At 41.6% G+C, this 67,068-nt stretch overlaps 3 pseudogenes; 1 reads left to right on the top strand and 2 right to left on the bottom strand.

Annotated features, from left to right (window-relative positions):
* Positions 1 to 10,414: 10,414 nt before the first annotated feature.
* Positions 10,415 to 36,100, bottom strand: LOC140617391 (cationic amino acid transporter 3 pseudogene; annotated as a pseudogene).
* Positions 35,836 to 38,920, top strand: LOC140617392 (cationic amino acid transporter 3 pseudogene; annotated as a pseudogene).
* Positions 38,921 to 46,888: 7,968 nt separating this feature from the next.
* LOC140616853 (fibroblast growth factor 2 pseudogene) lies at positions 46,889 to 48,442 on the bottom strand (annotated as a pseudogene).
* Positions 48,443 to 67,068: the final 18,626 nt, after the last annotated feature.

Genomic DNA, 67,068 nt, shown 5'->3' with positions numbered 1-67,068 from the left:
TTTCATAGATGGCTTTTAAGATATTGAGGTATGTTACCTCTATCCCTATACTTTGAAGAGTCTTAATCAAGAAAGGATGCTGTATTTTGTCAAATGCTCCTTCTGTATCAATTGAAATGATCATTTGGCTCTTGTCTTTTCTTTTATTGATGTGTTTTATCATGTTGTTTGATTTGTGAATGTTGAAACACCCTTCCATCCCAGGAATAAATCCCACTTGGTCATGGTAAATAATCCTTTTAATATACTGTTGGATCCTATTGGCTAGTATCTTGGTGAGTATTTTGATATCCATGTTCATCAGCGATGTAGATCTGTATTTGACCTTTTTGATGGGTTCTTTGCCTGGTTTGGGGACCAACATAATTGTGGACTCAGAGAACAAGTTTGGGAATCTTCCTTCCATTTATATTTTTTGAAACAGCTTTATTAGAATAAGTGTTATTTCTTCTTTAAATATTTGGTAGGATTCCCCTGGGAAGCTATCTGGCCCTGGGCTCTTGTTTTTTGGGAGGTTTATGATGACTACTTCAATTTTCTTGCTGGTTATGGGTCTGTTCAGGTTTTCTATTTCTTCCTTTTTCAGTTTTGGTAGTTAATAAGTTTCCAGGAATGTATCCACTTCTTCTAGATTGCCTAATTGGCATTGCTCATAATATGTGCTTAAAATCATTTCTATTTCCTTAGCATTGGTCATGATCTTTTCTCTGTCATTCATGATTTTATTAATTTGGGTCCTTTCTCTCTTCTTTTTGATAATTCTGCCTAGGGGTTTATCTATCTTATTAATTCTTTAAAAGATTAGCTCCTAGTTTCATTGATCTGTTCTACTGTCCTTCTGGTTTCTATTTCATTGATTTCTGCTCTAATCTTTATTATTTCTCTTCTCCGGTTTGGTTTAGGCTTTATTTGCTATTCTTTCTCCAGCTCCTTTAGGTGTAAGGTTAGCTAGTGTATTTGAGATTTTTCTAATTTTTAGAGAGCACCTCATATTGAAATGTACTTCCCTCTTAGGACTGCCTTTCTGTATCCCAAGGGTTTTGAACAGTTGTGCTTTTGTTTTCATTAGTTTGCATGAATATTTTTATTAATAAATTTATTTTTTATTGGTGTTCAGTTTGCCAACATACAGAATAACACCCAGTGCTCATCCCGTCAAGTGCCCCCCTCAGTGCCCATCACCCATTCACCCCCACCCCCCACCCTCCTCCCCTTCCACCACCCCTAGTTCGTTTCCCAGAGTTAGGAGTCTTTATGTTCTGTCTACCTTTCTGATATTTCCTACCATTTCTTCTCCCTTCCTTTCTATTCCCTTTCACTATTATTTATATTCCCCAAATGAATGAGAACATATAATGTTTGTCCTTCTCCGATTGACTCATTTCACTCAGCATAATACCCTCCAGTTCCATCCACGTTGAAGCAAATGGTGGGAATTTGTCATTTCTAACGGCTGAGTAATATTCCATTGTATACAGAAACCACATCTTCTTTATCCATTCATCTTTTAATGGACACCGAGGCTCCTTCCACAGTTTGGCTATTGTGGACATTGCTGCTATAAACACCAAGGTGCAGGTGTCTCGGCATTTCATTGCATCTGTATCTTTGGTATAAATCCCCAACAGTGCAATTGCTGGGTCATAGGGCAGATCTAATTTCAACTCTTTGAGGAACCTCCACACAGTTTTCCAGAGTGGCTGCACCAGTTCACATTCCCACCAACAGTGCAGGAGGGTTCCCTTTTTTCCGTATCCTCTCCAACATTTGTGGCTTCCTGCCTTGTTAATTTTCCCCATTCTCACTGGTGTGAGGTGGTATCTCATTGTGGTTTTCATTTGTATTTCCCTGATGGCAAGTGATGCAGAGCATTTTCTCATGTGCGTGTTGGCCATGTCTATGTCTTCCTCTGTGAGATTTCTGTTCATGTCTTTTGCCCATTTCATGATTGGATTGTTTGTTTCTTTGGTGTTGAGTTTAATAAGTTCTTTATAGATCTTGGAAACTACCCCTTTATCTGATACGTCATTTGCAAATATCTTCTCCCATTCTGTAGGTTGTCTTTGAGTTTTGTTGACTGTATCCTTTGCTGTGCAAAAGCTTCTTATCTTGATGAAGTCCCAATAGTTCACTTTGTTTTTGTTTCCCTTGCCTTCATGGATGTATCTTGCAAGAGGTTACTGTGGCTGAGTTCAAAAAGGGTGTTGCCTGTGTTCTCCTCTAGGATTTGGATGGAATCTTGTCTCACATTTAGATCTTTCATCCATTTTGAGTTTATCTTTGTGTATGGTGCAAGAGAGTGGCCAGATTTCATTCTTCTGCATGTGGATGTCCAATTTTCCCAGCAGCATTTATTAAAGACACTGTCTCTCTTCCAGTGGATAGTCTTTCCTCCTTTATCGAATATTAGTTGACCATAATATTCAGGGTCCACTTCTGGGTTCTCTATTCTGTTCCATTGAACTATGTGTCTGTTTTTGTGCCAGTACCACACTGTCTTGATGACCACAGCTTTGTAGGACAACCTGAAATCTGGCATTGTGATGCCCCCAGATATGGTTTTCCTTTTTAATATTCCCCTGGCTATTCAGGGTCTTTTCTGATTCCACACAAATCTTAAAATAATTTGTTCCAACTCTGAAGAAAGTCCATGGTATTTTGATAGGGATTGCATTGAACGTGTAAATTGCCCTGGGTAACATTGACATTTTCACAATATTAATTCTGCCAATCCATGAGCATGGAATATTTTTCCATCTCTTTATGTCTTCCTCAATTTCTTTCAGAAGTGTTCTATAGAAAAAACAGAATTCCTAATGAATAAAATTGTTTTGTAAGACATAGAAAAAAAGCACTACATTTAAATTAATATGTTTTACGTGACTTACAGATATGTACATGTACCTCAAATTGCTAAATCAATATAAAGATAGGCATTTGAATTATTTCAGCTACCAACCTAAAGTTTAGTCAAATGATTCTTATCTTATTGGAAAATGGTAAGAAACTTTTTTTTAAAAATCAAAACACCTGCTTGACAAGCCCATGTGGATGTCTAAACAGACAACATAAAATGCCAAAAAACAGAATCCTTTTTTTAATAATAAATTTATTTTTTATTGGTTTTCAATTTGCCAACATACCGAATAACACCCGGTGCTCATCCCGTCAAGTGCCCCCCTCAGTGCCCGTCACCCATTCACCCCCACACCCCGCCCTCCTCCCCTTCCACCACCCCTAGTTCGTTTCCCAGAGTTAGGAGTCTTTATGTTCTGTCTCTCTTTCTGATATTTCCCACACATTTCTTCTCCCTTCCCTTATATTCCCTTTCACTATTATTTATATTCTCCAAATGAATGAGAACATACACTGTTTGTCCTTCTCCGATTGACTTACTTCACTCAGCATAATACCCTCCAGTTCCATCCACGTTGAAGCAAATGGTGGGAATTTGTCATTTCTAACGGCTGAGTAATATTCCTTTGTTTACATAAACCACATCTTCTTTATCCATTCATATTTTGATGGACACTGAGGCTCCTCCCACAGTTTGGCTATTGTGGACATCGCTGCTATAAACATCGGGGTGCAGGTGTCCCGGCATTTCATTGCATCTGCATCTTTCGGGTAAATCCCCAACAGTGCAATTGCTGGATTGTAGGGAAGATCTATTTTTAACTCTTTGAGGAACCTCCACACAGTTTCCAGAGTGGCTGCACCAGTTGACATTCCCACCAACAGTGTAAGAGGGTTCTCTTTTCTCCGCATCCTCTCCAACATTTGTGGCTTCCTGCCTTGTTAATTTCCCTCATTCTCACTGGTGTGAGGTGGTATCTCATTGTGGTTTTGATTTGTATTTCCCTGATGGCAAGTGATGCAGAGCATTTTCTCATGTGCATGTTGGCCATGTCTATGTCTTCCTCTATCAGATTTCTCTTCATGTCTTTTGCCCATTTCATGATTGGATTGTTTGTTTCTTTGGTGTTGAGTTTAATAAGTTCTTTATAGATCTTGGAAACTACCCCTTTATCTGATACGTCATTTGCAAATATCTTCTCCCATTCTGTAGGTTGTCTTTGAGTTTTGTTGACTGTATCCTTTGCTGTGCAAAAGCTTCTTATCTTGATGAAGTCCCAATAGTTCATTTTTTTTTGTTTCTTTTGCCTTCGTGGATGTATCTTGCAAGAAGTTACTGTGGCTGAGTTCAAAAAGGGTGTTGCCTGTGTTCTTCTCTATGATTTTGATGGAATCTTGTCTCACATTTAGATCTTTCATCCATTTTGAGTTTATCTTTGTGTATGGTGCAAGAGAGTGGCCAGGTTTCATTCTTCTGCATGTGGATGTCCAATTTTCCCAGCACCATTTATTGAAGAGACTGTCTCTCTTCCAGTGGATAGTCTTTCCTCCTTTATCGAATATTAGTTGACCATAATGTTCAGGGTCCACTTCTGGGTTCTCTATTCTGTTCCATTGAACTATGTGTCTGTTTTTGTGCCAGTACCACACTGTCTTGATGACCACAGCTTTGTAGGACAACCTGAAATCTGGCATTGTGATGCCCCCAGATATGGTTTTCCTTTTTAATATTCCCCTGGCTATTTGGGGTCTTTTCTGATTCCACACAAATCTTAAAATAATTTGTTCTAACTCTCTGAAGAAAGTCCATGGTATTTTGATAGGGATTGCATTAAACGTGTAAATTGCCCTGGGTAACATTGACATTTTCACAATATTAATTCTGCCAATCCATGAGCATGGAATGTTTTTCCATCTCTTTGTGTTGCACGAATATTTTTAATTCTTCTTTAGTTTCCTGATTAACCCATTCATTCTTTAGTAGGATGTTCTTTAACCTCCAAATATTTGAGTTCCTTCCAAATTTCTCTTGTGTTTGAGTTCTAGTTTCGAAGTATTGTTGTCTGAATATATGCAAAGAATAATCTGAATCTTTTGTTATCAGTTGAGACCTGATTTGTGACCTTATATGTGATTTATTCTGGAGACTGTTCCATGTGCAGTCCACAAGAATGTGTATTCTGTTGCCTTAGGATGGAATGTTCTGCATATATCTATGAAGTCCAACTAGCAATGTGTCATTGAAAGCCCTTGTTTCTTTGTTGAAGTTCTGCTTAGATAATCTATCCATCGCTGTGAGTGGGGTGTTGAAGTCCCCTACTATTAATGTACTATTATCAATGTGTTTCTTAGTTCATTATTAATTGGTTGATATAATTGTCTGCTTCCAAATTAGGAGCATTAATATTTATAATTGTTAGATCTTCTTGTTGGATAGACACTTAAGTTATGTTATAGCATCCGTTTTCATCTCTTACTACAGTCTTTGGTTTAAAATCTAATTTATCTCGTATGAGGATTGCTACCCCAGCTTTCTTTTGAGGTCCATTTGCATGGTAAATGTCCTCCATCACCTCGTTTTCAGTCTGATTGCATCTTTAGGTCTTAAATGAGTTTCTTGTAGAGAGCAAATAGATGGGTCTTGCTTTTTTATCCAGCCTGGTAATTGGAGTATTTGGCCCATTTACATTCAGAGTAACTATTGAAAGATATCAATTTAATGCCATTGTATTATCTGTAATGTCCCTGTTACCGTAGATTGTCTCTGTTTCTTTCTGGCCTATGTTACTCTTGGACTCCCTCTTTGCTTACAAGATTCCTCTTAATATTTCTTGCATGGGCTGGCTTGGTGGCCACATATTCTTTCAGTTTCTGTCTGTCCTGGAAACTCTTCATCTCTCCTTTCATTATGAATGACAGACTTGTTAGATAAAATATTCTTGGTTGCATGTTTTTCTCAATTATTACTGTGAATATATCATGCCAGCCCTTTTTGACTTCTAGGTCTGTGGATAGGTCTGATGTCAAACTAGTATTTTTCCCTCTGTATGTTAGGAATCTCATCTCAATCTCTTTTCAGGATTTTCTCTTTACCTCTGAAATTTGCAAACTTCAGTGTTGTAGGTTGGTGTATTAATCTATTTTTATTGATTTTTGAGAGGGAGCCTCTCTACCTTTTGTATATGAAGCCTATTTTCTTCCCCAGATTAGGGAAGTTCTCCTCTTGGATTTTCTCAAATATAACCTCTGTCTCCACCCTCCGCCTTCACCCTCAGGAATACCAATAATTCTGATGTGGTTTTTATTTCATGGCACCATTTATCTCTTGAGCCTTTCCTTGGGGCTATTAATTTCTTTTCTCTCTTTTCCTTAGCTTCCTTCCTTTCAATCAATTTGTCTTCTGTCTCTTACTCTCTCTTCTGCCTCATTTACATTAGCTGTTAGAGCATTCATTTAGACTCCATCTCAGTTAGGGTACTTTTGGCCTGATTTGATCTCATTTCTGCACCAAGATTCTTTAGTGTGTTTTATACTTTTTCCAAACCGAGCTAGTAACTTTATAATTGTTATCCTGAATTCCATTTCTTTTTTCAATTTTTTTATTATTGTTTTAACAATAAATTTATTTTTTATTGGTGTTCAACTTGCCAACATACAGAATAACACCCAGTGCTCATCCCGTCAAGTGCCCCCCTCAGTGCCCATCACCCATTCACTCTCACCCCCCGTCCTCCTCCCCTTCCACCACCCCTAGTTCATTTCCCAGAGTTAGGAGTCTTCATGTTCTGTTTCCCTTTCTGATATTTCGTGTCCATTTCTTCTCCCTTCCCTTCTATTCCCTTTCACTATTATTTTTGAATTCCATTTCTGACATTTTACTTAAATTCATATCCATTAGATCCGTGGCAGAGAGTACTACCTCTCATTCTTTCTTTAGTTGTTAATTCCTCCTTCTAGCCATTTTGTCCAGAGAAGAATGGATGAATGAGTGACCAGAATAAAAAACATAAACCATGACCCAATCAAAATACACACTAGATAAATCTTATGAGATCTGAAAGAAAAACAAAAAAAAAATAGAAAAATAAAAAGAGATATGAGAGAATATAATCTCATAGGGTGGTCAAAACAGGGTAACCCACCTATTCCTGATTATATTTTGGGCTGTGTGCTAGATGACACTAAATCACAAAATTGTAAAGAAAGCAAAACTTACATATATATGTAAATATATATATTTACACATATATAATTGAATAGAGTGAAAAGAAGCCAAAAATAAAGTATATATCTATAAAATAGAAGAGTAAAAAGTGAAAGTTTAAAAAAAGACAAAAATAAAGAGTTGCTAAAATAAGCAACCATTTGAAAAGGGAATAAAGGAAAAAAGTGGAAAAACTTAAATTGAGAGATAAATGAATCATGAGAAATATCTTTGGATTCTATGTACTATTTTCCATTAGCATTGGAGTTTTACAGCCTTGTGGGGAGTGTAAATTTGCTGTACACTAGTTTTTCCAGTTGGTCTTCTGGGGGAAGGGCCTGTTGCACTGCTTTTCAGGTGTCTTTGCCTGAGCAGAGTTGCACTCTCCTTGCCAGGGGCCAGGTGCAGTATAAGCTGGTCTTCACTGTGGCTTTTGTTCCCTGAAGACTTTCTGCACCTCTTTAGAGGATCATAAGTAAAATGGCTAGGCTAATCCAGCTTCAGAGCCAAAAAATTTGGGTCCTCTCTCTTTAGTAAACCCACAGGGATAAATGGTCTTCACTTTTGTGTGTGCCAGTCTGCAGATTTCTTTGGTGCTTGCCCACACTGATCCTCTCAGGGGAAGTTGGGGTGTCTCACCTTGATGTACATTGTAGGGTGCTGGGACTGAGAAAGTTTGCCAGATCCAATGCATACTAGCCCTGCCCCTTCTGGAAGATAGAGGGCCTCCCAGCACCATCTCCTATAGGGACCCCACCCTGAGAGCTGTTGTCAGGTCATGCATTCACCTGGTCTATCTCTCCTTGTGAATGGCAGAGGATCCCTGTGTTCCAGTCCTCTACACGTTCCCCTGGTAGAGAGCAATCACCAGATCATCCCAGCTACCGGTCTATGGCAATCAGTCTTGAGAGCCCCATCCTGGGCTGGCCAACCCTAACTAGTTTCTCTGTTCCACTGCTTGGGAATTCCACCAGTTCAGGCACCTTTGTTAATTCTGTGACTCCAGGGATCCTGAGACCACACTGTCCCACCTAGAATTCTGCCTATTTCAACACCTGAGCTCCTTCAGGCAGTGATGTCTCCCACTGGAGCAGATGTCCAAGGGTGACGATTTTGCCCTAGGGGGTTGTAATCACTTTTCATTAGCCAGCTTACACAGGCTACCCGCTCCCTGCCATTTACCTTCCAATATATCCCCTCAAATTCACTTCTATGCACCTCCTACCTTGCAAAATGTGGTCACTTTTCTACTTGTTAAGTTCCAGATATTTTTTTTCGACATCCAGTTTGAATTCATGGGTGTTCAGAATGCTTTCATAGTTAACTAGCTAAATTCAAGGGATCAGATGAAAGGAGGTCCCACACTTTTCCACCATCCTGCCTCCTATAGCATTTTCAAATGTATTTGAAATTTTTAATTTAAAAGTGTGGTCCCAGGAGAACCAGCATCATCTCGGAACTTGTTAGAAGGACAAGATCTGGGCTTCACCCAGAACTACTGAATTACAAAACTGGGGACAGAACCCAGAAATCTGTATTTTCACAAGCCTTCCATGTGAAGTGGCATCTGATGAAGTTTGAGCACTAATGAGTAGAGTAATATTCTTGACTTCTCTCTGACTGTTTTCTCACTATGATTAGTGACCTGAAGAGACATCACTGAGCATGATCAGCTCAGCCCCTTCTAATATTTTGTTGGTTTTTGTTTTACTTGTTTTGTTTTGTTTTTTATCCAGAACCAAATTACCCACAGGGCACATGCTTTCCAACCTGCTCACACACAAGAAATCTAATAAAAGTAGGCTCTTTCCTGTGCTAGGAGGCAGAGGTTGCTCAGCACTACTTGTGATGAGGAGTATATTCATGTGAGTGATGCAAGATTAAGGAGCCAATTAGGCTGTCTATATAAAGCTGAGGGCTTAACCATCTATTTCTATATCTTGATTATCAATTAGTTCAAACACAGGAGGTAGAAATAGAGTGTTATTTATTGGACCTCTACAGATCCAACAATGGGTTGTACTGAAAAGTAGGCAGGATGTTGGTTCAAATCACATGCAGTTGAGAGACCTGGTTGAGAGACTAATAGGACAGAAGAACCAGATGAAATACTACAGCTTTGTAAGCAAATGGAACTTTACAAATAGTTCTGACCTCTGGTGTTACAGATAAGTAAGCAGAGCATGGAAGGCCCTAAGTGGTTTGTCCAAGGTCACAATGCTAGTTAGTAGTGAAAACTAGAACAGGACCCAGGACACATGGCTCTGAGCTGTGCAATTTCCGAGCAGGTAGATAAAAGCAGACAACAGTGCAACAATTTTATTATTGAAGAATACTGACATGACCAATTAGAAGGAGAACCAGCCCCAGGGATTTTCAGCACGGGCAGTGGGTTCAAAGCCAGAGTGCTTTGTGCTCAGAGGAAAGCTCTGACTCCAATCCACCTGTGCATTTTTTGTTGCCCCCTCTCCATGAAGACACACTCTGCTCAGTGTGATTTGAACACTGCTTCATTTTCCTGTGCTTTTCCTGGTGTTCTTTCTGCCTAGAATTTCCCCATGAAACCCATGTGTAGAAATTCTATCTTTCCCTGGAGAAAGCCAATTTAAGTGGCATTTCTCTACAAAGTCTTCTCTGATTTTACCAGTCAACTCTCGCCACTGTGACAGTCACAAGTGATCATCTTCCACTTTGAATTCCCAGGACATTATTTACATATTATTTATGACAATACTTTTGACCTTGCTTTGCAGCTGTGCTTTACCCCTTGTAGTAGAATATAAGCCCCTTAAAGACAGCGATCATATTTCATTTTTTCTTTTTTTTATTTCTTTTATTTTTTAATTGAAATATAATTAACATATGGTGTTGTTATTTTATTCTCAGGTGTGCAAATGTGCAATATAATCATTCAACAATTATATATATATATCTCAGAGCTCATCCTGAAAAGTGTATTTTTAACTCCTTTATCTATTTCACCCATCCCCTACCTCCTCCTCATTGGCAAACACGGGTTTCTTCCTTGTATTTAAGAGTCTGGGGTGGTTTTTCTTCATCTGTCTCTTCTATTTATGTTTATTTCTTAAGTACACACATGAGTGAAATTACGTGGTATTTATGTTTCTCTGATCTATTATTCCATGTAACATCACAATCTCACATATGTATACATATATGTGATTATTTTCACATATATCTGTACCACATTTTCTTTATCATCAATTAGTCTTTCAATGGATACTCGGGATGCTTCATATCCTTGGCTATTGTAAATAAACATAGGAGTGCATATATATTTTTGAATTCATACAAATAAAACTTTTTGCACAGAAAAGGAAACTACCAACAAAATAAAAGGTGAAGTATATAATGGGAGAAAATATTGCAAATATATTGTTGGATATATACAACAAGGGGTTGATGTCCAAAGTACATAAAGGCCTTGCATAACTCAACACCAAAGAAACACAAATAATACATTAAAAAATGGGTAGAGAACCTGAATCAACATTTATCTCAAAAAGACATGTCAGATAGGCAACAGACACATGAAAGATGCTCAATGTCACTAATTATCATGGAAATATAAATTAAAACTAAATAAGATAACACTATAACTGTCACAATAACTAAAATAAAAAAGAAATTAAAATTAAGAAATGTTGGTGAGGCTATGAAGAAAAGGGAACCCTCATGCACTGCTGATGGGATGTATTTCATAATGCCACTATGGAAATCAGTATAGAAGCTCCGCCCAAAAATATAGAAATATCAGTATTTCTACTACTGGACATTAACCCAAAGAAAAGCATGTATTTTAGCTTTTATTTTTTAAAGATAGATTTATTTATTTGTTTGTTTATTTATTTATTTATTTATTTATGAATGAAGGAGAGAGAGAGACAGAAAGTGAGCATCAGTGAGAGGAGTGGCAGAGGGACAGGGAATCTTAAGCAGGCTCCACACTGGATATTGAGACTGACGTGGGTCTCAATCTCAGGATTCTGAGATTAAGACTGGAGCCAAACAAACAAACAAACAAAACAAAACAAAAAAAGACTAGAGCCAAAATCAAGAATTGTACACTGAACAAACTAAGCTACCCACATCTCTTTCTGAACTTTCATTTTCATAAGATTTTATTTATTTATTCATGAGAGACACAGAGAGAGAGAGGCAGAGACACAGGAAGAGGGAGAAGCAGATTCCATGCAGGGAGCCCAATGTGGGACTCGATCCTGGGATTCCAGGATCACACCTTGAGCCAAAGGCAGACTCTTAACTGCTGAGCCACCAAGGCATCCCCCTATAGTTCTTTCAATAAGAACTTTTTTAAAAGCCAGTATATAGTAGAAACACAACTGAAAAGTAGACGAGAGAAAGAGAGAAAAGAAAAATTCTTCACAATAAATAAAGAGCACTATTAGAGTTCCTCTACAAACATCCCAAGAGAGGCATAGCTATCTCTGTGCTCAAGAGCACTCCCCATTATTGTGCAGGGTAACCAGAGTGCATTCGTGTGATGATATCAAACAAAATATGTATTGGCTCCGCTAAGTTCAAGATCTATAGTTTTTGCCCTAAGTGAAGTGGGTTTAAGGAATCTGGCTGTGCCGGATCCCATAACCAAAGTAGATAGCAAATCCAACCAGGACCCAGGAACCAAATAGAGCCCAGGTGCCAGCTGTCATCTGCATCATAAGGTAAATATTCAAAAAGATGCTCAGGAGCGGGAGGAGAGGCAGACCAGGTACCTTAAAGTGAATGGGAGAGGAGCTCTGTGGCTGCCTCCAGATGACCCCAGTCATCCCAGTGATGAGCACCAGAAGCAGCACAACTACTGTGATCCACACTGGGTCTCCAGAAAGCAGAACTGGCCACCGGGCCAGCACCAGACAGAGAAGAGTCAGCAGCAGAACAAGCAGTGAGGAGCAAACAGAGACAACCCAGCCAGAGAGTGCAGTGGGGGTGGGATTGCCTGGAAAAAATAGTGCCTGCAGAGTCAAACTCTCAGCTGCAGGTCTATTCTCCTGCACTTCTGCTTCATTTCCCTCACTCTCCTCCTGCACCTGTGCTTCATTTCCCTCATTCTCCTCTTGCACCTGTGCTTCATTTCCCTCATTCTCTTCCTGCACCTGCATTTCATTTCCCTCATTCTCTCCCAGAACCTCTGCTTCTTTTCCCCCATTCTTCCTTTCAGGCTGATACCTGAGGATGAGAACAATAAAAGCCAGCAGAGTGAAAACTAACAGAGCCCCAATTGACCTGAGGTCCAAGAGATCAGTGAATCCAAGGAAGAATGCCATTATTGTTGCAACAATGAAAATGATCATGGTAGCCAGAATGGGCATATATGTGCCGGTTTGGATCCTGGTAAGGACAGGGAATAGGAGGCCATCCTTTGCCATCATGTATACCTGTTGACGTATGGGGAACATGTTGCCAAAGACTTTGGTAGAAAGACTACAGAAAAATCCAACGTTTACAAAGTGGTAGGCAGGGGCCCAGCCAATATGGAGAAATGCCTCAGGCAAGGCGCTCCCAGGTTGAAGTTGGTAGTAAGGCACCATAAGTGTAAGTGCCACTGACACACCAAAATACACCAAAAAGCAAATGAACAGGGAAATCATAATGCTTTTGGGGATTGAACACTTGGGATTCTGGGCTAATTCAACCCTGGTAACAATAATGTTGAAACCTGTAAAAGCATAGATACAGGTAGCTGATCCACGGAGAATCCCCTGGAAGCCAAAAGGCACAAATCCTCCAGAGCCCAGAAGGCCCAAGCTAGAGGTGTCATTGAGTCCAGCCTTTATGTAGTCGTCTTCTGTGAGCTTCCAGTTGTGCAGGTCCCCCTTCAGGAAGCCAGAGATGATGACAAAACCAAGTGCCAATACTTTCACCAAAGTGAGCATTTTGGTAACCAGAGAAAGCTGCCTAATGTTCCGAGTCAGCAATTCCATGATCAATAATAGAAGGAACATAATAATGAAGCCTAGAATTTCTACAAAAACACCAGGAGCTTGTGGTAAAAAAGTCTCCTGCAAGGTCAGGGAGAACTTGTTCCCAAAAAGATTGTCAAAGAATAAGGTCCAGGCCCAGATCCTAATGCCTATGTGAGCAAAAGTGGTGAGGATGAGGAACCAGCCAGTGATGAAAGCCCAGAGTTCACCTACAGTGACATAGCTGTAGAGATATGCAGAGCCAGAATGCGGAACCCGAGCACTAATCTCTCCATAGCACAGCCCAGCCAACACTGAAGTTAGGCCAGCCACCAAAATGCAAATCACAAAAGATGGTCCTGCTTGATCTCTAGCCACCTCCCCAGCCAAAATATATACACTTACACCCAGGGTGTTGCCCACACCCAGGACCACTAAATCCAGAGTGCTCAAGCTTCTAGCAGGGGCAGTCTCAGCCACAGGTAGCTCCAGTGGATGTTTGCGCACCAGCTTTTTACCAAATCTTCGGAGTGCCTGGCACAGCATTCTAGCTAGAGTTGTAGCAATCCCGGGGAGCTGTGAGTCTCAGATCAGGTTCAGTGAAGCTGCGTTAAGCCCAGTTGGGTTGGGGATGCCTCAATTGGTTGCTCAGTCTTCAAAGCTGCTGCTTCATATTTCCTCTGGTATGTGGTGACCCTTCATAATTCCTAAGACAGAATAGACAATAAATATTTACTGACCCCATTATTCAACCCACCAACCAAAGCTCAGAAACCACATCACATATTGCAGCCCAAATTTCACAGAAAGTGACACCAAAGGACATGATAGAAAGATCAACTCAGTTTTCCTCCACAGAAAAAGTACCAAATACCTCTCAACATTCTTCTTTTTTACACACCACATGACATAATCCCATTTGGGTTCATCAAATTCCTGTAGCTTCGTGTACTAATTAAGCTGTAAGACACAGCAGGGCATGAATAAATTGTGCAATAAATTACACACTGGATGTGTGTGCAGTGCTTGAACATGAATTATGACACATAAAATCAGGGACCAGTGGGCCTCATTGCAATTACAGACTCATTTTTAAAAAATCATCTGAGTTTAATATACAAATAGAGATCCTTCAGTCTTACAACACTTAGCCCCAAAATCAGATAGTCAAGATAGACAGGATTTGGTCCCCTCTATCCTCATTCTGCCTCATCCATTCATCTGTACTGATGCCCAAGAATGTACAGTACACCCCTTCCATTACCCACCTAGGCCCACAGGTGTTCTGTGAAAAGAGAGGAGGAGGGAGGAAGGAGCAGGGCCTTCATAATCACCTGCAAAATGGAAAGGACCAGGCTGCCTGGGAAGGTAACACTAGAGAAATGGGGGCAGTACCACCCCAGGTCCAGGACTGAGAAGTGAGAAGAGTCAGGAAGGTGGTTTTGTGAATTCTGACATTCAATACACCTCGCCTAAACCAACTACTCAAAAACTCACTCAACTTTTATGTGCACATTTATGAGGATGTGATGAATAGGGAGAAAAGAAGTAAGTCACCTAGCTCAACAGCTCACAACCAAAATAATTCCTCTGTCTCCTCCCTCTCTAGGTTCCAAAAGAGAAGGTGAGCTGACTTCTGCAGACAGTCTCCTCACTGGCCATACTGTGCTTTATAAACACCCTGCACCATCTGTGATGGCAGCTTCCAGGGGCCTGGAGACCCTGCCCTGCTCTGTGAGTAGGTATTAAAGCACTTGCGTATAATTGTCTATTAATTTGTCAAAAGGAGTTTTTCTAACTCCCACAAACCATTGTCTGAAAATATTAAATATATTTTCTTAATAAACAAATGCTACATATGGAACATATGCTTCCTCCTATCCCCTCCTTCCCTACTGCTATTCAAATGGTCCTCTCCTCAAGGGGAACAAGGCTTTGGGTGAAAAATTCACAGCAATGTCCAGAAATGAGTAATGGAGAACACAGGAGACAGTGATGCAGCCCCCACTCTCCTCCCTACTGAGGCTTTGGTTTTGAGAGAAGTTTACAAAATGTTGTCAGAGATTTTAAAGACATAAAGATGAAGTCAAAATTGAAAAGTCTTCTCTATGGATGATCAAAAGGAACTTTTGGGTTATGGGATAGACCTTCTGTCTATAAATCCATGTAGACTCCTTGTTTGCGACTCACCAGTTCCAATGTTATGATTTACCAATCAGTAGGTGAGATACATAAGGCAGGTCAGTTCTTCCCTAATAGAACATTTCTACAGTATCAATGTACTTGTCCCTCTAGCCTCATCCCCTACCCAGGTCCTACCCGAGCTGCAAAATTCTACACTCACCCTGTTCCCTTGCCTCTAATGCCCTCTTGGTCCTTTCGCTTAGCTATCCCCACTTCACTTTCAGTTCTCAGCTCAAGAGTGCTTTCCCAAGAAGCCTCCCTTGACCCTTGTGGTGCCCTCCCTATATACTCTCATAGCACACAGGATCCCTCATGTGCCATTGATCCTAATGTATCAAAATTCCAGATCAGCCTCCTGTCTCCGCCAATAAACTGTGAGTTAGATGATCAAGAAGTATTTGTGGAACAAATGACCACACTGAGAAGAAAACCTAAAAGAGACCATAATCCAGAATTCCTGCCTACATGACTTTGAGATAGCTACTTTGTAGCCATGCAAACCTTAAAAACCTTGCTCAGTAAATATGTAGATGGTATTACCTTCCTTGTAGAAGTCAATGAAAGTGAAAAGTGTGTAGGGAACATCACCTGTGACAAAACCTTCACTGCATGTCATTCATAGCAGGAATGAGCCATACAAGGTGATAAAGAATTGTTTGCTTTTGAGGACACTTTCTTTAAAAATATCAGTCTGTCTTGGATTATAGGCAACCAACTACCTACGCCTAGTTAGAGAATCCCTATTTTTTGAAAAGCATCATGATCAGGCTGTATAACCTAGGTACGATGTCCTAAGGCTGAGGTTCTTACTTCAGGAGACAGAGGAGGCCTAACAGAGACACCTAGGTAATATTTATAAATTTCGTATTCTCTCCCTCTGGAGATACTATTCCACTATTACATCACATGACTGCTCTCCAGTCCACCTGACAAGAAATTGTCCTCAGTTTCAAAGGGAATAAATTGTAAAAGCTTCCTTTACAGAAAGGCAGCACAATTTAGTATCTAGGAGTAAGGCTCTGTAGGTAGGCTGTTCAGGTTCAAAACTCAACTCAATCTCACACCCAGGGGGCAAATTAGTTCACCTCTTGGGGCTTTAGTTTCCACAACAGTCAAATGGGAGAAAAAGTGAATCCCTCATAGGGTAGTTGTGAGGTGTAAGTGAAATGATGCCTGTGAGATATGTAGCTGAGTGCCTAGCACAAGCCCAGCACACAATATGGACTTAATATCATCTACCTCAAATGTAAAATTGAAAATGATCCAGTCCCCAAACAATATAATCAATTAGTCTTTATGGATATCGAGCCCCAAAATCATCCACTAAAACTCAAGTCTGTTAGCTACCCTTCATCAGACATATGGAAAGAGTTTTATTCCAAATAATTTGCCTTGAAAGCTAAGGACTCTAATTTGATATTCTCATTCATTTTGTTACTAAACACTTGGAGGTCCAGGCTTACTGAGTCAGACCAGGCATTGAAAACAAGCAATAATAGTGATAATGATAATAATAAATAATATCATCGTTGTCTACAGATGCCTCATCTTATTTCTGGAAGAGACAGTGCCTGGTACTGTAGTGATAAGAATAATGATCATTATGACACAAAATCTGGATGTGAATCCTGGACCTTTCACATGGCTACATAAACTATAGTGATTTGCTTAACATCTATGCCTCAGTTACCTCATCTAGAAGGAAACTGCTTGACTGGCCTCCCTGGCTCAGCTTGAGAATTCAGTGAGAAGATACAAACCATAATGAACTGCTGTGGGGGTGTCACTTGTGCCACCATTCTTAAGCACAATCTTAGTGGAATTAAGAACACACACACACACACACAATTGGGCACTATAGTTGTTGAATGGGTAAATGTATCTAAATATACATGTAGAGCATGGATTGGAAGAACATTGTTAAATATACCAAAGCAAGTGTCTCCAGTAAGTAAGGGAAACAAGAATAGAGGTAAAGATGAAAAAGGAAAATAAAATGAACTGAAAAGGGGCCTGACAAGAAGTGATGGTGTGAAGATGCCATGACTGAGGAAGGGACTGACCACACTCTGTTCACTGCGGGTTCAACACAGGAATTGCAGGAGATAATGTTATGAGAGGACCTAGTACACAGGCTAATAAATCAGTAGCAGTCAGTAGATTTAACATGAAGGGGAACCAGAATTATATAATCTTCAGGATATGGAGAATACAAGGAAGGAATACCTGCTAGACAGAGGATGAAAAACAATGGAAGATGGGGCACCCCTCCTACTAGTTTCTTCTGAACTCCTTTTCCTTTTCCCAATTCCTCTTCTCCTTCAGGTCCTTCAACTGTCCTTGGAGGCTCCTGTAGTTGTTACTAAGAATGGTTGTACTAGGTTTCTCTTTCTGGGGAACTGTCCCCAGCCACCTCCCTCCCAACTAAGACACAACAGTGGTTCTTCACAGTGCTTGAATCACACCACCCCTCTGAGGTTAGTCACCTCAAAAAAATATCATACACTCTTCTAAAGTCCATATCATAGACCTTGAGCAGGAATCCCAGAGGAGGACCATCTGAATGGCAGGTTCAGAAAGGGCTAATGCTTTTCATAATTTCTGTTTCCCTCAATTGTGTTGTGCAGGGTGGTCCATGCTATCTTTCCAATTTACTGAAGATATATTTTACAGACTAAAATAGGAAGATACCAGAGAAGCAGCTCAAAGAACAAAGCATCTGAAAATCAAATAATTACATGACTCCAAGAGGAGAAGGCCAAACAAGTACATGAACAAGCAATCTTATAGAAAAGAAAACAAACCCATGATTGGGAATCCTGAGTGAGCGTACTACAAATCCACCTTATAACAACAAAGAGAAAGATCATCCTCAAATGCCATATCTAGAAATACTCTTTCTCCATGCAATAATCTGATTATTCCAATGGTTTATATTCAGGCCAGATCTCCGAATCAGCTAGTCAGAGCCCTACTCTAATTCTTCCCCGACCATGAGGCCCATCACCTCCTTCCTAATTCAGCTCTCACATCCTGACTTACCCTTCCTGGGATGAGCCTGTGGCCTGGGTATGTATTTGCCCTGTTAGGGTTACTCTCCTCATTCCTTCTGTCCATTCTTGGAATGATATATCTTCTTAACATTATTCTAAAAGCTTTCCCCAACATCTAGAAAGCCATTTGTAAGCCATTATTTCTAACCTTCTTCCCCTTTTCATCAGCGCTTATTGTCCATCCTGATGCTCAGCTAAAACTAATTTTCTCTTTCTGTCATGTCAGCTGGTGTTCTAGATATGTCCTTAAATTCTTTTATAGTCTAAAGCATCCAGAAGGCTGGGCCAGGGCCCATATACATCTTCCTACTTCTAAATTATACATTCTTGTGCCCAATTCTCACTCCCCAGGACAAGGTTATGCTAAGCAACCATAAGAGGAATTTAGGGCAGAGAAAATGAATGTATGAAAATATTGATTGACTATTGTTATCTTGAGATTCCTAGAAGATTTTGTTTTTGTTGTTATTTTGGAAAGAAACAGTCAAACTGAGGTATAAACAGGAGAGTAAAACATGTACCATCATCTGTCCAAGTGCATTTCCTGAGGACATTTCCTGGGTCTGTGAATCTCAGTGTAATCAGAAAATAGTCTCTTCCAAAGGAGGTGATTACTTGGAGGATGTGCTTAAATAAATGAAGAGAGAAACAAGAGAGCTTGAAGCCAGTTTCCGTGTATTCCATAATGCCCCTGGGTCCCACTTCCCTCCTTCCTCTTCCCTGTGTTTCTCTCAGTCTCTGAGATCCTTTGTAATTTTAAAACAAACAAAAAAAATCCCAAGTCCCCATGAAGAACTACTGTCACACCCAACAATTCATGCACTAAATTGCAAGCAGTCTTGATTTCCCAGCCCGCCCCACTCACTCTCCTTTGTCCTGGAGGTCATTGTGTTCATTATTCTCTCCTGAGAAGGGTTCTACCCTCACTCTGGACCTTTCCTTTTCAAAACATTCTTCAAGGCAGCAAGTTCCACGGGTTCCTGTGGCTGGGTGTTAACACTCCTGACAATCAGGAAGTTGGACTGCTGGCTCCTCGATAGCTTCAGAGATAGTTTCTTTTTCTTTTTTCTTTTTAAAATTCAATTTGCCAAACTACTGCCATCATTTTCAGATGTAGTTTTCAATAATTAACCAATTGCTTATGACACCCAGTGCTCATCACATCACATGTCCTTCTTAGTGCCCACCGCCCAGTTACCCCATCCCCCAACAACTTCCCCTTCAGCAACTCTCAGTTTGTTTCTCAGAGTTAAGAGCCTCTCATGGTTTGTCTCTCTCTCTCTGATTTTTCCTATTCAGTTCCCCTCCCATCCCTTATGGTCCTCTGTACTAGCTCTTAAATTCCACATGTGGGTGAAACCATATGATAGTTGTCAAAGATAGTTTCAACACTGTTTTACTAGAAATTTGATATTTGAAAGGAAGGGTACTGATGGTATTAATGATCTTCAAGTTCTCAAAGTTTCAGAAAAGTGGACTTTCAATGCAACATCTCCAGAGATTATAGCAATCCTCTGTATCCAAGCACAGCTCCTTCCTTATCCCAAAGTGTATAAATACTTTAGTCCTTAAAATTTCCAGAGAATGAAAGCTGCAGAGCCAATCAAATCGGTGGCTCTCAAACAAAGAATTATAAATCTTTTTGGATAACTGAACTTCCTCAGAATTTCTGAATTTCTCACTCAAACAGCCCAACAAGTCATGTAGGGAGCAGTCAGGACAACAATATTAGAGGCTTTGAGTTCAGGGTGAGAGCTTTAAATTATAGTTAAGTGTGGTGGTGCATGTGTACACAAACACTTCCAATGTGGGAAACAGGTCAGAATACATACAGAAAGGTAAACAGAGGGAAAGCCACCATGAACACTAGGGCCAAGTCTCATATCCAGGGTAGAAGAAATTACTTAACAATACGAAATGAAGAATAGCATCCTCCCAACTTCACACGCTGGTTGGGCCTTCTCTAGAAGTCTATGTCCAATCATCGTCCTTCATTTCTTCATTCAACAAACAAATATACGGCTCTCTATTTATTCAGCAGTCCAGATAATGCAAACAAAAACTCAAGCAGCTAACATTTCTGCAGTAGGATGCAAACATTAAACATGCCTCTACTCAAGCAGCTAACATTTCTGCAGTAGGATGCAAACATTAAACATAAGTAATGAGGATGTATATCGTGTTGGATTTGCAATCCGTGCTTCAGAGAAAAGGAAAGCAAGCAAATGTTAGTATGTGCTCAGAGTGGGTGTTGTGACTTTAAAATGGATGGTCCAACCCAAGTCTCATATACACACTGTTGTGAAGTCATCACCATCATTTATCTCCAGAACTTGTTCATCTTTCTCAGCTGAAATTATGTACCCATTAAAAAATAACTCCCCATTCTTCTCTCCCTGGAGCTCCTGGCAACAAACATTCTACTTTCTGTCTCTCTGACTTCGACTACTCTACCTACCTCATATAAGTAGAATTCTACAATACTGTCCTTTTGTGATCTTCTTATTTCACTTAACATAATGCCTCAAGGTTCATCCATGTTGTAACATATAGAGAACTAATTCCCCTTTTAGGCTGACTAATATCTCATTGTGTGTCTATTCCAAATCTTGTTAATCTACTCATCCATTGGTGGTCATGTTGGTTATTTCACATTTTAGAATTTGGGAATAATGCTATTATGAACAAGACACTTGAGTCCCTATTTTCAATTTTGTGGGATATATACACAGAAGTAGGATTGTTGGAACATATGCTAGTTACATTTTTTAAAAGATTTTATTTATTTATTCATGAGAGACACAGAGAGAGACAGAGACATAGGCAGAGGGAGAAGCAGGCTCCCCGCAGGGAGCTGGTTGCAGGACCCAGTCCCAGGACCCCAGGTTCATGCCCTGAAGAGAAGGCAGACGCTTAACCACTGAGCCATGCAGGCTTCCCGCTAGTTGCATATTTAATAATTTTGAAAAATCACCATAATGTTTTCCACTGTGATTGTACCATTTTTAATTCTCACCAGTAACCAGAAGCATCCCAATTCCTCCACATCCTCTCCAACACTCCATATCCTGTTTTTGTTTTTTGGTTTTTTGAATAGCAGCCATACTGATGGGTGTGAAGTGGTACTTGGATGTCTTTCAGGAATAACAAGGAGGCCTGTAGGGCCAGAACACTGTAAGTGAGGGAGAAACAGTAGGGGATGAGGTCAGATAGAAAGCAGGAAGCCAGATCCTTTATGTAGGGTCTGAAAGTCACTGTGAGGACTTTAGCTATTACTCTAAGTGTGATGGAAACCCTAGAAAAAGTGAAAGTTTCACATGTTGCCACATTGATATTTAGAACCTTGTCCACACTGGACCTCTATCTGGTAGGTTTCAATCTTTTACAAATGCTGCATATCCAGGGTCAGTCTCTTATCCTACTTCCCGGACCACCCTCCTGGTCCATAAAATTGGGAACTCTAACTAATGAGATGCTCTCACTTCTCACTCAGATTCACCCAGCAGCCCTTGAAGAGAGTTTCCCTTCCATAAGGTGTGATAAATCCCTAAATCACATTCTTCTGGGTTGCTACATTGTGAGAGAAAACAAGTTTGAGTTCTCTCTGCCCACCTTCCAGAAAATGATACTTACCGCAAGTCTTAAAAAGACAGACAGACTGAGACAGACAAAAACACTCTTAACAAGACATGCAGTTTAGTTCTCTCTATTAAGTCCAAATTTCTAAGTTATATTTACAAGGCTTTCCATTTACTGTTGTTCTATCACTTACTCTTAGTACAACCTTTTTGTAGCTCTTGCTTAAACAGGTCAAATTTTCCACCACACATGCACATGTTGTGGCATTAACAAAGCCCTCACACAGACTGTCCCTAATAGAACATGCTCTTTCCAAACACTGTTCAACATGACTATCCTTCTGGAAGCGTCTCTGGGCACATCTACAGATAGATATCTGATCTCTCCAATATGCTGTTCTCATCCTTTGGTCTCCCCTCATTAATGTCCAGTGGCATAACTCACTAGACTAGAATTTTGTACTGGGTTAACACCCAGTTAGGAAAGAGGGAAGGAGTACGCGCTCACAGGGAGTTGGAGCAGGATCCCAGGACGTGCGGGGAAGCCCTCAGGCTCCCAGGGGCACTAACGGAGGAGGTGGCCCCAGGGGAGAGCGCGCCACACACCGTAGGCCGAGCTCCCTAAAGGGCTGCAGCGCGCTGCCGGCGGGGCCCTGGGAGCAGCTCTGGCGGCTCAGGAGGCGGCTTTGTGCCGAGGGGGCTGCGTGGCCCCAGGAGCGCGATTCCAACGGCGCCGGCCCTGGAGCATAGGGCGCCGGGGGACACAGCCCAAGATCCAGCACTCCCCACAGGACAGGCGGAGGCCGGGAAGGCCCAGGACAGCAAGGGCGCTCCTGCCGCCAGGTGGCCCAGAACTGTGCAGATGGGTGGCCCCGCCCCCCGGGGCATCCAGGCCCCTGCAGACTGAGAGCTCCATAGTTCCTGCCGGAGCTGACTCCAGGGCTCCAGAGCTGGCCGCCGCCACTGTTGCTGTTCCTCCTGGGGCCTCACAGGATAAACAACGCCCACTGGGCCTCACAGTGACTTCACCGGATAAACAGGATAAACAACTGCCACTGAGCCTTGCACTGGGCAGGGGGCAGAGCAGCTCCCCCAGGTGCATACACCTGGGAATCAGCACAGCAGGCCCCTCCCACAGAAGACCCGCTAGAAGGACAGGGGAAAAGCGAGTATTGACCAAGCAGCACTGGAAAGTTCCAGGGTAAGTCGAGGGATTTATAGTATATAGAATCAGAGGATACTCCCTTTTGTTTTTTGTTTTCTGTTTGCTTCCTCGCTCCCCCACCCCCTTTTTTTCTTTTATCTCTTCTCTCTTTTGCTGAGTTTTCTACTACAACTTGTTTTTGGCCACTCTGCACTGGGCAAAATGACTAGAAAGAAAAACTCACCTCAAAAGAAACAATCAGAAACAGCCCCCCTCCCAAAGAGTTACAGAATTTGGATTATAATCAATGTCAGAAAGCCAATTCAGAAACACAATTACAAAGCTACTGGTGGCTCTAGAAAAAATCATAAAGGATTCAAGAGACTTCATGACTGCAGAATTTAGGTCTCATCAGGCCAAAGTTGAAAATCAATTAAATGAGATGCAATCCAAACTGGAGGTCCTAACAACGAGGGTTAATGAGGTAGAAGGAGGATTGAGTGACAAAAAAGACAAATTGATGGCAAGGAGTGAAACTGAGAAAAACCGAGAAAAACAATTAAAAGATCATGAGGATAGGTTAAGGGAAATAAATGACGACCTCAGAAGGAAAAATCTACGTTTATTTTTTTTTATTTTTTTTAATTTATTTTTTATTGGTGTTCAATTTACTAACATACAGAATAACCCCCAGTGCCCGTCACCCATTCACTCCCACCCCCCGCCCTCCTCCCCTTCTACCACCCCTAGTTCGTTTCCCAGAGTTAGCAGTCTTTACGTTCTGTCTCCCTTTCTGATATTTCCAAAATCTACGTTTAATTGGGGTTCCCGAGGGCGCCGAAAGGGACAGAGGTCCAGAATATGTATTTGAACAAATCATAGCTAAGAACATCCCTAATTTGGGGAGGGAAACAGGCATTCAGATCCAGGAAATAGAGATATCCCCTCCTAAAATCAATAAAAACTGCTCAACACCTCGACATTTAATAGTGAAACTTGCAAACTCCAAAGATAAAGAGAAGATCCTTAAAGCAGCAAGAGACAAGAAATCTCTAACTTTTGGGGGGAGAAATATTAGATTAACAGCAGATCTCTCCACAGAGACCTGGCAGGCCAGAAAGGGCTGGCAGAATATAGTCAGGGTCCTAAATGAGAAGAACAAGCAGCGGAGAATACTCTATCCAGCAAGGCTTTCATTCAGAATAGAAGGAGAGATAAAGAGCTTCCAAGATAGGCAGAAACTGAAAGAATATGTGACCACCAAGCCAGCTCTGCAAAAAATACTAAGGGGAATTCTGTAACAGAGAGAGGAAGTCCAAGGGAACAATCCACAAAAACAGGGACTGAATTGGTATCATGATGACACTAAATTCATATCTTTCAATAGTAACTTTGAACGTGAATGGGCTTAATGACCCCATCAAAAAGCACAGGGTGTCAGACTGGATAAAAAAAAAAAAGTAAGACCCATCTATTTGCTGTCTAGAAGAGACTGATTTTATTATTTATTTATTTATTTATTTATTTATTTATTTATTTAATATAAATTTATTTTTTCTTGGTGTTCAATTTGCCAACATATAGAATGACACCCAGTGCTCATCCCGTCAAGTGCCCACCTCAGTGCCCGTCACCCAGTCACGCCCACCCCCGCCTAACTCCCCTTCCACCACCCCTAGTTCATTTCCCAGAGAAGACACTCATTTTAGACATAAGGACACCTACAGCTTGAAAATAAAAGGTTGGAGAACCATATACCATTCAAATGGTCCTCAAAAGAAAGCAGGGGTAGCCATCCTTATATCAGATAAACTAAAACTTATCCCAAAGACTGTAGTGAGAGATGAAGAGGGACACTATATCGTACTTAAAGGATCTATCCAACAAGAGGACCTAACAATCATCAATATTTATGCCCCGAATGTGGGAGCTGCCAAGTATATCAATCAATTAATAACCAAAGTTAAGACATATTTAGATAATAATACACTTATACTTGGTGACTTGAATGTAGCGCTTTCTACAATCGACAGGTCTTCAAAGCACAACATCTCCAAAGAAACAAGAGCTTTAAATGATACACTGGACCATATGGATTTCACAACTATTTACAGAACTTTACATCCAAAAGCAACTGAATATACATTCTTCTCAAGTGCACATGGAACTTTCTCCAGAATAGACACATACTGGGTCACAAATCAGGTCTTAACTGATACCAAAAGATTGGGATCATCCCCTGCATATTTTCTGACCATAATGCTTTGAAATTAGAACTAAATCATACGACGAAGTTTGGAAGGATTTCAAACATGTGGAGGTTAAGGACCATCCTGCTCAAAGAAGAAAGGGTCAACCAGGAAATTAGAGAAGAATTAAAAAGAGTCTGGAAACTAATGGGAATGAAGATATAACCGTTCAAAATCCTTGGGATACAGGAAAAGCAGTCCTGAGGGGGAATACATCGCAATACAAGCATCCATCCAAAAACTGGAAAGAACCCACGTACAAAAGCTAACCTTGCACCTAAGGGAGCTGGAGAAAAAACAGCAAACAGATCCTACACCCAGCAGAAGAAGAGAGTTAATAAAGATTCAAGCAGAACTCAATGAAATAGAGGCCAGGAGAACTGTGGAACAGATCAACAAAACCAGGAGTTGGTTTTTTGAAAATAGTAATAAGATAGATAAACCATTAGCCAAGCTTATTAAAAAGAAGAGAGAATAGACTCAAATAAATAAAATCATGAATGAGAAAAGAGAGATCACCACCAATACCAAGGAAATACAAATGATCGTAAAAACTTATTATAAGCAGCTTTATGCCAATAAATTAGGCAATCTAGAAGAAATGGACCATTCCTGGAAAACCACAAATTACCAAAACTGGAACAGGAAGAAATAGAAAACCTGAACAGGCCAATAATCAGAGATGAAATTGAAGCAGTCATCAAAAACCTCCCAAGTCACAAAGGCCAGAGCCAGATGGCTTCCCAGGGGAATTCTATCAAACTTTTAAGAAGAAACCATACCTACTCTACAAAAGCTATTCAGAAAGATAGAAAGAGATGGAATACTTCCAAACTCGTTCTATGGGGCTAGCATCACCTTAATTCAAAGACAAAGACCCCAGCAAAAAGGAGAATTATAGAACAGTATCCCTGATGAACATGGATGCAAAAATTCTCAACAAGATACTAGCCAATAGCATCCAACAATACTTTAAGAAGATTATTCACCATGACCAAGTAGGATTTATCCATGGGATGCAAGGCTGGTTCAACACTTGTAAAACAATCAATGTGATTCATCATATCAGCAAGAGAAAAAACAAGAACCATAGGATCCTCTCAATAGATGCAGAGAAAGCATTTCACAAAATACAGCATCCATTCCTGATCAAAACTCTTCAGAGTGTAGGGATAGAGGGAACGTTCCTCGACATCTTAAAAGCCATCTACGAAAAGCCCACAGCAAATATCATTCTCAATGGGGAAACACTGGGAGCCTTTCCCCTAAGATCAGGAACAAGACAGGGATGTCCACTCTCACCACTGCTATTCAACAGAATACTGGAAGTCCTAGCCTCAGCAATCAGGCAACAAAAAGAAATAAAAGGCATTCAAATTGGCAAAGAAGAAGTCAAACTCTCCCTCTTCACCGATGACATGATACTCTACATAGAAAATGCAAAAGACTCCACCCCAAGATTGCTAGAACTCATACAGCAATTTGGGAGTGTGGCAGGATACAAACTGAATGCCCAGAAGTCAGTGGCATTTCTATACACTGACAATGAGACTGAAGAAAGAGAAATTAAGGAGTCAATCCCATTTACAATCACACCCAAAAGCATAAGATACCTAGGAATAAACCTAACAAAAGAGGTAGAGGATATACCCTAAAATCTATAGAACACTTCTGAAAGAAATTGAGGAACACGCAAAGAGATGGAGAAATATTCCATGCTCATGGATTGGAAGAATTATATTGTGAAAATGTCGATGTTACCCAGGGCAATTTACATGTTTAATGCAATCCCTAGCAAAATACCATGGACTTTCTTCAGAGAGTTGGAACAAATTATCTTAAGATTTGTGTGGAATCAGAAAAGACCCTGAATAGCCAGGGGAATTTTAAAAAAGAAAACCATAGCTGGGGACATCACAATGCCAGATTTCAGGTTGTACTACAAAGCTGTGGTCATCAAGACAGTGGGGTACTGGCACAAAAACAGACACATAGATCAGTGGAACAGAATAGATAATCCAGAAGTGGACCCTCAACTTTATGGTCAACTAATATTCGATAAAGGAGGAAAGACTATCCACTGGAAGAAAGACAGGCTCTTCAATAAATGGTGCTGGGAAAATTGGACATCCACATGCAGAAGAATGAAACGAGACCACTCTCTTTCACCATACACAAAGATAAACTCAAAATGGATGAAAGATCTAAATGTGAGACAAGATTCCATCAAAATCCTAGAGAAGAACACAGGCAACACCCTTTTTGAACTTGGCCACAGTAACTTCTTGCAAGATACATCCATGAAGGCAAGGGAAACAAAAGCAAAGATGAACTATTGGGACTTCATCAAGATAAGAAGCTTTTGCACAGCTAAAGAAACAGTCAACAAAAGTAAAAGACAACCTACAGAATGGGAGAAGAGATTTGCAAATGACGTATCAGATAAAGGGCTAGTTTCCAAGATCTATAAAGAACTTATTAAACTCAACAGCAAAGAAACAAACAATCCAATCATGAAATGGGCAAAAGACATGAACAGAAATCTCACAGAGGAAGTCATAGACATGGCCAACAAGCACTGAGGAAATGCTCTGCATCACTTGCCATCAGGGAAATACAAATCAAAACCACAATGAGATACCACCTCACACCAGTGAGAATGGGGAAAATTAACAAGGCATGCAACCACAAATTTTGGAGAGGATGTGGAGAAAGGGGAACCCTCTTGCACTGTGTGGGAATGTGAACTGGTGCAGCCACTCTGGAATTCTTGTGGAAGTTCCTCAAAGAGCTAAAAATAGGTCTGCCCTACGACCCAGCAATTGCACTGCTGGCTATTTACCCCAAAGATACAGATGCAATGAAATGCCGGGACACCTGTACCCCGTTGTTTATAGCAGCAATGTCCACAATAGCCAAAGTGTGGAAAGAGCCTCGGTGTCCATCGAAAAATGAATGGATAAAGAAGATGTGGTCTATGTATACAATGGAATATTACTCAGCCATTAGAAATTACAAATACCCACCATTTGCTTCGACGTGGATGGAACTGGAGGGTATTATGCTGAGTGAAATAAGTCAATCGGAGAAAGACAAACATTATATGGTCTCATTCATTTGGTGAATATAAAAAATAGTGAAAGAGAATAAAGGGGAAAGGAGAACAAATGAGTGGAAATATCAGAAAGGGAGACAGAACATGAGAGACTCCTAACTCTGGGAAATGAACAATGTGTGGTGGAAAGAGAGGTGAGCGGGGGGTGGGGGTGACTGGGTCTGGGGCACTGAGTGGGGCACCTGATGGGATGAGCACTGGGTGTTATGCTATATGCTGGCAAATTGAACTCCAATAAAAAAATAAAATAAAAATAAAATAGATCCAGTTAAATATCTGCTCTAGATATTAGTGCACATCTAATGCTAACATCTAATAATAGTTATTATAAGGATGGTAATAATTCTTATTAATATAATAATAATGATAATAATAATTATTATTCTCAGTCTTGGTTTGTGCAAAAGTTGAAAAATGAGAGAAACCACTGCAGTAGTAATGAATGTACAACCTCTCCTCTGGAGAAAGAGACGTAAAGACCACATAGCTTCCCTGAAAGGTTGGATAAAAAGCTGAAATAACCAAATTCAGCTAAGACATAAAAATAAATATTCTAACTTATCACCCAAGAACCTTCTGAGAGTAACTTTACCAAATCAATCATTTACCAGGTATCCTCTCAACTATTATTTCACTTTGTACTATATTCTGTTTGCAGTAGTTACGAGAAGTCCTTGTCTCCCTTTCTAATATAAAAGTCCTTAGGGTAGAATCTGCGTCATGTTCTCTCAATAAGGCTAGAAACCCTAATTATCCAAGTAAATATTTCTAGGTGCAAACAACTTGAAGGCATGACAGCCCCCAAAGTATCTGCTAATTAGACCAAGAGGAAACACAGCCACCTCCTCCAACTCATCTACCTACCCTATCACCCTCAGCACCTCCCAACTCCCATCCTAGTCTGGCAGCGGCTGATTTCCAAATCAGTGAAAACCCACCCTGATGCAGACTAACATGCTCCATACCAAAGGTATATAGACAAAATCCATATGCCAGATGTAGACCAAAATCTATGCAGATGCAGACCAAAACACTTTTGCTTCCTCCCCACAATATCTATGGAGTCCCTGCTACATGCAATGCCACATTAGTTTCATTGCACCATTATTTGGGTAAACAAACAGATAGCCAGAGCTTCTCTAGACCTGTATAGACTCCAGATGATCTCGTATCATTCTGGGATGGCTGTGCACAGATGCCTTTTTCTTAGTGCCTCTGTGATAACTTCGGAGAAGACAAAGACAAATGCAAAGTTCCTTATTCATTATTTGACTCATTTCCAGCTATACAGTCAGACACAATCCAGTTTTGTAAATTCTTAACATTTCTTTCATGCCAAACCAAGATGACCATCTTGACACTGCATACAACATGGCTGGCTGCATGGAAAGGCTGACTATTTCTCTAGTTATCTTCCTTCATATCTTTAAATGTGTTCTTCTGTCCTCCCCTGTAAGGACTCAGCTCTGTCTCTGTCCTCTCTTACCAGACTGTGCTTGGCTTACCTCATAACCTTGGGTGGCAGGCAGCTTCACACCACCACCTGCTCCTTTGAAAAATGGTTTGTTTTGTTTTGTTTTATTGCGGGAAAGACACTAGATCATCCAGTCATTTGTAAGTTGTACATGCCTCAAAGTTCTGAGCTCTTCTCCAAATATAAATCCATATGAGTTCTCCACAAAAGACCCACCAGCCTCACCCCAGCTCAGGCAGAATAATCTACAACAACCAGCCTCTGTTACCATTCTTTAAGGGACACTCTTTATCCCTCTTACTAGCCCTTTCTCTTCCCCATCCTGCTTTGTGATTTCTGTGATAAAGAAAAAATGAACAAGAATAAACTAAGTGAATATCCAAAGATCATATTTATCAATTTGGAACATACTTGGTAAAGAAACTGACCATTCCACATAATTTTTGCTTTAACTAAGATTAAAATGAATCTGCCTTCTGGAAGCACGTAACACATATCAATTGATAATGGAGAGAAGGAGACCAAGAACTGCTAGAGAGCAAGAGAAAGAAAACCTAGAAATTAACATTTGCCACATGTAATGCAAAAAACAGGGGGCATTCATGAAGAAGTATTGTCTTGGCTTCTGGTGTTGGCCCACTGCCAAGAGTATACACAATAACAGTTTAAGACTCCAAGAGCCTTCAAAATTAAACAGGTGCAAATAAGTTTTGTGATAACAGCCAACTGCCTCTTAGTGACTCAGTGTTTTAATGGCCACTAAGAGGCCACACCCCATGGGACCTTGGTAATCTTTCCGCCTACATTCTGATCCGGCCTATAATCCATCACCACCACACTTTTTAAAATTAGATAAGAAAGGCAGGGAGATAACTTTAGCAGCTACAAATAATAGATATTTAGCTCCTTGAGCCTGAAGGAAGAAGCCCCTCAAGGCCTTTCTGGTGATGGGTGACCACCTTATCAAACTGGACCTGCTATTCCACAAATTTCACACCGATGACTTCTCTAAGAAGATATGAGAAGAGACTTTCTGAAACTCCAGTGAGGGAGCAAGGCAAAACATGGAGAAGGCAGTAACGCCCAGTGAAAAAATCAATTCATTCCAGGAATATATCTAAGCATACTATGTGCTAGGCCCTGTGGGAGAGGCAAAGATGAAGAAAGTAAGCTGTGCACCAGGTCAGAAAGGAAAGGAGGGCAGGGCAAACAGTGGGAGGATGCTAGAGGAGAAGCTCCAAGTAATAACCTCCCTTAACTCATATTTTGATCATCAGAGCTGAGAACCATTCTGTTCTGGAGAAGAACAGAGTGTAGGTCTCCAAATCCCTCTGACCCCAGCAAACATACCTGCTTTTCCCAAACTCACAAGGTAGTGGTCTACACCAGCCAGATCAAAGTCTAGCTCTGGTGCCATGAAATACCCTCTGCTTAAACCCCACAGGGCTTCTGTAGCCAGTGGTGCTCCAAGCCCAGTCTTCTTCCTCTCTGACTCTGTCTCAGTTTTTCTGCCAACTCTATTAACAGCAGAAATCACTTACCCAGGGGCTTTTTCTGCCTCCGAGGAGAAACACTTGGGATGAAAGAGCAAGACAAACCCATGGACAGGGAAGGAGCTTGGCCAACCAGAATCAGGCTTGGAGTGGAGCTTAGAGAGGCCCTGATTGAGTTGAGGCCCTGGGGAGGCAAGATCTTGAGGAGGAGGGGCCTCAGGAAGTCTGAGTACTAACCAGGCTGGGCCTCAGGTTGTTGAGGCCAAAGGGCAAAATGGGCCTGGGAAGGAAGTGAAAGTAGGAAGGAGGTGGCTTAGCTGGAATGGTGGAGGAAGACTAGAGGGGGACAATGGAAGACCATTGGGGCCCTGCATGGTGAGGAAGTGGACTAAAGGTTTAAATGGGGCTTTGCTGGAGACTTTGCTGGCAGCAAGATGTGAATGTGGAAGGAAACAAGTTCTCCAGGGTCCTGGGCCTGGAGGAGGAAGTACTGGCTAGTAGAAGGAGAGTGTGGAGAGCTTGGTGGAGTTCAGGGTATGGAGGCTAGTCCCAAATCCAGCTAAGAAGCTCACTCAGCAGTCCTGTGAACAAGCACAGAAGCAACCCTCCCGACCCCCAGCTGCCTCTCCCAGAATCTACTACAGGTTCCTCTAAAACCACCAACCATCCTGGCCCCTCAGCCACGTTTCCAGTGATGCCAGAAATAAAATGAAAAGAGAATAGACTTAAGCATACCCAAAGGGATGACCTGAGACAGTCACTCAGTGTTCATAGCATGTTCTGAATGAATGTGCATTAAGCCTTGTGCTGGTGGAAGTAAGATATAGTCCCTGCCTATAGATTTCTCTGCTCTACCCAATCACAATGTAAGGCTTCCAAGACCCTGAAACAGTGATCAAAGGAAGGGACCTCATCCTTCCCAGAATATTAATCTTCAGAGGCAAGACCTCCCAGAGATGGAGAAAGTAGGGCCTATTTAGACACCCAGGGCTGAATGGACACGTGATAGTCCCACAAGCAATGGGTCTCAAGGAAAGTGGAACAACTGCCTCTACTTGATAGTCACAAGATTCATCTAAATCATAAATTATGTGCTTTTTTATTTTATTTTTTAATAAATTAATTTTTTATTGGTGTTCAATTTACCAACATACAGAATAACACCCAGTGCTCATCCCGTCAAGTGCCCCCCTCAGTGCCCGTCACCCATTCACCCCCACGCCCTGCCCTCCTCCCCTCCCACCACCCCTAGTTCATTTCCCAGAGTTAGGAGTCTTTATGTTCTGTCTCCCTTTCTGATATTTCCCACACATTTCTTCTCCCGTCCCTTATATTCCCTTTTACTATTATTTATAGTCCCCAAATGAATGAGAACATACACTGTTTGTCCTTCTCCGATTGACTTACTTCACTCAGCATAATACCCTCCAGTTCCATCCACGTTGAAGCAAATGATGGGTATTTGTTGTTTCTAATGGCTGAGTAATATTCCATTGTATACATAAACCACATCTTCTTTATAATTATGTGCTTTAAAGACAGAGGTGGAGGTGGAGGGAGGGGAGAGAAGGGGAGCAGCAGGTCCCTAAAGGAACAGAGTCTATACTAACAATATAATCACAGACCTTTGAACATAGAGCAGAAAGAACTGCCCCAGATCTTGGTAAGACCCTCCACCTGTGGAAAACCTACAGGAAAAATGAGTGGGAAAAATTAGAGATGGAGACAAACCATGAGAGTCTCCTAACTCTGGGAAACAAACAAAGGGTAGTGGAGCGGGAGGTGGGCGGGGGGATGGGGTAACTGGGTGACAGGAACGGAGGAGGCACTTGATGGGATGAGCACTGGGTGTTATACTATATGATGGCAAATGAGACTTTAATAATAATAATAATAATAATAATAATAATAATAATAACAAAAACCCTACAGATCCACGGCCCCTGTCCTAACACATCTCCAGGGAGCAGGGACCAGGGGCCCTGACTGAGCACCTCCTGTGTTCCAGGCACTGTGCTGGGGAGGGGGTGATGGTCCAGCCTAGACCACAGAGCCCGGATTCCTAGAGGCAGAGGAGCCTGGCAAGACTGGCAGGAGGGCTGTGATGACAGGAAAGTAGGAGAGGGGCAGCTGGGTGTGTGATCTGTGTCTGCTCCCAGGTCCTAGGCAGTCTTCCCTGCCTCAAGCTGGGATTGTCCCAGATGTGCCTCTGCTTGAGGGAAAGAAGGGCAGGTGCAGGAGAGGGTCTGGGTATCCTGCATCTGGTCCCCAGAACAATCCCTTCCCCTTCTCCTATGGTACTCACTGCCTACTGGGGAGAGGGCGGGAGGTTGGAGGAAAAACCAAATCCCACAAATAATCACCAGATAAAGAAATGATCTGGCCCAGGCCAGGGAGAATAAGGAGGATGCGTTATTGGGCCATAAATGCCTCATCAAGGAGGTGCACAACATGGTGAAATCTGTTGATTCTGTCCATTCCTGGTGATTTCTCTTGAAGTATCTGAACCTTGAAGGGGGAGGAGGGAATAGGGGAGGACACAAGAGTGTGAGCCAGAGACAGGCATAGAGACTGAGAGACACAGAGATGAGAGAAGCAGGGAGAGCTCTGGAAGGGAGGGTAAAGAGGGACCAGGGATGGGGGAGGCAGCACAGAATATTGACAGGGGACATGCAGGGGAGACACTGGCTCCCAGGGTGAGACTCACACAGATGTGAGGGGAAGAGAGACCCTCACACTCTGAGGGAGGGACACAGGCAGGAAGACAGCTGAAGAAGGAGCTGAGGGCAGATCCAGTCCTGGGAAAACTCAGGCCACTCCTGTGGAGTCCTCTCTGGAGTCAGAGAGACAGAAAGACAGGCCCTGAGACAGACATATCTGCTGACAGAGGTGAAGGTGAAGGAGGCCAAGATGGAAGAAGAAGCCAGGGCTGCAGGGAGAGGTGAGGGAGCAGACAGGGAGAGAGGAGGCAGGTGTGCAGCAGGAGGGGGAGCCAGGCCACGGAGGGGGCTGCAGAGTGGCTCCAGGAGCCTCTGCCCTCCCTCCTGGCTCCTGTTGAGCTCAGGTCCCTGCCACAACCTGCTGCTGCTGGATGGGCCCAGAGAACTGACAGGGCCAGGCTGCTGCCAGGGCTGCCCCAGGCTCCCTCCTGTGCCCACTTTGTCCAAGGGGCCCTATGTGGATATAGACACTACATCCCCTGCCCGCCCCCCACCCCAGAATGCCTCCATCAAAGGAGACCTGAGCTCATGCCTAATATCTCAGATTTTATAGAGCCTGGCACACACACAATGGAGTTGGGGGAGAAGGAAAAAGAGAAACTGAGGCAGGCAGGAAAGGGAGGTTACCAGCTCTGGTGAAGGTACTCGGACAGCCTGGTTAGGGATCTCATGGAGGAAAGAGAGGAGGTAAAGTCCAGGAATATTTTTCATTGAGAACTAAAGAACAGTCACACACAGTGTGAGAAAAATAACACACGAGTGACACACATTTGGAGTCAGCAGTGTAGACACCTGAGCAGTCAGGATCAATGCCTTCAAGCAGCTACTCGCTAAGGGCTCCCACAAGTGCACATATGAAATCCACAAAAGGAGAAACTGAGGTAGAGAATACAGACCTGGAGACCAGGGTACATGCTTGAATCTAGGTTATAAGGGACCAGGGATGAAGCCACCAGCCAAGTATGTGAAGACCTAAGACAGCACAGCAAGCTGGCCCCTGCCTTCTCCCCCAGGCTTTCTCACAACTGTGCTGAGACCAGCTCCCCCAGCTCTTCACAGGGCCAGGGGAGACCCTGAGAACATTGACCCAAGCAACCTAAAGGAGAACTGTTCTCCCCGCCCTCTGCTCTGTCAGCCACATGTGAAGGTCCCAGAGCCAGATGTGTGATTACAGCCGGAGTTCAAGGAGGGAAGGTGCAGGGGAACCTTCCAGAGAAGTCATGCAGAGAAGACCACGGAGCAAAACCCAATGTAATTCGCAGTCCCATGGACACTTTGAAGTGTAATCAATTTCAGAATGTCCAGAGTTAACAAAAATTAAGGTCAGGAGCTGGGTAGGTAATCACATTTCTCCTCCATGTTGAACATTTTACCCTCCTAGTAGACCATGGACACATGTTTTCAGGAAATACACGAAAGCAGATCCTAGAAATCTTTAAAAGTTCTTTTGCATAAATTTCATTTTCTCCTCAATAACAGGCTACAGAAGCAGACACTAGTGCTGCCATCTTACAGATAATAAAACTAAGGCATAGAGAGAGTAAATAACTCACCTCAAGTCATAAAACAGGTGAGTGAACAGCAGAGAGTCATATGACCATACTGTGGGGCCCCTCATGAACTTTCTGCTCTGGGAAGCAGCCAGGCTTGGGGCCCGGGTGTGGAAGGGACAAGGGACTCCCCAGAGCACAAAACACCTGCCTCCTGGGGCCCTTCTCAACATGTCCTGTTCAGCCTCACTGAACCAGATCTAACAATCTTGGCTCCCAGAGGTTGCTACAGCTCTCTGAACCTTAGAATCTTTTTCAATTCCAGCTAGAATGCTGCATCAAGCACTCCACAAGTTTGGTGAAAAGTTGGTACACAGACGTCTGCTGGAACAAAAAGTCCACGAGTTTAAATCTGGTAGAAGCCTGAGCACTCTGGATTTAGTGGCCCTGGGTGTGGGCTGCACAGTGGGGGTTGGTGTGTATTTCCTGGTTGCTGAGGTGGCTAGTAGTCAAGTAGGACCGGCCACTGTGATATGCTTCTTGGTGGCTGGCCTAACTTCGTTATTGGCTGGGCTGTGCTATGCAGAGTTTAGCGCCCGGGTTCGGCATTCTGGTTCCGCATATCTCTATTGTTTTGTCACTATAGGTGGACTCTAGGCATTCATCACCAGTTGGAACCTCATCCTCTCCTTTTTTATTGATACAGTCGTTGTGATCCAGGCCTGGACCTTAATTTTTGACTACCTAATTAGAAACCAGATCTCTGAGAGTATCTCAGAGCACATTCCCCAAGTCTTAACAGATAATCTAATCTACTTTACTTTGGTCCTTGGATTTTTTTCTCTTAGAATTTCAAAGAGTGGCTTATCATAAGTTCTTCATAGTTTTAAACTGTTCACATTGGTGAAGCTTTTGGTTCTCAGTTTTGTCATCATCTCTGGCTTCGTTAAGGGGGGACCTGCACAACTGGAAGCTCACAAAAGAGGATTACGTAAAGGATGGACTCAATGACACCTGGCCTGGGCTCTCTGGGCTCTGGAGGATTCATACCATTTGGCTTCCAGGGGATTCTCCAAGGAGCAGCTACCTGTTTCTATACTGTTATAGGTTTCAGCGTTCTTGTTACCAGAGTCAAAGAATCGCACATGCCTGAGCGTTCCATCCCCATGGGCGTTGTTATTTCACTGCTCACCTGCTTCTTGGTGTATTTTGGTGTCTCTGCAGCACTTACACTTATGGTGCCTCACCACCAGCTCCGACCTGGGAGCACCTTGCCTGAGGCATTTCTCCATATTGGATGGGACCTTGCCTACTCTGTTGTAGCTGTTGCAATTTTCTGTAGTATTTTTATCAGCATGTATGTTCCCCATACGTTTTGTTATACACATGATGGCAAAGGATGGCCTCCTGTTCCCTGTGCTTGCCAGGGTCATCACTGGCACATACACCCACTTGGTGTCCAGCATATTCATTTATGTGATTGCAGTAATTATATTATTATTCTTTGGATTCACTGATCTCTTGGGCCTCAGGTCAATTGTGACCCTGATATCTTATTCCCTGGTAGCTTTTTATGTTCTCATCATCAGGTTTCAGCCTGAGAGGAGGAATAAAGAAAACGAAGCAGAGGAGCAAGAGGAGAATGAGGGAAATGAAGCAGAGGTGCCAGAGGAGAACCTACCCGCAGCAGAGAAGCTAACTCTACAGAGACTATTTTTTTCCAGGCAGCCCCACCCCCACTCCACTCTCTGGCCGGGTTGTCTATGTTTGCTCCTCACTGCTTGCTCTGCTGCTGACTCTCCTCTGCCTGGTGCTGGCCTGGTGCCCAGATCTGCTTTCTGAAGACCCAGTGCGGATCACAGTGGTTGTGCTGCTCGTGGTGCTCATCACTGGGATCACAGGGGTCATCTGGAGACAGCCACAGAGCTCCACTCTCCTTCACTTCAATGTACCTGGTCTGCCTCTCCTCCCACTCCTGAGCATCTTTCTCAATGTTTATCTTATGGTGCAGATGACAGCTGGCACCTGGGCTCTATTTGGTGCCTGGATACTGACTGGATTTGTTATCTACTTCGCTTATGATATCCAGACAGCCTTAAGTGACCAAACCATAGACCTTGAACTCAACAGTGCCAGTACATTTTTGGTTTGACATCAACACACCTGAATTCAGTCTGGTTCCCTACACAGTAATGGGGAATACTCTTGAGCACATGGGAATCTAGGGCTCCTATGAGATATTGGTGTGAGAATACTAATAGAGCTCCATATTTATGGTAGAGTGAAGGATTTAACTTTGCTCTTTCTCTCTTTTTTTTTCTTTCTACTTTTTGTGTCTATACTGCTTACTGACTTTTACAAAATTAGTATTAGAAGAAGCTTGAAGGCATTTTCCTCTTCTTTGGTTAAATATCCACTAGTGAAGGATGTAACTAGCTGTCTTAGTCAGTATATCATGACTCTTGATCTCAGTCTGGTGAGTATGATCCCCACAGTGGTTGTAGCCATTGGGAAAATATCCAGTAACAGAATTACTGGATCACATGGTAGTTCTTTTTAAAAATTTTTGAGGAAATTCTATACTTTTTTCCATAATGCCTGCACTATTAACATTCCCACTAAAAGTGTATGAGCGTTCATTTTTTTCATTATCTTCACCAACACTTGCTTTTCTTCTATTTTTCATTTTAGGTAAACTGATACCTGATTGCAGTTTTAATTTGTATTTCCTTGATGATTAGTGATCTTTTCATGTGTCCATTGACCATCTGTATGTCTCTTTGGAAAAGTGTCTATCTATTCAGGTCTTCTGCCTTTTTTATTTGGATTATTATTATTATTTTTTTGGAATTGCACTGAATAAGTTCTTCATGTATTTTGAGTGTCAACCCCTTATTGATATATCACTTGTGGGTATCTTCTCCCATTCAATTGCCTCTTTTTGTTGTAAATGGTTTCTTTTTCTGTTGGAAAGAATTTTAGTTACATGATTTTGAAAAGATATATGTACCTTATGTTTATTGCTGCATTACTTATAATAGGCAAGATATAGAAGTAACCCAGTATCCTCTGATAGCTGAATCAATAAAGAAGATGTGAGATATATGTATATATGTATATATATATATGTATATATATATATGTATATCTATATATATGGCATAAGGAAGAATAGAATTTTGCAATTTGTAACAACATGGATGGACTGGGTGGGTATAATGCTAATGGAAATATGTCAGTCTAAGAAAAACGAATGCCATATGTATGTTTTCACTGTTATATAGAATTTAACAAATTAAAAAAATTAAAAAGAAAAAAGACAGAGAATAAAAAAAAAACCCACCCAGACTCCTAAGTAGAGGGCCAAACTGATAGTTGCCAAAGGGGAGATGGGTAGGGGAATGAGTGATTTAAATAAAGGGAACATGAATACTCCTAACTCTGGAAAACAAACTAGGGGTGGTGGAAGCGGAGGAGGGCGGGGGGTGGGGGTGAATGGGTGACGGGCACTGAGGGGGGCACTTGACGGGATGAGCACTGGGTGTTATTCTGTATGTTGGCAAATTGAACACCAATAAAAAATAAATTTATTATTAAAATAAATAAATAAATGGAACTTATCTTCATGAGCACTGAGAAATATGTGGAATTGTTGAATTCTTATATTGGACATGTGAGAGTAATATAAGAACATTGTAAGCTCATTATATTCAGTAAAAAATAAATAACTAAAAGAAACTAGAAAAAGACCAAAAAAAGATGACATATGGCCCCTGCACTAAAGAAGCTGCTACTCTAATACAAGGTATAAAGCAAAGCTGTAACACAAAGTAGAAAGTGTTGTCAAAAGTAATATACAAATGGAGGGTATTATGCTGAGTGAAGTAAGTCGGTCGGAGAAGGACAAACATTATATGTTCTCATTCATTTGGGGAATATAAATAATAGTGAAAGGGAATATAAGAGAAGGGAGAAGAAATGTGTGGGAAATATCAGAAAGGGAGACAGAACGTAAAGACTGCTAACTCTGGGAAACGAACTAGGGGTGGTAGAAGGGGAGGAGGGCGGGGGGTGGGAGTGAATGGGTGACGGGCACTGGGGGTTATTCTGTATGTTAGTAAATTGAACACCAATAAAAAATAAATTAAAAAAAAGTAATATACAAATGAAGTATTTGCGGAATTCAGAATAGAAGATGATCATTTGTGGCTTGCACAGTGGTGAGAGTTAATTGGTGAAATTAGCGGATCTCTGGCCTTGTGCTTGTCTGTCTCACTTGGGTGTGGAATGCCTCAGATGGGCTCCTGCTCAGAACAGGGTAATGTACAAAATGAACTCTCAAAATCATTGTTGTCCAAGAATTATCCAGTCAACTTCTTAAATGAGAGGCTGTGGTGGATGTGTGGTGTATGTAATGTGGTGACACATGGGGATGATGAGTGACAGAAGAAAAACACCAACCTTATTAGAGCACTGAAATCTGCTATCAACTCTCCTAATCCTTTGGACATTCGGGCTCAAATAGAGTTTTAGGTTTACAAATCCTTCCTCTCTCCATCCATTTATTTTGTGTCAAGGAGATATTCAAATCTCCTAAGGGAAAAGAATATCCCTCTTATGTATTACTTGTATCTCCACAGTCCCAAAATGATGATGATGATTGTATACCCACCATTTGCTAAGTATTCCACTTTCCACCACCACCTATTTATTATGTTTTATTTTTTTATGGGAGTTCAATTTGCCAACATATAGCATAACACCCAGTGCTAATCCCATCAAGTGTCCCCTTCAGTGCCTATCACCCAGTCACCCCTACCCCCTGCCCACCTCCCTTTCCACCACACATTGTTCGTTTCCCAGAGGTAGGAGTCTCCCATGTTCTGTCTCCCTTTCTGATATTTCCACTCATTTGTTCTCCTTTCCCCTTTATTCTCTTTCACTATTTTTTATATTCACCAAATGAATGAGACCATATAATGTTTGTCCTTCTCCGATTGACTTACTTCACTCAGCATAATACCCTCCAGTTCCATCCACATCGAAGCAAATGGTGGGTATTTGTCGTTTCTAACGGCTGAGTAATATTCCATTGTATACATAGACCACATCTTCTTTATCCATTCATCTTTCGATGGACACCGAGGCTGCTTCCACAGTTTGGCTATGGTGGACATTGCTGCTATAAACATCAGGGTGCAGGTGTCCCAGCGTTTCACTGCATCTGTATCTTTGGGATAAATCCCCAGCAGTGCAATTGCTGGGTTGTAGGGCAGATCTACTTTTAACTCTTTGAGGAACTTCCGCAGTTTTCCAGAGGGGCTGCACCAGTTCACATTCTCACCAACAGTGCAAGAGGGTTCCCCTTTCTCCACATCCTCTCCAACATTTGTGGTTTCCTGCCTTGTTAATTTTCCCCATTCTCACTGGTGTGAGGTGGTATCTCATTGTGGTTTTGATTTGTATTGCCCTGATGGCAAGTGATGCAGAGCATTTTCTCATGTGCGCATTGGCCATGTCTATGCCTTCCTCTGTGAGATTTCTCTTCCTGTCTTTTGCCCATTTCATGATTGGATTGTTTGTTTCTTTGCTGTTGAGTTTAATAAGTTCTTTATAGACCTTGGAAACTAGCCCTTTATCTGATAGGTCATTTGCAAATCTCTTCTCCCATTCTGTAGGTTGTCTTTTAGTTTTGTTGACTGTATCCTTTACTGTGCAAAAGCTTCTTATCTTGATGAAGTCCCAATAGTTCATTTTTGCTTTTGTTTCTCTTGCCTTCGTGGATGTATCTTGCAAGAAGTTACTGTGGCCAAGTTCAAAAAGGGTGTTGCATGTGTTCTCCTCTAGGATTTTGATGGAATCTTGTCTCACATTTAGATCTTTCATCCATTTTGAGTTTATCTTTGTGTATGGTGAAAGAGAGTGGTCTCGTTTCATTCTTCTGCATGTGGATGTCCAATTTTCCCAGCACCATTTATTGAAGAGACTGTCTTTCTTCCAGTGGATAGTCTTTCCTCCTTTATTGAATATTAGTTGACCATAAAGTTGAGGGTCCACTTCTGGGTTCTCTATTCTGTTCCACTGATCTAAGTGTCTGTTTTTGTGCCAGTACCACACTGTCTTGATGACCACAGCTTTGTAATACAACCTGAAATCTGGCATTGTGATGCCCCCAGCTATGGTTTTCTTTTTTAAAATTCCCCTGGCTATTCGGGGTCTTTTCTGATTCCACACAAATCTTAAAATAATTTGTTCCAACTCTCTGAAGAAAGTTCATGGTATTTTGATAGGGATTGCATTAAATGTGTAAATTGCCCTGGGTAACATTGACATTTTCACAATATTAATTCTGCCAATCCATGAGCATGGAATATTTTTCCATCTCTTTGTGTCTTCCTCAATTTCTTTCAGAAGTGTTCTATAGTTTTTAAGGTATAGATCCTTTACCACTTAGGTTAGGTTTATTCCTAGGAATCTTATGCTTTTGGGTGCAATTGTAAATGGGATTGACTCCTTAATTTCTCTTTCTTCAGTCTCATTGTTAGTGTATAGAAATGCCATTGATTTCTGGGCATTGATTTTGTATCCTGCCAAGCTACCAAATTGCTGTATGAGTTCTAGCAATCTTGGGGTGGAGGCTTTTGGGTTTTCTATGTAGAGTATCATGTCATCGGCGAAGAGGGAGAGTTTGACTTCTTCTTTGCCAATTTAAATGCCTTTAATGTCATTTTGTTGTCTGATTGCTGAGGCTAGGACTTCTAGTACTATGTTGAATAGCAGTGGTGAGAGTGGACATCCCTTTCTTGTTCCTGATCTTAGAGGAAAGGCTCCCAGTGCTTCCCCATTGAGAATGATATTTGCTGTGGACTTTTTGTAGATGGCTTTTAAGATGTCGAGGAACGTTCCCTCTATCCCTACACTCTGAAGAATTTTGTTCAGGAATGGATGTTGTATTTTGTCAAATGTTTTCTCTGCATCTAATGAGAGGATCATGTGGTTCTTGGTTTTTCTCTTGCTGATATGATGAATCACATTGATTTTTTTTTACGAGTGTTGAGCCAGCCTTGCGTCCCAGGAATAAATCCTACTTGGTCATGGTGAATAATCTTCTTAAAGTATTGTTGGATGCTATTGGCTAGTATCTTGTTGAGAATTTTTGCATCCATGTTCATCAGGGATACTGTTCTATCATTCTCCTTTTTGGTGGGGTCTTTGTCTGGTTTTGGAATTAAGGTGATACTGGCCTCATAGAGGAGCCATAAACAACACATATGATGTTATTGTATTCTAGTATAATTTGATTTATGAACACTGAAATTTTAATTTTATAAAATGATATGTCATGGAAAAAAAAAAAAAAGCTTTGGGGATCCCTGGGTGGCTCAGCGGTTCAGCGCCTCCCTTTGGCCCAGGGCGTGATTTTGGAGTTCTGGGATCGAGTCCCACATTAGGCGCGGTGCTTCTCTCTCCGCCCATGTCTCTGCGTCTGTGTGTGTGTGTGTGTGTGTGTGTGTGTGTCTCATGAATAAATAAATAAAATATTAAAAAAGGAAACAAATAGCTTTGCATATACATTCGAAAATTTTAGCAATCAAGGGTTATTTTGGATTTGACTAATATTGTTACTGGAATTAAACTATAAGAAAACACAAATTCTTGACCATTTCACCCCACAAGGATGAACAGTAACTTTTAAATGAACCTCAAAATAAGTATTTATAAAGTCACCTATAGAGCAGTAGTGACTTAATTCTCCTCTTTATCTACTATTTATTTTAAATAGTCAGGAAGTCAAAACTTAGTGAAATGTCTCCTACCAGAAAGTCTTAAATGAGAACTCCCTAAAACAACTTCCTGAGCTCAATACTTCAAACAGGGAAATGTGAAATAAGCTAAGAACTCTTCATGTTACTGATTTTACAGTAAATAGAAGAAAGAAGAAAGAGTTTTCCTACCTATTCCTGACCCTTGACTGGGTCAAATGCAATCTGAATCATAATAAATCAAGATGCCTCATTTGATCTCAGTATTATTTCTCCATGGTTTTTTTCCTCCATATGTATGTCCCCTACTTAGCCAACATTTATATATAAAGGCAACTTCCTAGGTTCTTTATAAATATTTAAAAATGTATATATATTTGAAACTTGATTTTTTTAAATGTTACACAGATGAAAATGCCCTATAAACAGTAAATAGCCAACTCCTAACAAACCATAAGTAAATTTACTACACTGAGATATGTCCATAGCAAATTTTGGCCTAGGTACTTAAGGATCTTCTGCTTAAATTCTATTGCTTAGGTCTTCTGTTGAAATAACAGATTTTGTGGTGGTACAAGTAGTGAAAGAGGGGGCCACTTATTTTGGAACACCTAATTATTTCATACTATCCTTATGTGATATATGAGAGTGTGTGTGAACTAGTTAAATTTATATCTTAGATCCTTATCCAATCCATGGTGGGCAAAAATCAGGCTACAGGAAGTATGTTTAGCTTCCTCCTCTGCATCTTGCCTTCTCAAATGAATTTACTTTTTCCTTTTGAGTTTTTATGGATCTTGTGAATTTTCAGTTTACTTATATTTAAATGCAAATGAAGAACACATTTTCAAGCCAAGTATATATTATTTTAGGTTTAAGTGTACTCCAGAACACTTCAAGTACAAATTAAAAAAAAAAAATAAAACGGAAAAAGTAGTGAATTCTGAATTAAGTATTTGTGGCTGGCACAACAACCCTACCTATCTAGAGAGCATATATATACCTCAACCATGAGGAGTTACAAGAAAAGCAGCTGGCGTTCATCATATTGCTTAGGAGTATGTAAATTAAAGCTTTCCCTTAGAACTGATAAAACCCTGAAAGCAACTAGAAATGATAACTGACAATAGAGTTCTGGAGACTATGTCCATATTAGAGCATTTCTGTCTTATAACACAACAGATTATCCTTGAGGATGAGCCAAATTACCTAAGTATTGAAATTATTTTCTTTAAACTCTGTATTTAGGAGTGTATATATTTTAGGAATACAACCATCACAAATGTGCACACATTCCTATTAGCTCTTGAGTAGTAAACTCTAGTTAACTGGGAAACACATTTGTTTGGAATCCTTCATTCTTTGATAATACTAGGTAAATGAAGCACTTAAAATATTAAGGGGAAGCATATACAAAATAGAATACAATCTTCAGGCTGTAATATAATACCCTAATAGTACAAAAGTATCTACAAGGTTAAAAACAGAGAAATTGCCTTCCTAAAATATCATCATTACCATCGACAGGAAGAGAATCTCCTGCATGGTCAAAGGACCAGAAAGCAGCAGGGGGTCTGTTCAGAGCTCATCATTGCACCAGAATCAGAGGGAAACACCGGGGAAACCCACATTCTGCACAGTTTTTCCTATTTTATTTCAACCTAACCCTATTGTTAAATATTACAAACTAGAAATAACAAAATAAATTCCATTTCACTGTCCTGTAACTAAACAAAAACACTGTGACATATTTAAACATATCTCTCAGTCAGCAAAAATAAAAATGAAAACTTCTTGGTTTTTCCTATGTTCCTTAAACATATAAAATAGTAAATGTTATTTCACTTGAGCTTACAGTACGTTAAAATAAAGGTACAACAGAATAAAGCAGTTTATCTGGATAACCAAATTTAAATTCATGGCAAAAAAGCTGTGGGGTAAAGATTTCCATTTTGAGGAGGAAGGAGTCACCCATACCCTGGATGCAAAAGCACTTATATACCAATCAATTTTTAGTCTAGTCAATAATATGTTGATTCAAGGTAAACTGATCAAACTACCCAGGCAGTGCTGATTTCTAATCAACAGCTCAAGTGACTGCTGAGTAGGGTAGATTCACTCACTAGTCTGTCCTGTGCCTCCATGATATATAAAAAGACTAGATTCTGACTGAAATGCCAAATTCTTGATTAGTGGTAGTAAGAGTTTAACGGAACCCCCGTGGTTATTTTTTTAAAAGTGCTGACAGAGGGGATCCCTGGGTGGTGCAGCGGTTTGGCGCCTGCCTTTGGCCCAGGGCACGATCCTGGAGACCCGGAATCGAATCCCACGTCAGGCTCCCAGTGCATGGAGCCTGCTTCTCCCTCTGCCTGTGTTTCTGCCTCTCTCTCTCTCTCTCTCTCTCTGTGTGACTATCATAAATAAGTAAAAATTTAAAAAAAAGTGCTGACAGAGTAAACATTTCGACAATAGTTAAATTGTAAATGTCATTTGCTGATTTCACTTAAGACTAGTGACACAACCTGTAACAAATTTAATAAACATCTATTGTATTCCCAGCTGAAAATTATCTTTCTTAAGGAAGATTCTCCTTTTATTCACATAAATTTTTTTTAATGTTTTTAGTTTAAAACAGTAATTTCAAACCATGTTTAATCTATGGAAAATCTCAAGGGGAAGTCAGCATGTAATTCAAAATGGTGGACAAATGTCTTACATTTTAGAATACTTTGTTTTTCCTGTGCATAGTGCTATAGCTCTTTCTTAGAAAACAAACATGAGCTTATGTAGGCAATTGTTAAGACAAGGCAATAGTCCAACTGCAGGAAAATTGAGATGTTTTCTCTTGATTTCTTCTTCAACAGTATAATTTTCTATTTGACAAACAAGGAAATAGAAGCATTGAATAGAGGTCTTTGAACAAAAATCTATGCCTGTGACAATTGTGAAATTGGGAAGCTTCTAAGCAAACTTAGCAAAGAAGGCAGCTTTTTAAAGAGTTTCTCATAAACACTTTAGGAGACACTGACAAAGCATCACAAAATTAGACAAAGCCCACTTAGGGGGTTCTTCTGGAGATTTAGAAAAAGCAACCACAGAAATATTAATGGTGATCAAAATCCTGTCCCAGAAATTTGCATAATATTGAAAAATCAACCTTATAAAATGTGAAATCCATGTCGTATTATAAAATTCTGTAAATTGCAAGCTTTTCTTTTTTTTTTAACACTTTTGATAAAATAGTTCTTTGGAATCTCAAGAAATGAAAGGGAATGCCAAAAATTACTACTGGGATTCCCCTGACAGAATAATTAGGGGAGCATAACAAAATGGTTATAAATGAAACTCTTCTATGACTTTAGAGGCTTGACAGTCCCACCCAAGATCACCAGGAAGGTTTTGAACTTTCCACACCTCAGTACATTCTGCAGCTCTACAAACTCTTGTAAGGAAGAATGAATCAATTTTTCTTAATACTGATATGTATAAATTTAGGCAGTTTTGATGGATGATCACAAACAGGAAATAATGAAGAAATATGTAAGAGTATTAATGGTAAGAACCTGTGTTTTCAACTTTTGGGAAATAGAGTCAGAAGAGATTAAAAATGTGACCCCCAAAATATACATACGAGGTGGGTAAGCCTACAAATAGCAGCCAAAGAAATATTCGCTATTTCAAAAGCTTCTAAGATGTATAGTTGTAAGAAAATACTTTAGTATTTCAGGATGTCCAGAAGGCAAAGAGTTTATATTGAAGTTTTGCTTTTCAACCTTTGGATAGTGCTACTATATCTGAAAATCTTTGGTGATTAAAATTCTCAAAATGTGATCCTTACTGATTTGTACACCTATCTTTTATGTAGGAGACACAGCAGTTCGAGAAGTTTTTGAAGAGACTGGTATAAAATCAGAGTTCAAGTTCCTCCTGAGCATTCAGCAACAGCACGCCAACCCTGGAGCTTTGGGGAAGTCAGATATGTATATCATCTGTCTCTTAAAGCCATATTCATTCACCATAAATTTTTGCCAGCATGAATGCTTGAGGTGTGAATGGATGGATCTCAATGACCTGACCAAGACTGAAAATACAACTCCCATCACCAGCAGAGTCGCTAGGCTGCTGCTCTATGGATACAGAGAAGGGTTTGACAAGATTGATTTCACCACGGAAGAACTTCCAGCAGTTTACGCAGGCTTGTTCTATAAACTCTATCACAAGGAACTGATAATTACAGAACTATGACAGGAATGGATTAAATCCATATTTGCATATTTTTAAAAATCTTAAGTAAATTGTACATGCAGAATAATGTGTGCCATATTATAAAAAGTAGTGGACATTTGGGGTTAACTAAATATCTGATTTTAATTTTCTCACAGTATAATTTACCTGAAGAAAACTTACTTGAAGAAAATGTGCAAATTTTAAAAGCCTCTTTTCAAATGAAGCAAATGTAAGGAAGAGAGTGTAGCTCTAAGTAAGCTTCACTAGATAAAGGCAAATGCAATATAAAAGGTGGAAGTCTATACATTTTCCAGGCATTTTTGTTGCTTTTTCTTTAGTAAGGCAATGATTAAATATTTACTCTTAGATAAAAGGTTATCTGACCATTTATCCAAACCGAGCAGATAACTGTACACATTTTTTTTTCTTTCATTAACAAATTTCCAAAATATGCATCTTCTTTCATGTGAAATGAGATCAGATGCTGCCATTTAGATCAGCTCTTAGCAGACATTGGAAGAAAAGGTATAGCGTTCTGCCCAGGTCCTGTTTTTGGTCCAAGTTTACACTGCCCAGTTCGTTCCAGTGCCACATACCAACTGGAGCATTTCCTTGGCCAGTAAGTATTGTAGGTCTTAGATTCCAATCGTTCAAAAAAGAAGCACTCGTCGGTAACACACTGAGAAGCCAGTAACCTTCCACCTGCCTTCATAGCAGGATAGCGATTTGCACATGCTCCTCAGACGGACAGAACGCCTCTCTCTTCTGCTTCAAGTTGCAATTTGACGTGAGGATCGCTCTTCTCCCCGACCCCGTCCACCCGGCCCTCGGGGTGGATCCGCAGGAAGAAGCCCCCGTTTTTGCAGTACAGCCTCTTGGGGTCCTTGAAGTGTCCGGGCGGGAGGCGCCGGCAGGGCGGGCAGCGTGGTGATGCTCCCGGCTGCCATGCCCCACCCCGGAGGGGCTCTGCCGGGGTGTCCGCGCCCCCAGAGCCGCGCGAGGAGCCGCCGCCGCCCCGGCCCCCGGCCCGACCCGGTCCGGGGCGCGGCCACGACCCCGGCCCCCCAGCCTCCCTCCCGGCAGCGCGGGGCCGCGCCCGCAGGCCCCCAGCCACGCGCGGTCCTGCCGCTCCCCTCGCGGGCTGCCCTGGTGCGCGGGCGGGGAGCTGGGGCGGGGCCGGGGAGGTGAGCTCGGGGAGCTGCGCGCGGGCTGGGGAGCTGCACTCGGGGCCGGGGAGCTGCACTCGGGGCGGGGAGCTGCGCGCCGGCCGGGGAGCTGCACTCGGGGACGGGGAGCTGAGCGCCGGCCGGGGAGCTGCACTCGGGGCCGGGATGCTGCGCGCCGGCCGGGGAGCTGCACTCAGAGCGGGGAGCTGCACTCGGGCTCCGGGAGCTGCGCGCGGGCTGGGGAGCTGCACTCGGGCCCGGGGAGCTGCGTTCGGGCTCGGGGAGCTGCACTGGGGCAGAGGAGCTGAGAGCGGGCGGGAGCTCCCCTCGGGGCCCGGGGAGCTGCTCTCGGGCTCGGGGAGCTGCACTGGGGCAGGGGAGCTGCGCGCGGGCTGGGGAGCTGTGCCTGGGGCCAGGGCCTGGGAGCTGTGCTCCTGGAGATCATCTTTGAATTCTGACTACTACGCAAGGCATCTAAGGTATAAGGGGAAGTACCAAGAACTGCTTGGATGAAGCACATTTGAAATATCTCTGAAGCCCTGCAAGGAGATAGACAAGGGGCTATTATACATTGTTAGGGCCCTTGAAGGAAAGGACTGTCTGTGTAGTTCATTCATCACTCTTCAGCATGGTGGTTGGCATAACAATCAATAAACAGTTATTGAATAAGTAGACAATGAATAAATAAGAAACACTCTTGCATCAGGGAGTGGAGAATGGGAGAATACACCAAAACCCAAAGTGACAGGGATGTCAAAATCAGGTGCTCATTGGAAGTGATAGGGACCAGAACTAGAAATCAGTAATAACGTAGATGAATGAAAATGGACCAGCAGTTCAGCTGAAGAAGAAATCAATAGGCAACCAGGGAAGAGGGAATAAGGAGATGAGATTAAAATGAATATTTTGGGATCCCTGGGTGGCGCAGCGGTTTGGCGCCTGCCTTTGGCCCAGGGCGCGATCCTGGAGACCCGGGATCGAATCCCACGTCGGGCTCCCGGTGCATGGAGCCTGCTTCTCCCTCTGCCTGTGTCTCTGCCTCTCTCTCTCTCTCTCTCTCTCTGTGACTATCATGAATAAATAAAATCTTTAAAAAAAAATGAATATTTTGCAAGAAGATATACGGAATAGATTTTGGGGAGAAAGAAAGCAGCAAAAGCAGATGAGGCCAAGTCCCTCCTAATTTAACAGGGATTCGAAAATAGCTTTGAAAAAAAAGAAAATAGCTTTGAAACTGACGAACTGGGATACTCCGCCGCTCACTCCCAGGCCTCAGAAGCAGACTTATTTCATTCAGCATAATGCCCTCCAGTTCCAACCACGTTGAAGCAAATGGTGGGTATTTGTCATTTCTAATGGCTGAGTAATATTCCATTGTATACAGAAGCCACATCTTCTTTATCCATTCATCTTTCGATGGACACTGAGGCTCCTTCCACAGTTTGGCTATTGTGGACATTGCTGCTATGAACATCGGGGTGCAGGTGTCCCGGCGTTTCATTGCATCTGTATCTTTGGAGTAAATCCCCAGCAGTGCAATATTACTCAGCCATTAGAAATGACAAATACCCACTATTTGCTTCAACGTGGATGGAACTGGAGGGTATTATGCTGAGTTAAATAAGTCAATCAGAGAAGGACAAACATTATATGTTCTCATTCATTTGAGGAATATAAGTAATAGTGAAAGGGAATATAAGGGAAGGGAGAAGAAATGTGTGGGAAATATCAGAAAGGGAGACAGAACATAAAGACTCCTAACTCTGGGAAATGAACTAGGGGTGGTGGAAGGGGAGGAGGGCAGGGGGTGGGGGTGAGTGGTGACGGGCACTGAGGGGGACACTTGACGGGATGAGCACTGGGTGTTATTCTGTATGTTGGTAAATTGAACACCAATAATAATTATTTTATTAAAAAAAAGAAAATATTTGGGCCATGATTTGAGTGAGTTAAAAATAACTCCCTGTGAAAATTTATTGGAGTTACAAGTGAGTGGGTTTTTTAAAAAGATATATTGATTAATTTTAGAGAGAGAGTGAAGGAGAGCAAGTGTGAGTGGGATGGGGCATGATGGGCAGAGGGAGAGAGAGAGAATCTCTATTCCATGTCCTTGCCAGGACCTATTTTGGCATACTCACCCAGGTTGTGGTCATCGTGATCATTTGCATAATTGTAGCAATTGTGGCATTCTTCTTTGCATTTACTGATCTGGTGGACCTCAGTTCAATTGGGTCCCTGATACCTCACTCCCTTGTTACTATTTGTGTATTCATCCTCAGGGACCAGACTGAGAGAAGGAATGGGGGAATTGAAGCACAGGTGAAGAAGGAGAATGGACCTGCAGCAGAAAAGCGGATTCCACAAGGACTATTTTTTTTTCCAGGCAGCCCCACCCTCACTCCACTTTCTGGTCAGATTGTCTCTGTTTGCTCCTCACTCCTTGTTCTGCTGCTGACTCAGCTCTGCCTGGTGCTGGCCCGGTGGCCAGTACTGCTTTCTCAAAACCCATTGTGGATCACAGTGATTGTGCTGCTCCTGGTACTCATCACTGGGATCACTAGGGTAATCTGGAGACAGCCACAGAGCTCCCATCCCCTTCACTTTAAGGTACTTAGTCTGCCTCTCCTCCCCACTCCTGAGCATCTTTATGAATGCTAGCACCTGGGCCCTATTTGGTGTCTGGATGCTGGCTGGGTTTGCTATGTACTTCAGTTATGGGATCCAGCACAGCCTGGTTCCTTAACCTCACTTCACTTAGAGCCCAAACTGTGAACTGGAACCCAGCAGTGTCAGTACATATTTGGTTTGACATTATCATACCTGAATGCAGTGTGGTCCCCTGCACAGTAATGGGGGGTACTCTTGAGTACAAAAATAGCTAGGTCCCCATGGGATGTTGATGGAGGACACGAATAGAATTTATTTATTAATAGGATATATTTATTATGGAGTGATGGTTGAATCTTTGGTATTTCTCCTGTTTCAAAAACTTGTCTACTTTCAATTGTGTCTATAGCTGCTTACTGGCTTTTAAAAATATTATTAAAATAAACTTGAAAAAATGTTTTCCTTTCCTCTACTTACATGGCCACTACTGGAGGGAGTGCCTGGCTAGCTCAATCAATAGGGCATGGGACTCTCCTCAGGGTGGTGACTTTGAGCCCAGTGTTGGCTGTATAACTTACTTAGCAAAATATCCAGTAGCAGAATCAGAATTACTTGTCATATGGTAGTTCTTTTTTAACGTTTTCCATAGTGGCTACATCAATTTACATTCCCACCAACCATGCACAAAGGTTTCTTTTTCTCTACATTCAGCCAACACTTGTTTTTCTAGTTTTATGTTTTTTGTTTTTGTTTGTTTGTTTGGGTGGTTTTTTTAGCCATCCTGACAGGTAAAAAGTGATATCTGACTGTAGCTTCAATTTGTATTTCCCTGATGGTTAGTGATGCTGAGCATCTTTTCATTTGTCTCTTGGGCATCTAATGTCTCCTGTGGAAAATGTCTTCAAGTCCACTGCCCATTTTTTAACTGGATTATTTGGTTTTGTGTGTGTGTGTGTGTGTGTGTGTGTGTGTAGGGTTGTGTAAATTCTTCTCCCATTCTGTAGGTTGCTTTTTTGTTTTGTTGATGATTTCCTTTTCTGTGCAAAAACTTTTTAGTTACATAAATTTGAAAAGATACATGCACCCCTATGTTTATTGCAGCATTATTTACAATTGCCAGGATATGGAAGCAATCCAAGTGTCCATCAATAGATGAATAAAGAAAATGTGGTTTATCTGTATATACAACCATAAGCAAGAATGAAATCTTGTCATTTGTACCAATATGGATGGACTGGGTGAGTATAATGCTAATTGAAATATGTCAATCTGGGAAAGAAAAATCCCATATGTTTTCACTCTTATATGGAATTTAAGAAATCAAACAACCTTTATAAAAAGGAATAAAGAGAGACAAATAAACATATCCCCTTCGAAAATACAGGAAACAAAGAGTTGCTGCCAAAGGGGAATTTCCCAAAGGGAAAATCTTGTCATTTGTACCAATATGGATGGACTGGGTGAGTATAATGCTAATTGAAATATGTCAATCTGAGAAAGAAAAATCCCATATGTTTTCACTTTTATATGGAAATTAATAAATCAAACAACCTTTAAAAAAAGGAATAAAGAGAGACAAATAAACATATCCCCTTCAAAAATACAGGAAACAAAGAGTTGCTGCCAAAGGGGAATTGGGTAGAAGGATGGGTGATTTCAATAAAGGGAATTAAGAGTACACTTATCTTGATGAGCACTGAGAAATATGTGGAATTGTTGGCATTATATTGTACACCTGAAAATAATATGGCATAGTGTATGTTAATTATACTTCAAAAATGAGAGAAACTAGAAAAAGGCAAATAAAGAGATGAAATGTGTCCTCTGCCCTTAAGGAGCCTATATTCTAATCCAAAGAGTAAAGCATAGCTGTAATACAAAGGAGGAAGTGTTTTCTTTTGTTGTCCCAAAATATTTGGGAATTCAGAATGAAGGATGATCATTTGTGGCTGGCACAGTGGTGAGCGTTGATTCCTGAGATCAGAGGAAACTGTAGAGGAATGGCTTTGGAGTTGGCTCCCTTTAGGGAAAGACAGGATTTGGGCACATAGGGGCTTCAGGGAAAGACTGTGAGCAGAGAGAACACCATGAGGAAAAGCACAGGAAAACGAAGCAGTGTTCAGAGCACACCGAGCAGGCTGTGTAGCCTGAGCCGTGGCTGGGTGAGGGGCCACAGAGCCCCACAGGTGGATTGGAGTAGAGCTTTCCTCTGAGCACAGAGCTCTTTGGCTTTGAAGCCACTGCCCATGCTGAAAATTCCTGGGGCTGGTTCTTCTACTTGGTGACATCTGGATTCTTGGACTTTAAAGTTTCTGTACTATTATCTGCTTTAATCCACCTGCTCAGAAAGTGCACAGCTGAGAGCCACGTGTCCTGCGTCCTGGTCGGTTTCTACCACTAACCAGTGATGTGACCTTGGGCAAGCCTCCCAGTCCCTTCCAAGCTCTAAATATTCATCTGCAACATGGGAGATCAGAACTGATCATTTCTAAAGTTACATTTACTTAAAAAAATGCTGGATTCCCTCTGCTTTTTTCTGTCCGGTTACTCTTTGAACTAGGCCTCACTATTGCACGTGATCTATATCTGCATCCTGTCCACTGCTCACTACAACCCATTGTTGGAGCTGCAGGGGGCCAATAAATAACATGCCATTTTCTCCTCCTATGCTTGGAACCAATTTTAATGGAGACATAAAGACAGATGATTAAACTGTTAGCTGTATATCTTCAGCCTTATTGGCTCGCTAACCCCACATCATTGAATAGGCAGACTTACTCCTTATTACAAGTAGTGCTGAGCACCCCTGCTCCCACAACCGGAGAGAGTCTGCTTTTTAAAGATTTTCTGCTATATGAACAGGTTGGAATGCATGTGTCTTGGGGTCAGGGTGGTTCTGGATACAAAACGAAAAGCAACAAAAAACTGCAAGGGGCTGAACTGGACATATTCAGGGTCATTTATTCAACTCACTAATCAATGTCACAGTGAGAGAGGGAGGGTGGGGAGAGGACAGGCACAGTACTCTGTTTGGTGGTGCTCAAATTTAAGCAGGGGTCATCTCACCTGGAGGGCCTGTGAAAACAGATTGGTGGGCCCCGGCCCCCGTGTTTGGAACTCAGCAGGTCTGGATGGGTCCCAGAACTTGTACTTCTCACATGGTCTAAGGAGATGCTGATACTGCTGGACACGGACCACACTTTGAAAACCAAATCACCAGCTGAAGCCTCTTTACATGGAAGGTAAACTGAGGGAAACAAAGATGTCCTTGAACACTTACTTTCATTAAGGGAAACATTTAGATTAAAATATATCATTGATCCTTTCACAGTGAGGAAATCATAGTGAATCTTTTCACAATGTAGGTGTATATTAAATAATCACAATGTACACTTTAATAATTTACAGTTTTCTTTTTTTTTTTTAATTTACAGTTTTCTATGTCACTTAAACCTCAATAAAGCTGAAATAAAAAAATACCACAGTCATCTGTGTGTCTTTATTTTCTGTATTTTGTTCCTGATTGTAGATTATAAGTAAGGAGTATTTTTGTTCACTCCCCCAGAGCATCCAGCTGGGGACCAGGCACATAGGAGCATTTAATAAATTCATGTTAAATTGAACTGAGCCTTACACATTTATTTGGAACAAACATTCTTCATTCCTTCAGGCTAGCACTGTGCTACTCCTTTACAACTATCTCCTGGGATACTTCCTTGACAAGTAGCATTTCTCTCCATCCAGATCAGATTCTGTGCCCAGCATCTAAAACTGTACCCAGGCACTTCTAGTTTTGCCTTGTGTGGCTATGCCTGAGTTCTGGTGACTGTCCTGTCTGTTCCATGAGACTGGAATCTTGCTCAGGGCCAGGAGCAGGTTCTCCCCTTCCTCTAGGCCCAACCGTAAGAATAGTGTTCTTCATTCAAAGAGCAGCAGGGAAAATACAGCCCTGGGCTGGAGAATGGCAGACATGACTTCCCTGGATCCTGCTCCACCTATTCCCATGGGATTTGGAATAGGGCCTAAAATAGTGCAATGGATAGATTGTCCAACTGGCTCTACCTGACCCCAGGGGTTCCTTGAAGAGGCAACTGGCTCCAGTGTGGGCACAACAGGCATCTTTCTTGAAGCAGCCAGTTTTATGGTTGGGAGAGAAGGACCAGTGATTTTCTATTGTATTTATGCATGGAGCCTGCCTGGGAGGGGTGGATAAGAAGCTGCATTCTTGTGGAATTTCTCATCTTCCCAACAGACAGTAGGTGACTCCAGGGAAGTCTACTAGGGGAAGGATTACTTATACCCTTACCAACTCCTTTAGATGCTTTTTTCAGAGACGGGTGCAAAAACCTTGTGAGAACATCTAAGATTCTTTGGGGAGAATGTATTTACAAAGCAAATAGGGAGGAAAATGCACTGAAATAGAAGGAATTAGGAACTGTTGGGTTGGAGTCATCATTGCTTTGGAAAAGAAGGTATGAGTAGATACTGAGAGAGAGGTATTGGTTAAGGGATACTTCCTAGAGGAGGACGCCTCTGGAGCAGTCTGGGAAATAAAAGAGGGATGGGTGAATTGAAAAAGAAAAGGACAGCACTTCTAGGTTACAAAGACCTTTAGGAGTCACAAAAGAATGAGACTCCTTGAGGCATGTGTGTTCTCACATTTTATTTTATTTTATTTTATTTTATTTAAAGATTTTATTTATTTATGCATGAGAGACATAGAGAGAGAGAGAGGCAGAGACACAGGTAGGGGGAGAAGCAGGCTCCATGCAGGGAGCTCGATGTGGGACTCGATCCTGGGTCTCCAGGGTCAGGCCCTGGGCTGAAAGCGGCGCTAAACCGCTGAGCCACCCAGGCTGCCCTGTTCTCACATTTTAAGGGAATTTAGGAGCAGGCTTATTTTATATATTGTGCTATTAAGTGAGACTTCTCAATCAGGAAGAGATGAGATATAATTCTCATTGCCATCTGGGGGATAGACAGACAGAAGGTTGTCGACAGACAGACTCTTCCTGGGAGACATTTGTAGCAGCTGCTGCACTTATCTAGATCCTTATTCTTCAAAGCATGGTCCATGGGTGTCACCTCAGAGCTTGTGTAGAAATGCAGAATCTAAGGGGCTCCTGGATGACTCCGTCTCTGAAGCATCCAGCTCTTGATCTCAGCTCAGGTCTTGATTTCAGGGTCTTGAATTCAAGCCCTAAGTTCGAGCCCTGAGTTGGGCTCTATTTTAGGCATGAGGCCTACCTAAAAAGGAATTAAACTAAAAGATACGCAGAATCTTTGACCCCAACCCAGACTTGCTGAATCAGAATCTGCATTTTTAACAAGATCCCAAATGACCTGTATGCTCCTTAAATTTTGAGAAGCACTGGCCTTAAATTAGTGATGAAAGGTGTCTGGCCTCAGATGAATGCTATAGAAGGTCTGAGATTGGGAGCACAAGAAGAGGGGCTTAGGCTACGGAAACTAAACTGGGGAAGAGGGAGAAGTGTGGCCCCTGACTGCCCTCCTGTCCCCAGGCTTCCCACATCAGTCACTGTGGAGAGTTTGGCACTCTGCCTCCTTTGGGAAAATACCTGCCATGCCCTCGCTGGAATCTGCCTGGTCCTCAGGAGCTCCCCTGATGCAAGTATTGCATGGATGGAGACCACTGCCAGTTCTGTTACCTCTACATATGAGTCATGCCCCGCCTCAGGGTTGTACTGTCCCTTAATCAAGTATGAAAATACTAATTGAGGAGTCTTTGGAGGTCTGAGGATTGAAAGGGGAGTCCTTTTCACTATCTGTCCCAGAAGTTAGGATACTTTCATCTTTCAAAAGCCTTAAGGTGTGACCAAATGATCTCATAGAGGATTATACCCTGGTAGGGACCAAATTAGTAGCTTTTTAAGGGATCATTTGATGACTTTTAATGGGCTAATAAGAAAATATCAGGCCTATAATCCAGAGACCTGGAGTGATAGGCCATAGAACAAGGTTACCAGGTGAGCATTTGAGAATTTTCTGCAGCCTTTGAGGATTGTGTACATCATCCCCAATCAGAACGAATGATAAAGAAGCCAATATTGAAGGAAAACAGACTGAGATGGAACTTGAGGAAGAATTTTCTGAGATTAGAGGGTGACAGGGTAAGTGGGAAGGCACAGGCTCTCTGGTCATGCCCACGGCTGTCTCATTTGAATTGGGAGTGCCTCAGATGGGCTCCTGCCCAGAAACAGTGAAAAGTACACAACAAACTCTCAAAATCTTTTCCTCAAAAGAATTCTCCAGTCCACTCCTGAAATGAAAGGCTGGGGCGGATGTGCGATGTATGTAAGGTGGTGAGGCATGGGATGATGATTGACAGAAGAAAAAAAACTTAAAACACTGAAATTGGAAAATTTAAAAACACGGCCTGGATTTAGGAGGACAATTTGCATGTTAGGGCTCAAAAAAGAGTGTCAGGTTTCTGTGTACTTTCTCTCTCCATGTTTCTATTATCTTGTTTCATTGATGGTATTTTAAATCTTCCTCAGGGAAAAGAACGTCTCTTTTACATATTACTTCTTTAGATCTCCAGTGCCCCCACAATGACGATGATAGTAATAGCTACCATGTGCTGAGTGCTATGCCCTATACTTTGTCCAAACACTTTCCATAATCATCTACCTAATATAAAGTTCAAAGAGGTCACTATTAATGCTCCTTTTACAAAAGTTGAAAGTAAGGCTCAGAGAGGCGAAGTCATTTGTGCAAAGTGAAGCTTGGATTTGTACCAAGTTTGAGCAAAGTCGGTGCCTCTTTGAATATGCCTGAGCATATTCTGCAAGGAGTAGCCCAGTAAGGAATAGATGATGAATAAACTTGATTTCATAGAGATCATTGAAAGGCAGTAGGTAATACCAAATAGTGAATAATTTAAAAAAATAATTTCTATGTGTTTTGTGGCATGAAGTCAGAGACACACTTAGTGACACAGGCAGCTTCTACTCAGACATTCTCTCCTTCATCCTTACTGGACCCCACCCTGTAGTCAGGAGCTCAGAAAGGGGGTGATGCTGGGTGCATATGTTCATAAAACAACTCAGTGTAAGTCATATACATGTGCCTAATATATGGACATACGTATTTGAATTTGAGTGCAAATATGCATAGTTGTTACACTTTGGGGGGATGGTGTGTGCATGTGTGTGTGTGTGCGTGTGTGTGTGCATGCACAAATCCTAAAGGAGTTCAACCATCTATAAGAACTGAGTACTTTTCTTCTTTGGTCCTGTTTGGAGTGTTTGTAGCAAACCCTGATATATATTTTTTCTTTCTTTTTTTTCTCTTAAGGGTACCTCAATGAGTTTTCTTTCTGGGAATTTCCTGGCTAAGATGCTGGGCTGCTGTGGAGTCCCTATACATCAGCTACAATCAGAAAAGTTTTGTAGAGAAACAGAAACAGCAACCATAAGAAAATCCCCTCCTGACTTTTATTTATTAACATTATCATTATTATTATTATTATTTTATTGGAGTACAATTTGCAACATATAGCATATCACTCAGTGATCATCCTGTCACGTGCCCCCCTCAGTGCCCATCACCCAGTCACCCCATTCCCCTGCTCACCTCCCTTTCACTACCTCATTCGTTTCCCAGAGTTAAGTGTGTCTCCTGTTCCATCACCCTCTGATATTTCCCACTCTTTTTCTGTCCTTTACCATTTTTTCCCTTTCATTACTTTTTATATTCCCTGAATGAATGAGACTATATAATATTTGTCCTTCTCCGATTGACTTATTTCACTCAGCATAATACCCTCCAATTCCATCGATGTCAAAGAAAATGGTGGGTATTTCTCATTTCTAACGATGAGTAATATTCCATTGTATACATAGACCACATCTTCTTTATCCATTTATCTTTGGATGGACACCGAGACTCCTTCCACAATTTGGCTAGTGGGGACATTGCTGCTATAAACATTGGGGTGCAGGTGTTCTGGCGTTTCACTGCATCTGTATCTTTGGGGTAAATCCCCAGCAATGCAATTGCTGGGTCATAGGGCAGATCTATTTTTAACTCTTTGAGGAACCTCCACACAGTTTTCCAGAGTGGCTGCACCTGTTCACATTCCCATCAACAGTGCAAGAGGGCTCCCCCTTCTCCACATCCTCTCCAATATTTGTTGTTTCCGGTCTTGTTAATTTTCCCCATTCTCACTGGTGTGAGGTGGTATCTCATTGTAGTTTTGATTTTTATTTCACTGATGGCCAGTGATGTGGAACATTTTCTCATGTGCTTGTTGGCCATGTCTATATCTTCTGTGAAATTTCTGTTCATGTCTTTGGCCCATTTCTTTATTGGATTGTTTGTTTTTTTGCTGTTGAGTTTAATAAGTTCTTTATAGATGGTGGATACTAGCCCTTTATCTGATAGGTCATTTGCAAATATCTTCTCCCATTCTGTAGGTAGTTTTTTAGTTTTGCTGACTGTTTCTTTAGCTGTGCAGAAGCTTTTTATCTTGATGAAGTCCCAATAATTCATTTTTGCTTTTGTTTCTCTTGCCTTCATGGATGTATCTTGCAAGAAGTTGCTGTGGCCAAGTTCAAAAAAGGGTGTTGCCTGTGTTCTCTGGGATTTGGATGGAATCTTGTCTCACATTTAGATCTTTCATCCATTTTGAGTTTATCTTTGTGTCTGGTGTGAGAGAATGGTCTAGTTTCATTCTTTTGCATGTGGATGTCCAGTTTTCCCGGCACCATTTATTGAAGAGACTGTCCTTTTTCAAGTGGATAGTCTTTCTTGCTCTGTTGAATATTAGTTGACCGTAGAGTTGAGGGCCCATTTCTGGATTCTCTGTTGTGTTCCATTGATCTATGTGTCTGTTTTTGTGCCAGTACCACACTGTGTTCATGATCACACCTTTGTAGTACAACCTCAAATCTGGCATTGTGATGCCCCCGGCTCTCATTTTCTTTTTTAATATTCCCCTGGCTCTTTGGGGTCTTTTCTGATTCCAAACAAATCTTAAGATGATTTGTTCCAACTCTCTGAAGAGAGTCCATGGTATTTTGATAGGGATTGCATTAAATGTGCAAATTGCCCTGGGTAGCATTGACATTTTCACGGTATTAATTCTTCCAATCTATGAGCATGAAATAGTTTTCAATCTCTTTGTGTCTTTCTCAATTTCTTTCAGAAGTTTTCGTAGTTTTCGGGTATAGATTCTTTACATCTTGGGTTAGGTTTATTTCTAGGTATCTTATGCCTTTGGGTGCAATTATAAATGGGATTGACTCCACCTCTTTCTATCCTTCTGAATAGCTTTAGTAGATTAGGTATGGTTTCTTCTTCAAACTTTTGATAGAATTCCCCTGGGAAGCCATCTGGCCCTGGGCTTTTGTATCTTTGAAGGTTTTTGATGACTGCTTCAATTTCCTCCCTGGTTATTGGCCTGTTCAGGTTTTCTACTTCTTCGTCTTCCAGTTTTGGCAGTTTGTTGTTTTCCAGAAATGCGTCCATTTCTTCCAGATTGTCTAATTTATTGGCGTATAGCTGCTCATAATATGTTTTTAAAATCATTTGTATTTCCTTGGTGTTGGTGGTGATCTCTCCTTTTTCATTCGTGATTTTATTAATTAGTCTTTTCTCTTTTGTTTTTAGTAAGACTGGCTAATGGTTTATCTATCTTATTAATTCTTTCAAAAAAAATTCTTTCAAAGAACCAACTCCTGGTTTTATTGATCTGTTCCACAGTCTTTTGGTCTCTATTTCATTGAGTTCTGCTCGAAGTTTCATTAACTCTCTTTTTCTGCTGGATGTAGGTTTTATTTGCTGTTCTTTCTCCAGTTCCTTTAGGTGCAAGGTTAGCTTGTGTGTTTGATTTTTTTCCTGTTTTTGAATGGATGCTTGTATTGCAATGTATTTCCCTCTTAGGACTGATTTTGCTCTATCCCAAAGATTTTGAATGGTTGCATCTTCATTCTCATTAGTTTCCAGGAATCTTTTTAATTCTTCTCTAATTTCCTGGGAGACCCTTTCATCTTTTAGCAGGATGCTCTTTAACCTCCACGTGTTTGAAATTCTTCCAAATTTCTTCTAGTGATTGATTTTAAGTTTCAAAACATTATGGTCTGAAATTATGCAGGTGACAATCCCAATCTTTTGGTATAGATTGAGACCTGATTTGTGACCCAGTATGTAGTCTATTCTGGAGAAAGTTCCATGTGCACTTGGGAAGAATGTGTATTCAGTTGTGTTTGGATGTAAAATTCTGTAAATATCTGTGAAATCCATCTGGTCCCATCTATCATTTAAAGGTCTTGTTTATCATTAAAGGCAACAGAAAATGCCATGTTGAAGTCTTCCAGTATAAGTGTATTATTATCTAAGTATGTCTTTACTTTAGTTTTAATTGATTGATATACTTGGCAGCTCCTGCAATAGGGGCATAAATATCTATGATTGTTAGGTCCTCTTATTGCATAGACCCTTTAAGTATGATATATTGTCCCTCTTCATTTCTTACTACAGTCTTTGGGATAAACTCTAATTTATCTGAGATGAGGATTGCCACCCCTGCTTTCTTTTGAGGACCATTTGAATGGTTAATGGTCCTCCAACCTTTTATTTCCAGGCTGTAGGTGTCCTGATGTCTAAAATGAGTCTCTTGTAGACAGCAAATAGATGGGTCTTGCTTTTTTATCCAGTCTGGAACCCTGTGCCTTTTGATGGCATCATTAAGCCCATTCACGTTCAGAGTTATTATTGAAACATATGAATGTGGTGTCATCATAATACCTGTTCTGTCCCTGTTTTTGTGGATTATTTCTTTTGGCCTCCTCTCTCTTTTACAGGGTCCCCTTAATATTTCTTGTAGAGCTTGTTTGGTGGTCACATATTCTTTCAGTTTCTGCCTATCTTGGAAGCTCTTTATGTCTCCTTCTATTCTGAAAGAGAGCCTTGCTGGATAAAGTATTCTTGGCTGCATGCTCCTCTCACTTAGGACCCTGAATATATCCTGCAAGCCCTTTATGGCCTGCCAGGTCTTTGTGGAGAGGTCTGCTGTTAATCTAATACTTCTCCCCATATAAGTTAGGGATCTCTTGTCCCTTGTTGCTTTGAGGATTTTCTCATTATCTTTGGAATTTGAAATTTTCACTCTTAAATGTTGGGGTTTTGAATGGTTTTTATTGATATGGGGGGGAGATATCCCTATCTCCTGGATCTGAATGCCTGTTTCCCTCCCCAAGTTTGGGAAGTCCTCAGCTACGATTTGTTCAAATATGCTCTCTGGTCCTCTCTCCCTTTTGGCGTTCTATGGAACTCTACTTAAACGTAGATTTTTCCCTCTGAGGCTGTCATTTATTTCACTTAACCTTTCCTCATGGTCTTTTAATAGTTTTTCTATTTTTTCCTTAGCTTCCTTCTTTGCCATCAACTTGTCTTGTATATCACTCACTGGTTCTTCCACCTCATTAACCCTCATTGTTAGGACCTCCAGTTTGGATTGCATCTCATTTAATTGATTTTTAATTTCTGCCTGATTAGATCTAAATCCTGCAGTCACAAAGTCTCTTGAATTCTTTATGCTTTTTGCCAGAGCCACCAGTATCTTTATAATTGTGCTTCTGAATTGGCTTTCTGATATCGAATTGTAATCCAAATTCTTTAACTCTGTGGGAGAGAGTACTGTTTCTGATTCTTTTGTGGTGAGTTCTTCTTTCTAGTCATTTTGCTCAGTGTAGTGTGGCTAAAAATAAGTTGTACTGGAAAAAGGAAGAAAAAACAAACAAACAAACAGAAAACAAAACAAAACAAACAAGGTGGGGTATCTTCTGGTTCTATATACTGTAAATCCCTCGACTTCCCCTGGAGCTTTCCATCGCTGCTGAGTCTAGTACTTGCTCTTCCCCTGTCCTTCCAGGTGGTCTTCTGGGGGAGGGGCCTGCTGTGCTGATTCTCATGTGTGTGCACCTGGGAGAGCTGCCCCACCCCCTGCCAGGTGCATGGCTCAGTGGGAGCTGTTTATCCTGTGAGGCCCCTCTTCCTTGGTGGCCCTGATCCATCCCAGAGACAAGGTGACACATGGAGGAACAACAAGACTGGTGGCGGCCACCTCTCCAGCCCTGGAATCATCTCCCACAATAACTATCACAGTCTCCCTGTCCACACTGACCTGAATGCTCCAGGGGTGGGGGACTTGATCTGCACAGCTCAGGGGCGCCCAGTGGCAGGAGTTTCCTCACTGTCCTGTGCTCTCCTGGCCTCCACCCCTGCCGAGGGGAGCGCAGCATTCGGGCTGTGTCCCCTGGCGCCCTGGGATCCGGGGCCTGCACTGCTGGAATTGCGCTCCCGGGGCTGCGCTGCCCCCTTTGCCCAGAACAGCCACCTGAGCTGCTCCCGAGGCCCCCGTAGACCTGTGCTCCCGCCCTTTACCGTGGTCCACCTGCGGTGTGTGATGCCAGCTCCCCCTGGGGGCGCACTTCTCTCTGTTAGTACCCCAGCGACCTGGAGGCTCCACTGCCCCTCCTGGGATCCTGCCCGAGCTCCCTGCAAGCACCTTTCCCTCTGGGAAGATTTTTAAGTTTCCTGTTTCTCTGGGAGTAGGCTTTCCTGTCCTGGAGGCTTTTCCAAACAGCTTTGGCCCTGCTCCTCACGGGGCCCCTCCCCCACTGGATTCTTTTTACTTTTTATTTTTTCTGTCTTCCTATCTTGATAGAAGCGCAAACTCTTCTCTCTGTGGCGTTCCAGCTGTTCTCTCTTTAAATCTCAGCCAAATTCGTAGGTTTTCAGGATGATTTGAAAGTTATGTTGGTAAGTTGGTGCGGACAGGTGACTTGGGGAACCTACTCTTCTGCCATCTTGCTCCGCTCCCCCTCCTGACTTTTAAATTCTAGTCTAACACAGAGCAGCCCTTCTATGTAAACCACCCAGGTAACCACCACCTGTCTCCTAAAATACCCTCATGGAAGGTCTAAGAGAAGCTATTTTATTTATTTCTTGCCTTCCACATCAGGCTCTCTGAACCATCCCAGAAAGAGAAGAACTGAAAATTATACCAATGAAGGATCTAGAGTTGAGATTGTGAGAAACGGGTCATTTGTGAAACCAATTCATAAAAAAGTAATGAGCTGTGACAGAAAAAAAATGATAGTAAGAAGACTGAATATCTGTTTACTTCTTTAGAAAACCTGAAACAAATCTCCTGGAAGCAGGAGGCAGGATGACCTGCTTGTGGTTTGAAGGCAGACACAGCTCAGCACCCTCCTCCTGAAACTTCCAATGCCAGTGCTGAGGAGACATTTTTATGAGAGATTTGTATGACAAAGTTTACATCTGACATTAAACAGAATCTCTGTCCAGAGAAGTAGGAAATACAGATACTTAGGAACATATAGTGTCAGAAGATGGAAGAAAGTGGCGCTTTGGAGATGGAAGAAGGAGAGGCTTCTCTCTTTCCCCGGGGATGCAAATAACCTAACTTAGTTTGTGTAGCATATGCTTTTCTGTACTTTGTGCTCTTCTCAGTAATGAGATTAAGAAATCTTTTCATTGTTAATAAAGAACTCGGGGCAGGGGAAGAAGAGAGGAGAGACATAGAGATGGAGGCATAATGGGTTTCTCTCTCATATGAACAATTATTCCTTCAATATGATCAGGTGCAAAAGAAGTGGATATAAATGGACCCTGAACTGCGACCCAGGTCCTGGTTCCTATCTTCCCTATTCAAAGCCTCCAGCTTCTGCAGATTTTACCTTGAATTTCACTGGTCCTTGCATCTCACTCTCTCATGATGGACAGAAGTTCAATATCAAATGATACCCAAAGTCACGAAATCCTTCCCGGTGGCCATGTCTATCCTTGGAATTCCACCAGTTAATGTCTATTAAAATCCTGCACAAGGAGCACCTGGTTAATTCAGTTGGCTAAGGGTCCAACTCTTGGATTTCAGCTCAGGTCATGATCTCAGGGTCCTGATATCAAGCCCCACATTGAGCTCTGTGCTCAGGGTCGAATCTGCTTGTCCCTCTCCTTCTGCTCCTCACACACTTGTGCTCTCTATCTCCAAAATAAATAGAATGTTCAAAATTAAATCCTACAAAATCATCAGAATCTAATTTAAAATTTACCTCCCACTCATGCCTTCCTGGTTAATCTACATCAGAAGTAATTATTTCCTCTGACCTCCTAGAGTTCTTTATATCCGTCTCACCAGAGCTGTCCCTCTACACACAGTCTACAGATATGATTACCTTGTGTCTTCCCTTTCTCCCTCAGTCACCTGTAAGCTTCTGGAGTGGGGAAACTGGGCCCTGTATACTTTTATATTATCTGTACAGTGCTTAACACAGAGCTGAAGAATTGTTGAATAACTCTCATGCATGGTATACAGTGGGGGAAGATGCCATTAATTGAGATGTAGGAGTAGGGGCATTATGAACACTGATGAAGGATATTATTGTTAATGTAGGTGTGGACATGATACTTTCAGGTATAGATCATATTATTAGGAAATTTTATCCCACCAGTAGACCTATTTCCATATATTTATTCATCATTCATTCTTTCTCTATTCAAATATAGAGCTTTTCCTATTAAGAAATAGACTATTAAAAAAGGGAAATTGACAGACACTGAGGGGGGCACTTGACGAGATGAGCACTGGGTGTTATGCTATATGTTGACAAATGGAACTCCAATAAAAATATACAAAAAAGGGAAATAGACATAAGGCAAGAAAACAATTGTTCTAATAATTAGAGAATGTTGAGGAACACCAGAAGGAAATAAATACGATCTTAGAGCAAAGAATAACAGGGTAGTTTCTTTAGATAGGTGTGTTTGCAAAGACCTTTTTGGTCATTGTATCATATTTATCTTATTATGATTATGAGTTAGTTCCATTGCTAAACTGAAGTGCAATAATAATAAAATCTGTAACAGAATGAGAATAGCAGTCTTCCCACCAGGGAACCAGTTTGTCAACCCAACCTTAGGATTTGGTTCTTTTTCAGTCCAAGTTCCCAAACTATCCTCTGGCTCCAGGAGAGGCAAAGACAGGGCTCTCCCTTTGCCTCAGGTTGGACCCTTCCCTCTTTTCTCCAGCTTAAGGGATTGGCAAACAAAACAGTGTTAAGAGCTTTCATCTTGCTAAAGACTTGGATACAGATCTGATATAATACTCCAGGATGTGAGGAGCTGGGGAAGAGATGCAGACAGCAGTTCACAAAGACAGAGGCTATTTGCTGTCACATAAACACCTTCTCACCTTCCACCTCAGTCTCAGTGGGCTCTGTATTTCCTGGGGGAACTGGTCAGGGATTTTGGGCATTTGGGGAGGGGAAGATATCCTGCGAGTGACTTTAGAGACTCCCACCCTCTATATCCTTCATTCTTGGATCCCTGCTCCAAGGCTGAAGACAACCTGGGCTGTGAGGAGCAGGCAGTCCACCAGTATCCCAGGAGCCTCAGCCAGCTCTGTCATTACTAGGGTCTTCCCTTGATTACTTTCCTGCCCCTTCCTCCTGGCACCAGGTAGTAGCATTAGTTTCTGTCTCTTACAGAGCAGTGGTCCCATTAAGGAGAGCTTGGGGATGGGTAAGAGGAATCTGACACTGGTACCTGGAACTTTTATACCCATAACACTTTCCTGAGCTTGCTTCATGTTTTGGTTGCTATCTCAAGGGTAGCGATTCTCCTTCCAACAAAGGGGTTTCCCTTCTTGGTCACGCTGAAGGACACTCATACTGTTGAGAAGGTCTTACATAGGTGACCATGAGTTCCTCTAATTGAAGTTGTGCCCCTCACCTCTCTTCAGCCTTCTCCCA

Source organism: Canis lupus, chromosome 25, assembly GCF_048164855.1.
Source record: "Canis lupus baileyi chromosome 25, mCanLup2.hap1, whole genome shotgun sequence".
Classification (NCBI taxonomy): Eukaryota; Metazoa; Chordata; class Mammalia; order Carnivora; family Canidae; genus Canis; species Canis lupus.
This window is presented reverse-complemented; position numbering and strand designations above follow the sequence as displayed.